We start from the raw sequence: 72,089 nt of genomic DNA, 5'->3' as shown, positions 1-72,089 counted from the left end.
GGTCAGTTTTCATTCCAATCCCAAAGGTAATGCCAAAGAATGCTCAAACTACCACACAATTGCACTCATCTCACACACTAGTAAAGTAATGCTCAAAATTTTCCAAGCCAGGCTTCAGCAATATGTAAACCATGAACCTCCAGATGTTCAAGCTGGTTTTAGAAAAGGCAGAGGAACCAGAGATCAAATTGCCAATATCCGCTGGATCATCAAAAAAGCAAGAGAGTTCCAGAGAAACATCTATTTCTGCTTTATTGACTATGCCAAAGTCTTTGACTGTGTGGATCACAATAAACTGGAGAATTCTTCAAGAGATGGGAATTCCAGACCACCTGACCTGCCTCTTGAGAAATCTATATGCAGGTCAGGAAGCAGCAGTTAGAACTGGACATGGAATAACAGACTGGTTCCAAATAGGAAAAGGAGTACATCAAGGCTGTGTATTGTCACCCTGCTTATTTAACTCATATGCAGAGTACATCATGAGAAACACTGGGCTGGAAGAAACACAAGCTTGAATCAAGATTGCCGGGAGAAATATTAATAACCTCAGATATGCAGATGACACCACCCTTATGGCAGAAAGTGAAGAGGAACTAAAGAGCCTCTTGGTGAAAGTGAAAGAGGAGCATGAAAAAGTTGGCTTAAAGCTCAACATTCAGAAAAAAAAGATCATGGCATCTGGTCCCATTACTTCATGGCAAATAGATGGGGAAACAGTGGAAACAGTGTCAGACTTTATTTTTTGGGGCTCCAAAATCAGTGCAGATGGTGATTGCAGCCATGAAATTAAAAGATGCTTACTCCTTGGAAGGAAAGTTTGACCAACCTAGATAGCATATTCAAAAGCAGAGACATTACTTTGCCAACAAAGGTCTGTGAAGTCAAGGCTATGGTTTTTCCAGTGGTCATGTATGTATGTGAAATTTGGACTGTGAAGCAAGCTGAATGCCAAAGAACTGATGCTTTTGAACTGTGGTGTTGGAGAAGACTCTTGAGAGTCCCTTGGACTGCAAGGAGATCCAACCAGTCCATCCTAAAGGAGATCAGTCCTGGGTGTTCATTGGAAGGACTGATGCTGAAGCTGAAACTCCAATACTTTGGCCACCTCATGCGAAGCGTTGACTCATTGGAAAAGACTCTGATGCTGGGAGGGATTGGGGGCAGGAGGAGAGGGGAAGACAGAGGATGAGATGGCTGGATGGCATCACTGACTCGATGGACATGCGTTTAGGTGAACACTGGGAGTTGGTGATGGACAGGGAGGCCTGGCATGCTGCGATTCCTGCGGTTGCAAAGAGTTGGACATGACTGAGCGACTGAACTGATCTGAACTGAACCACTTACTTAGCATCTATCCTTGCCAAGGTCTATTTTGTAACTTTTTAGATACATCATTTGTAACCGTCACAACAATCCTTTGAGATCAATATTACTAATCCTGTCTCACCAGTGAGCAAACCAAGATTAGAGACACTGACTGACATTGAGTGAGGTTAGAGACACTTAGCTAGCTAGAATATGACCGAGCCGGGAGTGAGAGTTATCCCACTGTGCTATTTCCCAAATTGTTAATTTATTCAACAAATATATGCCAGGCTCTAGGTTAGATGTTGGAGATTATAGCAGTGAAGTTCATGTTTCCAGCATCATTAACTTAATAATCAGGGGTACAGATTGGCCATTTCACTGAAATACATTTTAACATATGTATAAAGATGATAAAGATGATAAAGGTTATGAACATATCCATCACTGCTATAAGATTCCTCATGATCCTGTCTAATTCCTGTCTCCTAACCCTCAGTTCAGTTCAGTCACTCAGTCATGTCTGACTCCTTGCAACCCCATGAACTGCGGCCCGCCAGGCTTCCCTGTCCATCACCAACCCCTGGAGCTTGCTCAGACTCACTACCCTACCTATAACAAAGCAACCGCTGCTCTGCTTTCTTGTGCTGTGATCAGTTTGCATTTTCTGCAGTTTCATATAGATGGAATCGTGTGTGTGTGTCAGTCATATGCTCTGCGACTCCATAGACTGTAGCCCGCCAGGCCCCTCTGTCCATGTGATTTCCCAGGCAAGAGCACTGTGTCGCCATTTCCTCCTCCAGGGGATCTTCCTGACCCTTGTCTCTGCATCTTCTGCATTGGCGGGTGGATTCCTTATCACTGTGCCACCTGGGAACCCCAGATGGTATCACACATACGTATTATTTGCCTGATTCCCCTTGGATATATTTGACCTTTATTCAATTTTTTAAAATCAGCTTTATTGAAGCATAACTAACATACAAACTCACCAATTTTAAGTGTAGAATTTGATGAGTTTTGATACAAGAATATCAGTGTAATCACCACTAAATCAAGATACAGAATATGTGAAGAGGGATATTTTAAGTCTAAGCCAAGTTTTACCCTTAAAAGCACAAAATTTATTAGTTTCAGAAAAAGCCAAGTGTGCTACACAGGGGACATTCATGCATTATCCTGGGAGCACACTAAAATCAGTGCCACTTTGCCTCCTTTTTAAACCTGCACTGTTGTGGGAACTTGCATTCTTATTGTTTGTGGGAAACCTTTGTGACTGCTATTCCCAGGTGGTGCCAGTGGTAAAGAAACCGCCTGCCAATGCAAGGGATGCAAGAGACGTGGGTTCGATCCCTGGGTTGGAAAGATCCCCTGAAGAAGGAAATGGCAACCCACTCCAGTATTCTCGCCTGGAAAATTCCGTGGACAGAGGAGCTCGGTGGGCTACAGTCCACGGGGTCGCAAAGATTTGGACACGACTGAGCGACTGAACACAGGCACACACCTTACTCTTCTTTGAAACACCCCTTCGGTGCTTTGAGAAACAACTTCAGAGAGAAGGTAATAGGAAGGGCCAGACTTCGATTCATTCACCTCTGCGATTTCTCGGTCGCCAGCCAGTCCAGTCACTTGCGGTGGAGAGCTTCACATGGCCCCAGCGTCCGTCAGTCACGCCATCTCAGTCTCTTTGCTATCTGTTCCCCAGCCTCCAGCCTCTCCCCACGCCATTCCATCTAAACATCACCGTTCCACATCTCTCTCGGCAGCCGTGCTTTCAGCTTGCTGGGAAGTCTCTCCTCACGGCCCGACAGTGCCCGCAGGAGCAAGTCCACGCTCCGGGAGGCCGCCTTCGCAGGCTCCACCTGCTCGTCCTGCTGCTGAGGAGCAGCTGGGAGCCAGCTTCCAGGGCTGAGCCCGGCTCCGCCTGAGTGGGCTCTGGGCGTTTCGAGCTCCCTGGCGCTGGCACAGCGTGTGGAGTGGCCGGGGACTAGACGAAAGACATCGGGACCATACTGGTCGCAAAGGGATACAAATGCACACCCTAAGCTTTGTCTGTTGCTGTTGTTTAGTCATTCAGTCGTGTTCAACTCTTTGCAGCCCCACGGACTATAGCCCACCAGGCTCTTCTGTCCATGGAATTTTCCAGGCCAGAGTACTGGAGTGGGTTGCCGTTTCTTTAGGGGATCTTCCCGACCCAGGGATCAAACCTGCATCTCCTGCTTGGCAGGTGGATCCCTTACCACCTGGGAAGTTTTACTTAGAAAGTCTAATTAGGCCTTTTGTTGGCATTATTAAGAAATGTCAGTGATGTATGTGAGTGTGGAGATTCAAACTTAACCACAGTTAGAGCTTTTGTTGCTGCCTGTGTTAATTTTTTTTTTTTTTTTGTCAAAATACAAAACATGATGTGACTGGGTTCCTTTCTGAAAGGATCATATTTCACTTATCCAAACATTCACTAAATATCTCTTGAGCACCTATCACATATCTGGCTCTGTGCTAAGCCCTGGTGGTACCCTGGGGAAGCGGAGAGGTGCTGTGCTACGCCCTTACAGAGCTCACAGATGAGTCGATGACTCGGGCCAGGGCGAGGAGAGCCACGAAGAGGAGATGAAACGCCTTCCGGGAGCCGTGGGGACACGGCTGGCCCGCCCGCGTCCGCTTAGCACCCACCAGGCAGACGCAAGGCTCCTTCCCCGCAGGAGCGCCTCTGACCACAGGGAACAGGAGCTCGGCCCTCTCCTGGCGCAGGCTTAACTGCGGGGGAGTCAGGGCCCCGGGGGGCTGCCCCGGGGGCAAAAGAGGACTGAGAACTAATCACCCCGCTCCCCGCTGGGGCGACCTCTGACAACTCTGAGGCTCTTCCCTGCCGCCTTAGCTGGAGCTGCCAGTACAAAATGCCAAAAACAGCAGCATTTTTTCTCACCGTTCTGAGAGGCTGGGTGGCTGAGATTAGGCTGCCAGCATAGCTGGTTTCCGGTGAAGCCTCTCTTCCTGGCGTGTGGGCAGCCACCATCTCTGTGTGCGCACGTGACCTCTTGTGTGACCCCAGAGGGAGACAGAGAGAGAGGTCTCCAGTGTTTTCCTTATTTTTTTTAAGTATAGTTGCTTTACAATGTTTTATTACTTTCTTCTGTAAAGTGAATTGGCCACATGTGTGTGTGTCTATATATATATATATGGGCTTCCCTAGTGGCTCAGCTGGAATCCGCCTGCAATATGGGAGGCCTGGGTTAGATCCCTGGGTTTGGAAGATACCCTGGAGAAGGGAAAGGCTACCCACTCCAGTATTCTGGCCTGAGAATTTCATGGACTGTATAGTCCATGGGGTCATAAAGAGTCATACACAACTAAGCAACTTTCACCTCATGTATATACATATATTTATTTAAATATAAAATATATTTATTATATCGATTTTTAATATATTTATATACATATATCGCCTCCTCCTTGGAATTCCCTTCCCATTTAGTCACCACAGAGCAATGAGTGGAGTTAGGTTCTCATTAGTTATCTATTTTATACATTCAGTTCAGTTCAGTTGCTCAGTCATGTCCGACTCTTTGTGCCCCCATGAATCGCAGCACGCCAGGCCTCCCTGTCCATCACCATCTCCCAGAGTTCACTCAGACTCACATCCATCGAGTCAGTGATGCCATCCAGCCATCTCATCCTCGGTCGTCCCCTTCTCCTCCTGCCCCCAACCCCTCCCAGCATCAAAGTCTTTTCCAATGAGTCAGCTCTTTGCATGAGGTGGCCAAAGTTTTGGAGTTTCAGCTTTAGCATCATTCCTTCCAAAGAAATCCCAGGGCTGATCTTCAGAATGGACTGGTTGGATCTCCCTGCAGTCCAAGGGATTCTCAGAGTCTTCTCCAACACCATAGTTCAAAAGCATCAATTCTTCGGTGCTCTGCCTTCTTCACAGTCCAACTCTCACATCCATACATGACCACAGGAAAAACCATAGCCTTGACTAGACGGACCTTAGTCGGCAAAGTAATGTCTCTGCTTTTGAATATGCTGTCTAGGTTGGTCATAACTTTTCTTCCAAGGAGTAAGCGTCTTTTAATTTCATGGCTGCAATCACCATCTGCAGTGATTTTGGAGCCCCCCAAAATAAAGTCTGACACTGTTTCTACTGTTTCCTCATCTATTTCCCATGAAGTGATAGGACCAGATGCCATGATCTTCATTTTCTGAATGTTGAGCTTTAAGCCAACTTTTTCACGCTCCTCTTTTACTTTCATCAAGAGGCTTTTTAGTTCCTCTTCACTTTCTGCCATAAGGGTGGTGTCATCTGCATATCTGAGGTGATTGATATTTCTCCTGGAAATCTTGATTCCAGCTTGTGTTTCCTTCAGCCCAGCGTTTCTCATGATGTACTCTGCATAGAAGTTAAATAAGCAGGGTGACAATATACAGCCTTGACATACTCCTTTTCCTATTTGCAACCAGTCTATTGTTCCATGTCCAGTTCTAACTGTTGCTTCCTGACCTGCATACAGATTTCTCAAGAGGCAGGTCAGGTGGTCTGGTATTCCCATCTCTTTCAGAATTTTCCACAGTTTATTTTATACATAGCAGTGTGTATATGTCAGGGGCTTCCCTGGTGGCTCAGTGGTAAGAAATATGCCTGCAAAGAAGGAGACCTGGGTTCAATCCCTGGGTTGAGAAGATGCCCTGGAGGAGGGCACAGCAACTCACTCCAGTACACTTGCCTGGAGAATCCCATGGACAAAGGCGCTGCAGTCCATGGGGTTGCACAGAGTCGGACACAACTGAGCGACTAAGAGGCAGCAGCAGCAGTTTGTAAAGGTCAATATCAGTCTCCCAGCTCACCCAGCTCTCCCCTCCTGCCTTGATAACTAGCCATACGTTTGTTCTCTATGTCTGTCTCTATTTATGCTTTGCAAATAAGTTCATCTATACTATTTATATAAATTCCACACATATGCATTAATAGATGATATTTGGTTTTCTCTGACTTCACTCTCAATGACATCTCTAGGTCCATCCACGTCTCTGCAAATATGGTGCTTCTTTTAATAAAGACACTAACCCTACTATATCTAGGCCCCACCTTTATGATCCCACTGTAGGACCTTCTTGATTTTTAATTACCTCCTTATATGCCCTATCTCAGAGAAGGAAACAGCAACCTACTCCAGTATTCTTGCCTGGAGAATCCCAGGGACAGAGAAGCCTGGCAGGTTACAGTCCATGGGGTCAAAATAGTCAGACACGGCTTAGTGACTAAACCACCACCACCACCATGCCCTATCTCCAGACACAGTCACAGTTCAGGTTAGGGCTCCAACATACACCTTCTGGGGGAACACAGTTCAGCCCACAGCATATACCATCTTCCAGAGTTCTCCAGTGAGGCTGAGCCCCAGTTACCCATCTCCCAGGAACTTGCTCACTAATGCATGCTGAATTGGTTTTTTTCCTTCCCTCTTCATTTTCCTGTCTTCCCACCAGAGTGTCCTGAGACTACCTCCCAAATGAACAGTTTGCACTCAAATTTCAATCTCAAGGTATCCTGCTGCTGCTGCTGCTGCTGCTGCTGCTGCTGCTAAGTCATTTCAGTCGTGTCCGACTCTATGCAACCCCATAGATGGCAGCCCACCAGGCTCCCCCGTCCCTGGGATTTTCTAGGCAAGAACACTGGAGTGGGTTGCCATTTCCTTCTCCAATGCATGAAAGTGAAAAGTGAAAGTGAAGTCGCTCAGTCGTGTCCGACTCTTCGCGACCCCATGGCCTGCAGCCCACCAGGCTCCTCCGTCCATGGGATTTTCCAGGCAAGAGTACTGGAGTGGGGTGCCATCGCCTTCTCCGAAGGTATCCTTCTAGGGGAACCCAACCAATGACCGGAGCGCATAACGGTGGCCTGCCATAGACCGGATGGGATTTTAGAAAGCCTTACCAACGGTGTCAGGAATTCTTTCCTAAGGGTTCTGTAGGAAGCCACTAAGGTCTTAAGCAAAGGACTGAATCTCTGGAAGGATGTAGAGAAAGGATTAGAGGAGGTAAAAAGTCAATTCAGGCAACTAGTTGGGAATCTATTTCTTCAGTCAAATTAGGACTAAATTGTGAGCCGTATTAGAAAGGAGGCAGTGAAGACAGAGACTGACTTGGTGCCTGGTCTATAGTGAGCCACTCGACAAATATTTTTGGATGAAAATTAATGAATGGGCTCAATTTACCCAGTCTCAGGGTAGACTGACAGAACTCAAAGACTGACTAGATCTGGGGCTGGGGGGAAAGGAAGGAACTGAGAATGCTCCCCGTCTGCAGAATGAAACAGCTAAGTGGATTCTGGTTCCATTTGCTGACTGTGGATATAGCCTCGAGGAGCAGGGGCAGGTTCAGGGGGTAGGAGATGAGTTTGGTGCGTGATATGCGTGAGAGACTAACTGATGGTGAGTAGGCAGTTGTCTATACAGGTTTGGGGCTGGGTAGGAATCAACCTGAATATTCATTGAAGGACTGTTGCCAAAGCTGACGTTCCGATGCTTAATGCTACCCAATGAAAGGAGCTGACTCATTGGAAAAGACCCTGATGCTGGGAAAGACTAAAGACAAAACGAGAAGGAGGTGGCAGAGGATGAGATGGTTGGATGGCATCATGGACTCAATGGACGTGAATCTGAGCAAACTCCAGGAGATAGTGAAGGACAGAGAAGCCTGGCATGCTGCAGACCAGGGGGTCGAAAAGAGCTGGACATGACTCAGCAATAACATCAGAGATGCCTATTTGGGTCCCACCAGACCAGCCACGTAGGAAATATGACCCAGAAGGTCTCCACTTCCCCTACTTTCTGGAGTTCTCTCTAAAGTAATATTTTAGAAGGACTATGATGGAGTGTGAAGGAGTATTCCTGGGTTGGGAAGATCCTCTGGAGAAGGAAATGGCAACCCACTCCAGTATTCTTGCCTGGGAAATCCCATGGACAGAGGAGCCTGGAGGGCTACAGTCCACAGGGTCTCAATGAGTCGGACATGACTTAGTGCCTAAACCACCAGCATGATGGAGAAGCTACTGCGTGCCAGGAATTGTACCAGGTGCCTATTTAATCATCAGAACAGTACGAAACATTATCTCCACTTATAGATAAGGGATTGAGGTGCAGAAAAGTGAAGTTACTTACTCAAGGTCACACAGCTGGTAAGCAGCTTCGGAAAAATTCTGGATGATCTTACTTCAGATTTCATGGCCTTAAAGAAAATAAGCATCAACAAAGAGTGGCTCTGTATCCTACATCTCTCAGCCTCACTGCACCCCACAATGAGCAATTTCCAAAGTCAGGCGCATTCACTAGAAGGATCTTTCCATTTCAGGGCCCGAAGACTCTCTGCAGTGCCCTGCTGAGCGACTCAGCAGTCATCTGGACAGTTCTCTCTCCAAGTGGTCCCCCTGCTGGTGACCCTGTTGTGTACAATTCAAACTGAGGTCTCAATTTCTGTCTGTAGATTTGCTTTTTCTGGACATAGCATCTAAAAGAAATTACATCATGTGGTTTTTTGCAAGGTTTTCTTAGTGTGCTGTATAAAAGGTAAAATGTTTAGTATTTCTTCAACACCCTATGAAATGGAGGGAATAATCCAAAGCCTCATTGTTTCTATTTAAAAATAGAACACACTGCCTTGGATTTGCTAATATTAATATATAGTCCTGAAAATGTCCCAACTATTTTCTCTTCTGCAAATAAATATTTTTTTGTAAATCTGCATTAAACTTAAACATTTATTTGGAAAGGACTGACATTGACATTCTTCAATGTTATGTATTTTCTCTTTAGGTACATAGTATTTCCTTTCCAATGAAATATGCTAATTCAAAAGTTTTAAGAGCTTTAAAATATATGTATTATTTAGGTTTTAAATATATATTATCAGTATTATAAACTCTGTTCTTTCTGTGATATTTTTATATGGCATATTTTCCCATAGTCTGTTCTAAATCATTCTTTCTGATAGGAAAGCTATGGAATTGTGAATTAAAATTTTGGAAAACAGTATAGAGGTTCTTCAGAAAATTCAAAATAGAACTACCATATGATGCAGCAATCCCGTTTTTGAGTATTTATCCAAAAGAACTGAAATTAGGATCTCAAAGAGACATCCGCACTTGTAAGTTCACTGGAGTATTACTCACAATAACCAAAATGTGGAAACAACGTCAATGTCCATTGATAGATAAATGGATAAACAGAACATGGTATATTCATTCAATGGACTATTATGTACCTTTAATAGAAGGAGGAAATACTACCGCTTGCAACAACATGAATGAACCAGGAGGACATTATGCTAAGTGAAATAAGCCAGTCACAGAAGGACAAATACTCTATGATTCCACTTCTTGGAAATACCTAAAATACTCAGACTCACAGGAAGGGGAATCAGGGAGCTGCTGTTCAACAGGAATGAAGTTTCAGTTATGCAGCTGCATAAATATTAGAGATCTGCTGTTAGACAGAGTGCCTATTGTTAACAATATTGTTATTATACACCTGAGACTTTAAGAGGGCATATCACATGTGTTCTCACCACAATAATAAGAAAACCAAGTGAAAAACAACTATACAAATACAGCTTCTAAAGATGGAAGCTATTATCCATATGGCCCCGTTCTCCATATGGAGGCAGTATCACTCCACATGTTCTGATTCCTTTAATATGTTTGTTAGAGGCAGAGTTTCATAGACGACTTTCTGGTGCAGGGGTGGGCATCCCACCTGAGGCTCAGAGAAGGCTCCAGAGATTGGGCAAGCTGATAACTTGAGCCCAGGAGATGAGCTCATTCTTTCTGCCAGTCACTGCCCTCTGGCAAAAGGCAGAGCCTGAGAAACTAGACCTTAGGTGAGAGGCGCTGAGGCAGAAAAAGACATGGTCAGTGGAGTTCATCCTGAAAACTGTCTTCATCTGACTTCCCCCACCCTCCTCCACACTGGAGCCAGCGTGAACACTTCTGATAGTACAAGTGTGTCCCTGCTGGCTCACCCAGCCTCCCCTCTTGCTCCATTTCTCTCTCTGAGACCCTAACCATTTCCCCAGCTCCATAAGGAGCTGACTCATCATGCTCATTTCCACCTCTAGGCCCTGGGACACACCCTTGTCTCTGTCCCAGCCCCTCTCAAGTCCCAGCCTCCAAAACAACTCATTCTTGCTCACTGTCAAGCTGGGTTTAGCTTGACAGTCAAGCTCACTTCCTCTGGGAGTTTTTTCCCTGAGTCTCAAGACTGGGCTGGGTTTTCCCTTAACACTCAGCTTTCACCCCTGTTCCAGGGGTTACCCAAGTCTGCTTCTATTGCCCCTTCCCCCCCTAGACTGAAACCTCCTCCAGGCAAGAGTCAGAATCTGTCCAACATCTGACCTCATGAGATAACCCAAGTTAGAACTGCCCAGTCAACTTGCTCCTAAATTCCTGAGCCATAAAAAACTGTGAGATAGTAAGTGATTATTGTTGTCTGAATCATTAAATGTGGGATAATCTGTTATGTAGTAATGGACCGTCAATGCACTATCAAAACTCAATGGTTTTAAACAACCATATCCCAGACTCCGTAGGTTAGTATCTGATGATTCTCTTGTGGCTTCAGCTGAAATCAACTCAGCAGTACTCAGCTGATGGATGGGCTGGTTGGGAAGAGCCAAGTTGGTTTCACTCACATACCTAGCACTTTTGGGGCTGGAAGGCAGAACTCAGCTGGTTGACCACGGAGCATACTCTTGGTCTATCTAGTACGGTCATCTCAGAGTGGACTTTCTACAGGCAGCTGACCTCCCCCACAGTTCTTTTGTCCCAAAAGAACCTAGAAGAAGCTGCCTGCGTGTTTATGATCCAGCTTTGGAAGCAACATAGAGTTGTTTCTGCCATATTCTGTTGGTTGGAGCAGGCATAAGACCACCCAGATTCAAGGAGAGGAAACAGATCCCATTTCTTGATGACAGGAGTTATCAAATAACGTGTAACCATTTTAAAATTAAACACGTAATCTATATATGATAGATAGCACCCATTTAAAGATAATTTGATGAGTTTTAACAAATACATACACCCTTGTAACCACCACCACAATCGAGCTCTAGAACATTTCCTTCCTCCTGTCCTGTTATAGTCAATCCCTTCATCCCCCCCAGCCCCACCAGCATTCGGTAACCAGTGATCTGCTTTCAGAATTTTCTAGAATTTTCTGTGATATGGTATATAACTTTTCATGCTTGATTTTTTCACTTAGCTAAATGCTTTTATGACCCTCATGCTGTTGGATGTATTGATGGTTAATTTCTTTTTTATTACTAAGTAGCTTCTATTGTATGAATGTAAACTTTTTACTTATGCAATTACTTGCTGATGTACATCTGAATTGTTTTCAGATTTAGATTATCATAATAAGGCTGCTTGGACATTCATTTTCATTTTTTTTTGGACAAATATCTAAGGGTATGGTGGTGGTTTAGTTGCTAAGTTGTGTCCAGCTCTTGAGACTTCATGGACTATAGCCCACCAGGCTCCTCTGTCCATGGGATTTTCCATGCAGTACTGTACTGGGTTGCCATTTCCTTCTCCCGCAGATCTTCTGGACCCAGAAATCAAGCCTGGGTTTTCTGCGTTTCAGGCAGATTCCTGCACTGCAGGTAGATTCTTTACCGACTGAGCTACAAGGGAAAACAAGGGTGTGGTAGCTGGGTCATACAGTAGATATGTTTAACTTTATAAGAGATTACCAACTTGTTTTCCAAAATGGTTGTGTCATCTTCCTCTTCCACCAGTAATACAAGAAAGTTCTAGCTGTTCCACATCCTTGTCAACACATAGTATTATCAGTCTTTTTAAGTTTAACCATTCTAGTGGGTAAATAGTGATATCTCATTGGGGTTTATTTTGTATTTCCCTTATGACTAATGATGTTGAGCATGTTTTCATATACCAGTTGGCCAATGATATATTTTCTTTTGCAGAGTGTCTGTTCAAATCGTTTGGCATTTATATCCGACTATTCTATTTTCTCATTACTGAGCTTTAGAAGTTATTTATAAATTATGGATACCAGCCTTTAGTCAAGTACATAAATTGAAAATATTTTTCCAGATTGTGGTTTGCCTTTTCATCTTCTTAAAACTAATTGAAGACTAAACACCTGGGAATTTTACTGCTAAACATAAAGTTGCTCATATTTGGAAACAGAACAATTTTGCAAAATCGAGTAAATAAGTTAAGTATGTGGTCCCTAAACTAAGGTTCCTAAAGTCTTTCTCAGTCTGGGCCATCTTCGGGCACGCAGATCCATCTCCAAATGAAACCTCGAGCAGGAAGGAGCCTGATACCTAAAACTGAGCTTGTGTGATTGACACTGGGCTGCCGCCACCTAGGTGAAAGAGGAAGCTCGTCTGAACCTTTGAGAGACTTCCCAGGATAATGCACTGAGCACTGAAAACCCCTCTGCTCTCACTTCCCCTTCATCCCTGAGGACTGCGCTCAAAATTCTTCTCTTCCCTAGTCCCCTTCTCTCAAATTTATATTCCTCTTCTTCCATAAAATTTATTCTTTTTCAACTCATGGGGGCCCCAAGATAACTTCTGGATACAAATACAGGGGATTTTCTTACAGTGCCAATGAAATGTTCCACAATTGCCTAGAACATTCTTGAATTTGACTTGACTTCAAGGAACCAGAAGACAAAATACTGTGCATGATGACTCTTTGTTTTGAAACTCATGTAACTGTTTCTTAAGAATTCCTGCCTGTTGACCTTAAAAACATACCAAGTGAGTGATTAAAATTCCATTTTCTTTTTAAAGAAACTAAAGAGCAGAAATTCTTAATTTTGATTAAGTCCAAATTATTATTATTATTATTAAGTCCAAATTATTATTATTATTATGTCTCGCTCTCTTTAGATTCAAGCTCTTTACCTACCTAAGGTCCCAAAGATTTTCTTCTGTGTTTTACTCTAAAATTTCTATAGCTTCAGCTTTTATGTTCAGATCTATGATTCATTTTAATTTCCTTGTGTATGGTCAAAGTAAGCCTCATTTTTTTCCTCCCCAGATACGCAATTGCTACCGTAGCATTTGTTGAAAATAATATCCTTTTGTTAATTACCTTGGCATTTTTGTCTGAAGCAACTGGCTATATGTATTTCCAGATTTTTTGCTCATGTTCTATTTACTTGAATGGGGTTTCCCAGGTAGCACTAATGTTAAAGAACCCACTTGCTACTGCAGGAGACCCAAGAAACAAGGGTTTGATTCCTGGGTGGGGAAGATCCCCTGGAGGAAGGCATGGCAACCCACTCCAGTATTCTTGCCTGGAGAATATCCCATGGACAAAAGAGCCTGACCAGCTATGGTTTACAGGGTTGCAAAGAGTCGGACATGACTGAAGTCACTTAGCATGCACACACACATTTACTTGAATGTTTATCCTATGTGGTCATGTTTGAAAATGGCCCAAAAGCTGAATTGCTCTTGTGACACCACACACTGAAGCCTCCAGGCACCATGCACAGCACCTGGCTCAAGCTCCTGGGACATGACCCTCTGTCTCCGACTTAGCATCCTGGGCTCCTCTTCCCCAGAGAGAACAGAGATCACACAATTTCCAAACTTACTCAGAGGAGATCAGTGGGAGAGAAGAGAAGTGATTTCTTTTTTGTCACAGTACTCTTCATTCAACTTAAACTTGGTTTGAAGAGATGACGAGACGTAGGCTGAAGAGCCATACCTCCAGCCTGAAGGGGAAAAAAGAGAAATGCAACCTTTATCCCCTGGAGGAGGAAAGGGCAACCCCCGCCAGTATTCGTGTCTGAAAAATCCCATGGACAGAGGTGCCTGGCGGACTACAGTCCAAAGGGTAGCAAAGAATCAGACATGACTGAGCAACTAAGCACGCATAAATAAAGTGGAAACAACCCCATTTTATAATCATACCAGTGGATGACAGGTCAAAACATTATCCCTTCAATGAGTTTGTCACCATGCCTGCTTAAAGGTGATGTAAACTTTTCCTCTCAAGAGAGCATTTTACTTCATGACTTTTTTGCAAAACACCAGTTTAACTGCTTCCAATTTTTCAGCAACCAAGTTTTTGGATGAGAAGTTGCAGCAGGGCTTTTCCAGTGCTTAAAAGTAACTTTGTTGTCAGTTAAAGCTTTGATTTACCAGAAGTCTGAACTGTTTTACAAAATCAGTGGGTTAATCACTAGCTCATATTTCTAAAAATTATTGTGAAACTTAATACATTTGGTTGACTGCCTTATGGTTTATTTGCAGAGGTAATGAAAATAAGTTTAAAAGTATAAAATGTTTAGCCACAGAAATACCAAACAAATTCTTTGTGTTTCTATCAAAATCAGATAACACAGTTGGCTTTTTCTGCCACAGACACTCTCCTACCTCTATTTCTGCATCATTCAACACGGAAAGGCTAACAGAAAATCAAGGCCAAATGAAGAAACTCAGCAAATGGTTTTTATCTGGCTTCACTGTTTGACCACCAACTGGCAAACACCATAAGAAAAACTGCACAGGAGATAAATGATAGGGTAAAAGTGCATTTTTGACCATGGGCCCAGACTCTAGCAAAAGAAGCTGGCCTAGAATTTATAGAATGTGATTTGGGAATGAATCCAAAGTCCTGAAGAATCACAAAATTGTTTTTCCGTTTAACAACAACAAAAAATCCCTGTGCTTTAAAAACTGGGATGGTGGTAGCTTTTTTCCTCTTACATCTGTACTCTATTCAATTAGTTTACTCCCCAACCTGTTGCTGCTCTTCTAGAGAAGACCAAGGAACTAAAAACACTTTATCAGACGTGTAGAACACAGCAAATAATTGACACTGAACAAATATAGAACACTAATAGAATAAAGGGCAGTTTGAACAAGATAGAAGACATAAATGACTTCAAACTAGCTAGGTTTCAGGTGACTTTTTACTTAGAAAAATTACCTTAACCAAAAGTAATTAATATTTTTATTCATTGCTGCAGTTCTCATCCATAAGCTCTTAATATGTATTCATGTAACAGCATTAATCATGAAATATATGAAAATGTATTTTTAAAAAATCAAATTCAAGGATGCCAAATGGCAGACTTATAAGACAAAAAGGATGGCTAATTGACTCAAATGTAACTAAGTGCTCTCAGAATATAAGAAATTGTCTTGAGGCAGGAAATGGGAATGAACCCAGGTGAGAAAAAGGGGAAATTCAGAGGTTGTAGATGTATATTTTTCCCCCTTGAAATTAGGAGTCCAGTTCAGTCACTCAGTCATCAGCATCAGGTTCTTTTCCAATGAGTCAGTTCTTCACATCAGGTGGCCAAAGTATTGGAGTTTCAGCTTCAGCATAGTCCTTCCAATGAATATTCAGGACTGATCTCCTTTAGGATGGACTGGTTGGTTCTCCTTGCTGTCCAAGGGACTCTCAAGAGTCTTCTCCAAAACCAGAGCTGCCAAAAGTGGAAAGAGAGGGAAAGACGAAATCTATACGGGGTTTCTTGAGGTTTTGGAGCGAAAAAAAAAAAAAGGTAAAACGAGAAGGAACATTAGCAGGATCAAGGGCTTTTAGAGCTGCAAGTTACCTTAAAAGCATTTAGTCCAGGGGTCTGCAGTTCTCCTTGGAGTTAAACCCGGGAGAATGCTTACACAACATGAAAGCAGGCAGGAGAGAGGCCTCAGTGGTGGAAGGGGCGGGGTGGGGGCGGAGAGAGGGCAGAGCTCACATCGCTTTCCCATCCTACAAGCTGTCGGAAAACCACTGTCCACTCCCGATGTCTAACTTTACAATGGAAGAAACAGTGAGTGGCTTACAGTCGCAACACAGAGCCTAGACCTCAAGCCTCTACACCACTCGAGGCTTCCCAGTTCCCCGCGGGAGGGAGTTAAAAGTGGGCGAGTGAGTCTTGGAAGAAAAGTTATGACCAACCTAGACCTCGACCAACCTAGGTTAGTCATGATCAACCTAATATGCTAGACAGCATATTAAAAAGCAGAGACATTACTTTGCCAACAAAGGTCTGTCCAGTCAAAGCTATGGTTTTTCCAGTAGTCATGTATGGATTTAAGAGTTGGACTATAAAGAATGATGAGCGCCAAAGAATTGATGCTTTTGAACTGTGGTCTTGGGAGAAGACTGTGGAGAGTCCCCTGAACTGCAAGGAGATCCAACCAGTCCACCCTAAAGGACAGATCAGTCCTGGGTGTTCATTGGAAGGACTGATGTTGAAGCTGAAACTCCAATACTTTGGCCACTTGATGCGAAGAGCTGACTCATTGGAAAAGACTCTGATGCTGGGAAAGATTGAAGGCGGGAGGAGAAGGGGACGACAGAGGATGAGATGGTTGGATGGCATCACTGACTCAATGGACATGGGTTTGAGTAAATTCCAGGAGTTGGTGATGGACAGGGAAGCCTGGCGTGCTGCAGCCCATGGGGTTGCAAAGAGTCGGACACAAGTGAGCGACTGAATTGAACTGAACTGAACTGAGGGAGTCTCGGTGCAGCTGCGCCAGTTGAGACGGTGAGAACCGGGTGGGGAGACAGTGGGAGCGCGGACTCGCGACCTGACTGTTCCCCGCTGCGGCCACCAGGGGGCGCGCCCGGCCCGCCGCTCGCGGCTGGTGGTGGTGGAAGGGGGAGGCCCGCGCGCGCCGGTCGCCTTGGAAACGGAGGGCTGGCGGCTGCCCGGGAGTGAAGGGGTCGGGTCCGCCCGCCCGCCGTGCGCGCTGCCTTCGGGTCCACTGCTGTGTATCCACACCCGGAAGCCGTCCAGGGGAGGTCAGGACACTACCTAGCCTCCTTGCTCGGCCCCGGCTCCTTCCAGTCTGACTCTTAAGACTTTTTATGAGCATCTCCGCCCGGCCATTGGCTCTGCGGCTGGCTCCGCCACAGAACGGGCCTGGGGTTCTGACTTTCTGGGGGTCCAACACTGGATGAAGTGCTGGGCGGTTAGGAGCCGCTAACCTCCTAACCTTTTCACCCAGGAGACACAGAGGGAGGAAGAACTTTTTGGATCCGATCAGAATACTAACGCCTCTCTCCGCCTCTCAGTAGAACCCCTGGATACGTTGCTCATTTGCCTTTCTGAGATCTCAGCTTTCCTCCGGAGAGCAGGATCTGACTTTCACTCAGGTTTGTAACCTTCGTGATGCCTCAGCCTCTAGCACACAACGGATGCTCAGTAGACTAATCATGCCTACTGTTCGTATGGGGCTTTATCGCTTGGCAGTTTTCCCAAAGCATTTGAGCCTCATTAATAATCCTGACAGGTAGGAAAGATGGAAGAGAAAGCGAGGGGCAGAGAGGTCTAGCGACCTGTCCGAGGTTATAAAACTCCCTCGTGGAGGAGCTAGGTCTAGACGCCCATCTGCTTAGTGCTCTTCTCGCTGAATCCGCAGTCTGGTGAACGGCTTTAGATGACAGACCCCGCAAATCCTTGCGTCCTTAGTACCAGCGTGGAGCCCTCCCGCTGCAGCAGCTTTGTAAGCTCTGGGTGTGGCGCTGATGGCCCTTCACCCTCGGCTTCTTGCCCTGGCTGCTGGCAGCATCCTTCCAAATAGGACGCTTGGCTTCTTTCATTAATCTGTTAGATTTGTATAGCAGCTTGTTTGTCTCCTCATTCCCCTTCTTACCCCGTAATTCTTCACTGGGTGGAGAGTTGAGAAAGCAGCTGGGAGGTGAGAGAACAGGTCACATCTGATGAAAAAAAAAAGAGAGAGAGAAAGCTTCCTGTGAAGGCAGAGAAGGAAAAGAATAAGACTAGGTATTTATCAACATGTGTAATAATTGCTCATTGTTTTCTTTCCACCACCCCCAAGACCCAGCCCCAGTTGGTACACTTTATTCACTGTTGAAGGAGAGAGGTCTTTTCATTCTCCTTTGCCATCAGAGTTGTGGAAAGTCCTGCATGTATATATGTCCATTATTCTCACAATATTCTTTTCACGGTTATGTTTCTTTTCCAAATTGGCTGTCTTTTACATTTTAAAGTTGTTTGGGGCTATATGTACATAATCTATACAAAAGAGGTGGGTCTGAAATTTTGTGAGACTAAATGTAGGTGATATTATCACTACTAAGAGCCTGTAAATGAATTCAGGTTTTGTTTTGTTTTTTATATGCTGGAGAGCATTTCTACAACATTTTAGATTGTATTAAAAATGTATCCTAGCCTAACTGAGAATTTGAATTTAAAAGTCATTTTACTTTCCAAATTCAGGGTATATACAATATTATGAGCAAATAAATAGGACCGTCAGGAAAGAAAGTGACTGTGCGTTATTTGCCAGTCAAGCATTTGAATCAGACCTGAACACCCAGTTTGTGCCCACAGGAGATGGTGACCTATATGCTAATATCTGTTTTGAATTAAATGAGTTGCTGAAGTAGTTACCATTCAGTATTTGAGGAGTTATACTTTGTTGAAGATGAGTGCCTTAATGGTTAGATGTCAGATTTAACAAAGGCTTTTGGAAGTATTGCATTATTACAGCTGTTGTTAGACTGACATAATTTTATAGCTTGTTAATGACAAAGCCATGTCTAGACTTCAAGACTTCCAATACTCATGGAGAGATCTTTTTTTTACCTAAATCATGCTCTCAACCCCTGATGGAATCTTATTCAGAACTTTTATCATTACTAATGCTATTAAGTAAATATCCACCATTTCAATCTATCTATGAAACATTAGCTAGCAAACATCAGGATCCACTTCAAATGTCTAGAAAGGCGTTAGGGCAGAACTGCCGCTCCCAGCCTCCATAGAACTGTGAAAGGAGTCGTTAGGAAGCTTCTGGATATTCATGACTCCACAAAGTCATGAGGAACTTTCTAGGTATTGAGCCAGGACCCTGAGATGGTGCAGGAAAGGACAGACTCCTTGTTTGGGGGATAATGCAGAAGGTAAAGAATCCACCTGCAATGCAGGAGACCTGGGTTTGATCCCTGGGTCAGGAAGATCCCCTGGAGAAGAGAATGGCTGCCAACTCCAGTATTCCTGCCTGGGAAATCCCATGGACAGAGGAGCCTGGTGGGCTACAGTCCATGGGGTCACAAAGAGTGGGACACAACTGAGCGACTAACACACTTTACAGAGTCAAAGCATTATGGGATGAGAGGATATTTGAAGAAGATGGCTTATTATATATTGCTTTTTACTAAATAGACTTCTTACTTTTCACTGAGAAGCACTTGGGGAATATTTTTTAAATATTTCATGATAGAAAATGACTATGGAATAGTCTCTGAAAAGGCTGGATACCCAAGTCCTTCAAACCCAGCCTCCTCACCGGCCCTCACTGCATGTATGTATGTGTGTGGGGGCGTGTACTCCGTAATGTCCAACTCTTTGTGACCCCATAGACTGTAGCCCACAAGGCTCCTGTTTCCATGGAAATTTCCAGGCAAGAATACTGCCATGGGTTCCCATTTCCTCCTCCTGATCCACTGATCGAACTGGTGTCTCTTACATCTCCTGAACTGGCAGGTGGATTCTTTCCACTAGTGCCACCCATAATGTATGTTACTGATGCCCCAACAGAGCTGGGAGAGGAAAAGCAAGCACAAAAGATCATGCCCTGGGGAAGTGTCTCTCTAGCATTTATGACTTGTATGGTTTCCTAAAGCCTTTCAGAGTTACTCTCTCTTTTTTTTTAAGGTCTATTGGAGTATGCTTCTTTCTTCCTATCAGTCTAAGTAGAGGTCTCACCTCTTTTATATTTTATAACTACAGGCCAGAAAAATTGCCACAGATGAACAGGCACTTAATAAATGTTTGAAGTTACTGACAAGTTTTCGTTTGTCAGGAATTATTTTAAGTGAAATCTTCTTGGAGGATAGTTATTTTGTAGCTGTTTTTTCTAGAATTCTCACCTTTCCCTGAGATAGGAATCCTCTAGGTGGTCAGGAACTGTAAATCCTTGTCACTGTTTATTAAAATCCCCACTGTTTGTAGGACATTATCTAATGCAAAAGTACATTTTGACAGAATGTCATTCAGTTCAGTTCAGTTCAGTCGCTCAGTCGTGTCCGACTCTTTGCGACCCCATGAATCGCAGCATGCCCGGCCTCCCTGTCCATCACCATCTCCCGGAGTTCACTCAGACTCATGTCCATCAAGTCCATGATGCCATCCAGCCATCTCATCCTGGGTCGTCCCCTTCTCCTCCTGCCCCCAATCTCTCCCAGCATCAGAGTCTTTTCCAATGAGTCAACTCTTTGCATGAGGTGTCCAAAGTACTGGAGCTTCAGCTTTAGCATCATTCCTTCCAAAGAAATCCCAGGGTTGATCTCCTTCAGAATGGACTGGTTGGATCTCCTTGCAGTCCAAAGGACCCGCAAGAGTCTTCTCCAACACCACAGTTCAAACGCATCAATTCTTCAGCGCTCAGCCTTCTTCACAGTCCAACATAGCTCACTGCAAAAAGGCAACTGTTAAGCAGGTGACCCAAATGGCTTACTAATTTTCTATAAAGTGTGTGAAACAATGAATCTTAATATAGTTTATGCACAAACCACTTATGCTTAATGGATCCACATTTTCACTCATATTTTATTAAAATCTTTTTCCTTGAGCTGCAGTTAGGTAACTAACTGTACATTGGTCAGAGAGTCAGAAATGTAAGAACCAGGTAACTGAAGTAATTGAGCAAAATGAGGTCATTTTTCCTGCAGCACCAGATGGGTACCACAGGTGGGAACCATAACACCTGATCTCTTCCATATGACTCAAAAGAAAATTAGAGGTTAATGTTATTTGTTTCCGCTTTTAAATAGAATGTTTTATAGTAAAAGTTTTTGTTAAACACTAAGTTCTTGTAAAATGAAACCCTTGACAGCATGCTATGGTTTTGTGTAGCTGTTAAGTTAAAAATGCTAATTTTAAAATAGAAAGTAATATAAAAATTCCGTTTTCCTGAAACAAAAGATAGCAATTTTGTCTTCCTAGTGACAAGTTTCTGTGAAATGTGCCAGTATGCGGCCTATGGAATCATTCTCAATACTTCCACATCCAAGATGATAACACAATATATTAACCTGTCTTAATGAATTGAATCTTTTTGATATGTCACCTTTGTGGTTTCAGCAAATATATTGTAGAATATTTGCATTCACAAATCCTAGAATCTATTAGGATACAGAGATGAACACACTTGCCTAGAAAAGTCTTAGGTACCAAGACTGAACCTCGCTAGAGGTCTGGTTATGCAAACAGCAAGTCTGCAGGGGAAAAGTGTGTTTTTGTTTCAGAGAGTGTTTGCATTGTGGATCTAAATGATTTGTGTAGATTGCCTATTCGGTGATCCAAATCAGTGATGAAGGCTGATGGTCGAAAACCACATGGATTGTTTTTACACCTCACCTCTTACTTGGCAGCAGGCAGCATTCGTCTGCTTTAGCTACCTAAAATTTAACAGATTATGCATCTGGAGCCATAACTAAAGGGGCACAAATACTTACTAAGTTCTTTCTATATGGCAGACACTATGCAGATGCTTTAAATATTAACCCATTTCCTCCTTCTCCTGCATTGCAGGCGGACGCTTTACCCTCTGAGCCACCAGGAAAGCACCATTTCATCCTTACTAGTGTTTAAAATAAGAATTTTGTTCTCACTTTACAGATGATGGAACTGAAGCTCAAAAAGATTAAGTAGCCTGCTCAAGGTCACCTAGATAGTAGGTGGTAGATGTAGGATTAAAATATGTCTACCTGACTCATCCATCTAATTGTTCATTTGACAAGGACCGCATCTACTGTGCTAGGTGGGGAAATACAGTAATGTACAAGAATCACATCATCCCCACTCTCATGGAGTCTCCAGCCATTTGAACAAATAACTACAAAGGTTATGTTGTTCCTACCACACCCACCTAGTAATACATTGAATACAGGTTAGGTACTTACCTTCTTGAGGTCTGTTGTTGTTGTTTTTCAGCTGCCAAGTCGTGTCCGACTCTCTGCAGCCCCATGAACTGCAGCACGCCAGGCTTCCCTGTCCTTCATCATCTCCTTACATTTGCTTAAATTCATGTCCACTGAGTTGGTGATGCCATCCAGCCATCTCATCCTCTGTCGTCCCCTTCTCCTCTTGCCCTCAATCTTGCCCAGCAACAGGGTCTTTTTCAATGAGTCAGAACTTCGCATCAGGTGGCCAAAGTACTGGAGCTTCAGCTTCAGCATCAGTCCTTCCAATGAACACCCAGGACTGATCTCCTTTAGGATGGACTGGTTGGATCTCCTTGCAGTCCAAGGGACTCTCAAGAGTTCAGCACCACAGTTGAAAAGCATCAATTCTTCACTCAGCCTTCTTTATAGTCCAACTCTCACATCCATACATGACTTCTGGAAAAACCATAGCTTTGACTAGATGGATCTTTGTTGGTAAAGTGATGTCTCTGCTTTTTAATACACTGTCTAGGTCTGTCATAGCTTTTCTTCCAAGGAGCAAGCATCTTTTAATTTCATGGCCACAGTCACCATCCACAGTGATTTTGGAGCCCAAGAAAATAAAGTTTGTCACTGTTTCAATAGTTTCCCCATCTATTTGCCATGAAGTGCTGCGACCAGATGCCTTGATCTTAGTTTTTTCAATGCTGAGTTTTAAGCCAGCTTTTTCACTCTCCTCTTTCAGCTTCATCAAGAGGCTCTTGAGTTCCTCTTCACTTCCTGCCATTAAAGGGTATCATTTTCATATCTGAGGTTGCTGTTATTTCTCCCAGAATTTTGATTCCAGCTTGTGAGTCATCCAGCCCAATATTTCACATGATATACTCTGCATATAAGTTAATAAGCAGAGTGACAATATACATTAATAAAAATCCTAAGATAAAAATCTGCCGAGAAAAACTATGATCTTAAAAGATGTGCATTAGTACTCATACCAAATTCTCAAAGTGTTCCTCCTTACCATAAAAACTAAAAACAGTGGGTCTGATTTTCCCTTTTAAAAAACATTATTTTTGATGTTTCTTATTATAAGATACAAAAACAATTAATAGCTGATAAACAGTCACTGGTAATGATAATACATTATTTTTATCATCCTTATTATGAAACTTCTTAACCATTTAAAAAACATTTTTATTAAAGTCCTTATATTTGCTCTTTATAGCAACCCTGGCCAAACCTAGTTTCTTTGGATCCCTGTTCTGACTCTTTAGGAGCCAAGTTTCCTGGTCCTCATAGAAGGTTGTGCTTTTGTTTCATCTTAATTTTTAATAACTAAAAGACATTCATTGAGCTGCTGTTACAGGCAGGGCACTCTACCAAACACTGTGGAGACATGAAATGATTGAAAAAGTTAAGTACTTGCTCTTAAAGAAGCTCGATGGGGGCAACAGTTGTTGATGGATAGTGTAAGAGAGTGAGTCTCAGAAAGTTTGGGGTCCTGGTCTGGACCTGCTCTAAGCATGGAACTCAGACTCAAGAATCCAGTTGATTCCTGATGACCCAGCATTATGGACGATGTCAGCTCTGGGGAAACAGGAGCAATCTGGATGGAAGAGCCAGTTTTAAGTTAAGTCCCAGAAGTGCTTGATCTAATAAACACAAGTAAAGGAACAAGGGATTTATTTATTTTTCCTGTGTCTCTTTTTTCAAACAGGTATTCTTCTTACTAGCTAAGCAACACAATGGAAACCACGGCGAAAACAAATAAAAGGGATATTCAAGATGGGCCGCCGAAAGAAGTCAAATTGCCTATCAGTGAAGCACTTCTGGACTATCAGTAAGTTTAGATTATGAAATCCTAAAGTTCCCATGCATAAGTGGCAAGCACTGCTAACACTCACATAATTCCAGCGGAAAAGGAAGCGTTCCAAAGCTGTCAAGGAAGCTGGATTAGAGGCATAATTTCACTCTCGTGCTACGTGCATATTTTTTTAAGGTTTTGGCACGTTGGCAGTAACACAAGCCAAGCCATGAAACAGCATTCGTGAATGGGTTTTGGTTCCCTCGCCCCCTCCATTGAATTATTGGTCACCCTCCCTCAAATGCACAGCAACTTGCTGGCTTACCTCTTCAAATAGAGCACACCTCAGTTAGTGTCCATTTACAAAAGAGTAAATGTACACACACTTCTCTTCTTCATTTAACTTATTTCTAGACATTCCAATTTGCATTGTCCTCAAATGCCTACAAATCAAAACCAAATGATTTATAGTTATTTTCAATAACAATGGGCTTCCCTGGTGGCTCAGCTGGTTAAGAATCTGCCTGCAATGTGGGAGACCTGGGTTCGATCCCTGGGTTGGGAAGATCCCCTGGAGAACAGAAAGGCTACCCACTCCAGTGTCCTTGCCTGGAGAATTCCATAGACTGGATGGTCCATGGGGTCTCAAAGAGTCGGACATGATTGAGTGACTTTCACTTTCACTTTAATAAGAATACCTTAATATTTCTATCCCAGGAGCTGGAGACGAGACTAGAGGTGATACTTGTCATATGTTTCTGTTTTATCTAACTGATGGAGAGTAAGCCCTTTGATAGCTTTTGAACTTCAACTTTGGGTCCCGGGTTGGTGTTTTAATGTGTAACACTTAGGAAGTGAATGAATACATGACAGTTTTTTTTTTTTTCTTTTTCAAATAAGAAGGCACTTCATGCCTATTGAGCAAGTATTTGAATGTTAACCAAATACATAACAGGCAAGTGCTGATCACTGGAGGGCAAGAGTGAACCGGCCCACAGGGTCCATTCCTAACGAAGCACGGGAGATGGACGTTAAACACACAGTCCGGTCTTTCCTGAAAAGTTGCATACCTTAAAGAAGATGCTGCGGAAGAACCGTGTAGGGTGCTCTGCGACCGCATAACTGAAGGACTGGACAGACTCAGTGCGTGCGTGCTCGGTCATTTCAGTCGCCGGGATCAGGAAGAGCTCGTCTGAGGGGGCGATGTGGGAGCTGATCTCGGAAAGAGGAGGAACAGGTGTTACAGAGCCAGAGTGACAAAGAGGGCGGGTGAGGAAGGGCGTGTCGCAGTCCAGGAACGGACAGAAGGCAGAGGGAGCGAGAGCGGGCAAGCGCAGGGTCAGATTAGCAGACCCCCGTGGACGCGTGGGTCTTGGGAATAGGCGGCCATCTACTGGAGGGGGACAAGGTTGAAACTGGAGAGCAATGCTGGAGACCAGGTCTCTGTTCAAGAGAATCGTTCTCAACGACATTCAAGGAAAATCCAATGTCCTTCTTGTGAGACTCCGAGTCTGTATGTTCTTATTAGAAGACGGTGAGTGAGAGGGTCAGAACACTGACGGCACCCACGGGAAGGGACTTTTCACCAAGTGCCCTTTTACTTAACACTGGAGGTAACATTAAGCGACGGCCAGATTCTCCCTGCGCTCGTTTTGCAGCGTAACTGAAGACTTGGCGCACAGTGGCTTCTGAGAGGTGGGCAGAAAGCCCAGCTCCGTGACCGCAGTCTGGCCTCTCACCTTTTCCCCACGGCCCACAGGGATGGCATCCACCTACCGCTCCTTCTCTCTCCTCTGGGTCAACCAGAGGCCAGTCTTTCTCCTCTTCAACAGAGGTTTCGCACATTTAAAAATTCTCATGATCTAGTACAAGACGGAAGTTGAGCGTTCCCATGCTTTCCATTTTCTTCCTTTGTTGAAACTAAGTAAACAGCCTCATGGACTGGAACAGCCTGGGCCTTCCGGCGCCCTTCTGGCGACATGTCAGCTGTTCCCTGAGGTCCCAGGTGACGGGACTATGGCCACATGATGAATAGTCAAGACGCCCTTCTCACCATCTGAGGAAGAATCATCCAAGGGTCCCTGGCAGCATCTTATATTTCTCTTAGACAACCTCAGCCCCTAACAAAGAGCTCAAGGGCCCAGAGCAGGTGGTCCATGACTTCTGAACAACTGAACTTTTCTTAATCTCTCTCAAGAAAATAAGGCCGTAGACCTCTGTGGTTGTTGGCAAAGAGCTGAGACTGCCAGTGTTGAATCTGCAGAGTGATCGTGTCTTAGTCACCCTTTTTCCTCAGGAAATTTGTTCCAAGACTCCCAAGGGATGCCTGAAATCATGGATAGTACCAAACCCTTTATATACTACGTATTTTCTTCATGTATATACCTATGATAGAGTTTAATTTCTAAATTAGGCACAGTAACAGATTAACTAAATAATACTAAAATAGAACAGTTATAACAATATACTATATTAAAGTTATGTGAATGTGGTCTTCCTCTCTCTTTCCCTTTAGCAAAATATCTTACTGCATAATGCTAAATCTCTAGGTGACGGTGGTTTTTATTTTTTCCTTTATATTTATTCCCCCCAACCCAGTTTTCAACAAGTATGGACATAGGTATAGCAATAGGTACAGATATAGTTAAGGGTTTTAAAAGTATAATAAGTAAGAGTATAGATTCTTTTTTAGAACCCAGATTTGTGTTCCTTCTCAGAATTTTTAACAAAATTGCATGGAAGAAGGAAGTTGACACATTACTACATTAATACTCAATAAACAACCTATAATAAAAATAGGAGAGAGTTTTATTCAAGCCAAACTGAGGACTGTAGCCCAGGAGACACAGATGCAAGAAGCAGTTGAATTGTGTTCCACTGACTGCAAAATGGGGAGGCTTATGTAGGCAAAAGGGCTACCTTGGTGCCTCAGTGATAAAGAATCCACCTTCCAATGCAGGAGATGCAGATTCTATCCCTAGGTTGGGAAGACCCTCTGGAGAAGGAAATGGCAACCCAGTCCAGGATTCTTGTCTGGAAAATCCCAGGGACAGAGGAGACTGGTGAGCTACAGTCCATGGGCCCAAGAGTTGGACACAAATTAGTGACTTAACAACAACAGCAACATACAGGCCCAAATCACAGTTACATATTTGTCAAGAATTAGGGTTGGAATTGGTGAGAAGCAAGGATTGGTTGGGATCCAAAATGATCACACAGTTACCAGGGAGACTCTAAGGCCATAAAATTGCAGCTGGCAGCCCCTGGCAAAAATATTATTTTGAAAATGGCTGGTGGTATCTTTGAGTTTGATACAGTTCAAAACAGAGTTCTCAGTGATACGGAAATGTGTCTGAAACCGCGTACAGTGTGGCCGCCCAGCTCCATTTTGAATGCCTGAACCACAGGCACTCCGTTTTCATGTTCCAATGCATTTTTTTCTGTCACGGTTAAAGCAGATGAACAACAGATGCTTGACAGGCTGCAGGTCATTCTAGTCAGCATAAAGTCCAAGCCAAATCAGGAATAAGCCAGGATGACTTCCCCATGCCTCAACATGTGAAAATTCCTTCCATCAGCTAACATTTTGATAAGGAAGGAAGGGACACAGTGACGACGCATTGCATTAGCGTTAATTCCATATCACTGTGCTTCAAAACAGCACAATACCCTTTTCAAAGCACTTCGGTGTATATTAAGTGCTCAGTATAAACCTCATTGGTTTATTTTCCCACTCGCTTCAGCATTTAGTGTGACATGTGGGTTACTAGGGCACTGAGTAGAAAAGGGAGATGTGAAAAGGAAGAAGCGTTCAGAGACCAGGGAGGCTTGAATTCCCACAGCGGCTAATGGTGGGGAGCCCTGAGGCTTAGCTTCCTCTGAAAGTGAAAGTGTTAGTCATTCAGTCATGTCCTACTCTGTGACCCCATGGACGGTAGCCCACACCAGGCTCCTCTGTCCGTGGAATTCTCCAGGCCAGAATACTGGAGCAGGTAGCCTTTCCCTTTTCCAGGGGATCTTCCCGACCCAGGGATCAATCCCAGGTCTCCTGCATTGCAGGTGGATTCTTTACTGTCTGAGCCACCAAGGAAGCCCCGCTTCCTGATAAATTTATCATCTCTGAGGCCCGAGGAGGCTGCAGTGAATTCCCAGGAGAGGCTAGGTGAACGCTCCACAAGGGGGCTGTTGAAGCAGCCAAACCTTTAGGGCATCTTAGAATCCACCCCACCCCCAGGCTTGCTGATGCCACTCAGACCTCTCCAAACTGCCCCCTGCAGAAGCAACTCAAGGCAAAGCCTAAAGGATTTGCTCATTTTTAAAATGTTTTGTTTTTCTCTGCATTTGGAAAGAAAGAGCTTTATTTTTCTCTCTACTAAGTTTACAATATCACAAATATAAACGATATTCCAGGAGAAGGACTGAGGACATAAGAGTAAAATTCACCTGAAATTTACTGAGCACTTACTTTATGCTAGAAACATGCACATATGATTTCTTATTTTCATCTTTATAAAACACATAGAGCTGGGTGGGTGTTGTTATCTCTCGACAGCTTGGAAACTGAAGTTCAGAGAATTGACTTGTTGAGGTCATGTAGGTAAGAAGTGGAAGAGACAAGGTTAAAAAGCAGAGTTTCTCATCCTGTAAATACTCCTCTGTTCACTACACCGCAGAGGTGCTAGATATATAGAGAGAGATGGATATTCAATAGAGGCAAGGGATTTACATGGAGCTAGTTCTGTTCCTTTATTTTGGTCTCAGATTTAAAGTGGTAAGATTTATGAGGTAATAGAGATACCCTTAACTCTCCAAATTGCCTATACCAGAGTCTTTCCATGCTTTCTATATTTAATACCTAATAGACATTCAACAAATATTTGTTTGGTATTTAAAATATATACTTGTGTCAAGAAACCTTTTACTGTCTATAGACAAGATGGTATACTAATGGAATTGGCCAGTAGGTCAGCCTGGTTTAGCCTACTGTTTCAAGAAGCTGTGCTTGCCCTTGTAAAGTGTTTGTCTTGTCATTTTTGTCTGAATGTTTTTGGATTTCCAGGAAGCATGTTTTCTGTATGCCCTTTCCTAGGTTCTTTTTATGCTGAATTATTTATAGATAATAAGAAAGTAAGTATAAAAGTTATGACTATGAAATAAAAATGAGGATTGATATTTTTTAAAACTTGAAGTTATCTCTCTAATACATATTTTAGTGAGTAAAATATACTCAGAAATACAACATCAGTAAAGATTCTTATCCCTAAACAGGGTTTTATAGTATATTTAATACTTTATTTCAATTCAAATAGTATAATTTAAAAATTTTCTTTCATTAATTTTTCCTAAAGGAAATAATTGTAACACATTATTTCTGTTATTAGCTGTCAAATAAAGGAAAACTCACTAGAACGATTTATGGCTCGAATAAAGAAACTTAGAGAAAAGAATCAAAAGTATCATGAAAGAGTGAGTATAAAATATAAAGCTGATATCTAATCATTAAACATTTATGCAAATGTTTAAAAATTTTTTGAGTTATAATGAAATGAACTCTAGGAAATTATCTTCTTTAGTGCTTAGAGCTGATTAATTTACAATATATTTAAATGTATTTTTGTACATGGGAGGCAAGAGGGTACTGGTGTTTCTATTTATTATTTATAATGTCAAAGGAAGTCACCTTGAATTGTGTTACTTAGATCATGAGGACACTGAATCTTATGTTTAAAAATGTAAAGCTCTGCAATCCCATTTATCTTTTAATTTCTTATTTAACCAAACTATAATCCTGAAAGATGATGCTGTGAAAGTGCTGCACTCAATATGCCAGCAAATTTGGAAGACTCAGCAGTGGCCACAGGACTGGAAAAGGTCAGTTTTCATTCCAATCCCAAAGAAAGGCAGTGCCAAAGAATGCTCAAACTACTACACAGTTGCACTCATCTCACACGCTAATAAAGGAATGCTCAAAATTATCCAAGCCAGGCTTCAGCAATACGTGAACCGTGAACTTTCAGATGTTCAAGCTGGTTTTAGAAAAGGCAGAGGAACCAGAGATCAAATTGCCAACATCCACTGGATCATGGAAAAAGGAAGAGAGTTCCAGAAAAAAATCTACTTCTGCTTTATTGACTATGCCAAAGCCTTTGACTGTGTGGGTCACAATAAACTGTGGAGAATTCTTCAAGAGATGGGAATACCAGACCACCTGACCTGCCTCTTGAGAAACCTGTATGCAGGTCAGGAAGCAACAGTTAGAACTGGACATGGAAAAAACAGACTGGTTCCAAATAGGAAAAGGAGTCCGTAAAGGCTGCATGTTGTCACCCAGCTTATTTAACTTCTATGCAGAGTACATCATGAGGAACACTGGGCTGGAAGAAGCACAAGCTGGAATCAAGATTGCCAGGAGAAATATCAATAACCTCAGATATGCAGATGACACCACCCTTATGGCAGAAAGTGAAGAGGAACTCAAAAGCTTCTTGATGAAAGTGAAAGAGGAGAGTGAAAATGTTGGCTTAAAGAAAACGAAGATAATGGCATCTGGTCCCATCACTTCATGGCAAATAGATGGGGAAACAGTAGAAACAATGTCAGACTTTATTTTTGGGGGCTCCAAAATCACTGCAGATGGTGATTGCAGCCGTGAAATTAAAAGATGCTTACTCCTTGGAAGGAAAGTTATGACCAACCTAGATAGCATATTCAAAAGCAGAGACATTACTTTGCCAACAAAGGTCCATCTATTCAAGGCTGTTTTTTCCAGTGGTCATGTATGGATGTTAGAGTTGGACTGCAAAGAAAGCTGAGTGCCAAAGAATTGATGCTTTTGAACTGTGGTGTTGGAGAAGACTCTGAGAGTCCCTTGGACTGCAAGGAGATCCAACCAGTCCATTCTAAAGGAGATCAGTCCTGGGTGTTCATTGGAAGGAATGAGGCTGAAGCTGAAACTCTAGTACTTTGGCCACCTCATGCGAAGAGTTGACTCATTGGAAAAGACTCTGATGCTGGGAGGGATTGGGGGCAGGAGGAGAAGGGTACGACAGAGGATGAGATGGCTGGATGGCATCACTGACTCGATGGACGTGAGTCTGAGTGAACTCCAGGAGTTGGTGATGGACAGGGAGGCCTGGTGTGCTGCAATTCATGGGGTCGCAAAGAGTCAGACACGACGGAGCGACTGAACTGGACTGAACTGAACTGATAGAACATGGGCTCTGTATTTTAAATTTATTTATCTGTTTTCTTTTAGATTTTCAGCCTGTGCATATGTAAATATTATCGGAAAAGTACAATTTCAGTTGTTATAATGACTAACTTAGTTTTTAAGATGACGTCTGTCTTTATAAAATCAGAATAAAATGAAGGTCAAAGGGGTGCTGTGTGTGACTATCAGGACCAACAGAAATAAAGGTGGGAAGCAGGAAATGATAGTGCATCCAACTTAGCCCTTAAGAGGCTCAAGAATGAGGAAATACTGAGAGTGTCCCCTATTAAAACATTTACTTTATATGGATCTTGAAACTTCCACAGCTATTTTATCTGACTTTGTCTACAGAAGACTGTGTCTACAAATTTTAATGCAATTTTAGTCAGAAACCTGAATTTTTGCATCCTGACCATACAACCCACTGCTAGTATCATTTTGGCCAAAACTGGTGTAAGCCTCAGTTTCCCCCTTGGGAAACGAGGATTCCTGTCTTCATCATGGGGCAAATTTGTCCATTTGTTCATCAAATACATGCTGGGCAAGACAACCCTGATGTTGTCGTGATTCTGAAGGACCAGGCAGTTGCAGCAGGAACTGAGAAACTGAGGTCAATGGATGCGAGTGGAAGGGGAAGTCTGGCTGCGGCACCTGGAGGCAGGTCCCACTTAGAGAGGTCCCGGTGCACAGGAGAGTGAGCTGCCACCAGGAGGCCGATGCACACCCTGGAGTGGTCAGCACTGGAACCCCTGGCTAGCTTTGGGACTTCTGTTTGGTTGTGGAAAGGACAATGGATCAGGCCTGAGGAACCACTTTCCCATAACCCATCAACTGGAGCCAGAGACAACATTCTTGTTTCCAGGAGGATTAGCTCAAGATCGTGATAGGTCTAAGTTGTCTCTTGGAGTCATTAGTGGACCCAGCAGTGAGGAGCATAGGAAGACAGACTAGCTCAACTGTATTTATCAGTTTCTTTCCATGTGCACTGCTGGTGCCACAGTTTAAGCCAGTGTCATCTCTTACCCATCTTTCCTCTAACCAGTACATTTTCCACGGGGCAACCAGAATGACCCGTGGAATATGGCAAACCTTTCAGTGCTTAAAATCCTGCTGCACAGAAAATAAAATCCATAGATCTTCCTGAAGCCTTCAAGGTCCTTCAAAATTTGACCTCTACTCACCTCTCCCATTCATCTGCAGCCATCCCATCCTTTGCTTACCCCTGCTTCTTTTAAATATTGTGAAGCCCAATCTTTTTCTCACTATGGTACCTTTACAACAAAGAGGCCATTTCCTCTTCCCAGAATGCTCTTCTCTTGAGTAGCTCCTCTTCATTCCCTCCATCTTAGCTCGGATGTTGCATAAAAATATTTCTCCATTATTTAATGGAAAGCCCTTTAGGTAGCAGCAATCAAATCTCTCTTTTTGTTTTTTTAGCAATCAAATCCTATCTTTGTTTTTCCAAAGGGCCCAGCATAAGTAGGTGTTTAATAAATATTTGTTGGGTTGATCCACAAATACCAGTGGGAGGAAAAAATTTTGAGGTCACAGATATTTAAATTGCTAAGTTTAACATGACTCTTTAGATACATTTTTCTCTCCAGTTATGTCCAAATCGGAAATGTCCAAATCAGAAAAGTTATGCCCTCTTCTTTCATCGTTTCTTCCTACGCGTTTAGCTTTGTTTAGAGGATTACCTCTATCTTTCTTTCCTTCTCTGTCTGCGTTCGTGCTCCTCTACAGCATTGGACATCTCACAGCCCGCTGTGCCCACGTCCTTACTTCCCGGTACATACTTCCACTCCTACTTTTCCCCTACAACCGCTCCAGCGAAAGTTGTGCTGACCAGTTAGCCAGGCCCAATGTACTCATCTGGAGGAGGGCACAGCAACCCACTCCAGTATTCTTGCCTGGAGAATCCCATAGACAGAGGAGCCTGGCAGGCTACCGTCTGTGGGATCGCAGAGTTGGACATGACTGAAGTGACTAACATTACATCAATGTACTCTTCGAGGCCTAACCTTACACCCCACTCCTCCGACAGTCACTCCTGGCGTCCTGAAACTCTTTTTCCTTTGGGCTCCAGGACATCACTCTTTCTTGAATTTTCTTCTACTTCTCTGATCATTTCTTCTTTTTCTTTTTTTTCATTGTTTTTCCCCCCTCGAATAGAAAAAGAAACCCTTAAATTAGAGTATTTATTCCCACCCTTTAATTAGAGTATTTATCTATGTTCTCATCTTAAATGTACTCATTCACTCTAAACTCTCTCTGGATCATCTTATTTAACATCACAGCTTCAAATGCCATCTTTGTGGTGATATGTCTCATATGCATATGTGACAGAATTTATAATCCTACTGAAAGGGTTTCTGACCCAATTCCAACTTGTGTGTGTGGAGGCTTCCCCTAACCGACAAGCGATTCTCAGACTCTAGCGGGGTGTCCAAGAGTTCACCTCAATTCTAACACTTACCTACCTGGAGATAGAATCAGATTCCACAGGTAAAAGGCTCAGTCCCACAAGACCACCCTGCACTTCAGATGCCAGTTACCAGTCCAGGGTGTTACTTGTACATCTGGTTGACTGGCTATAAATCAGAGTCTCACACAACCCCATCCTCCTCAGGTTCGATTAACTTGCTAGAATGGTTCACAGAACCAGGAAAACCCATTTACTCACTAGATCACTAAAAAGGTATTAAAGGCTACGAATCGACAGTCAGATGAAGAGATACAGAGAGCAGAGTGAAAGTGAAAGTTGCTCAGTCGTGTCCGACTCTTTGCAACTCCATGGAATTCTCCAGGCCAGAACACTGGAGTGGGTAGCTATTCCTTTCTCCAGGGGATCTTCCCAACCCAGGGATCAAACCCAGGTCTCCAACACTGCAGGCAGATTCTTTACTGGCTGAGCCATCAGGGAAGGCCCTAGAGAGCAAAGTACCAAACAAAGGAGCTTCTGCCCGTGTGGCCTGGCACAGCAGCACATGGAAGCTCTCTGGGAAAGGACCAAAAGATGCTCCTTTTCCAGGTTTTAATGGAGGCTTCATTACATAATCGTGATTGACTAAATCCTTGGCTAGTAGCAGTTGATTCCACCTCAAGTCCCTCTCCTGTCCCTGGAAATCAACGTGAGGGGCTGCCCTCCTCTAATAACTTGATTAGTTCTCCTGGCAATCAGGCCCTCTCCCTTTCTCTCTCCCAGATTCAAAAGTCACTTTCATTAACATAAACCCAATTGTGATGGCAGAAAATTCCATGGGTTTTGGGCACTGTGGGCCAGGAACTATGGTTGAAAATCATTAAAAAAAACCCATAAGAATATATCTAAGAACTACAGATATATATTTATATATCTATCTATATATATTTATATCATAAATTTTTCGTATCTATTTATGCTGTTTGGAAGGGAAGCTATGACAAACCTAGACAGTGTGTTAAAAAGCAGAGACATCACTTTGCAACAAAGGTCCGTCTAGTCAAAGCTATGGTTTTTCCAGTAGTCATGTATGGATGTGAGAGCTGGGCAATAAAGAAGGCTGAGTGCCAAGAAATTGATGCTTTCAAATTGTGGTGCTGGAGAAGACTCTTGAGAGTCCCTTGGACATCAAGGAGATAAAACTAGTCAATTGTAAAGGAAATCAACCCTGAATGTTCATTGGAAGGACTGATGCTGAAGCTCCAATACTTTGACCACCTGATGCGAAGAGCTGACTCACTGGGAAAGACACTGATGCTGGGAAAGATTGAGGGCAGGAGGAGAAAGTGGACAACAGAGGATGAGATGGTTGGATGGCATCACTGACTCAATGGACACAAGTGTCACTATCAGGAGATAGTGGAAGACAGAGGAGCCTGGCGTGCTGCAGTCCTCGGAGTCGCAAAGAGTTGGACACAACTTCGTAACTGAACAACAAGGAAATACATTTTAGTCACCTGAATGATCAAAGATATGCATACATACATTTCTTACAAATGACGGTATCACAACCATACACCAAAAAGAAAAAATGTAATAACTGGTGAAATAGAGATAAAATCTCTAGTTCAATTAATAACATTGTACCAATGCCAATTTCCTCATTTTGATGCTGTGCTATCATTAGATAAGATGTTATCATTTGGGAAAGGTGGGTGGACAGTAGATGGGAATTGTGTGTCCTATTTTGGCAACTTCTATTCTTGTTCTTGTGAGTCTAAAAAAGTTTTTAAAAGGCCATGAGATGGCCTTATAACAAAACAAAAATAATCCTTCTTTTGTAGCTTAGACACTAAATCTCCTTTCTTCTATTTATAATATGATAATTAGTCTTACCTCAAATAATAAATATACTTCATAAGATAAATGTCTTTTTTTAAGCATATTGGTGGATATATTTAAATTTTATTTCAGTATATCACTCAAAATAATTTTTCAGATATAGTGAATTTTGTAACACTGTCAGACACATTTCTTTTCTATTTGAAATTCATACAGGATTTGGGAAGTTTAATATAGATGTTATTAAATGCATGTGGCCTTTTAGATTCTTAGGAATACATAAGAGCTGTCAAAACTCCCTATGGACATCTCATCTCCAGTTTTCTTCTGAAGATTTTTTTTTGGGGGGGTCAGCTTGTTGTTTACCTCAACTTTTATTAACACCTCAGGGAACTGTGGGCTTCCCAGGTGGCAGCGTGGGAAAGAAGCCGCCTGCCAATGCAGGAGACGCAAGAGATGCGGGTTCAATCCCTGGGTCAGGAAGATCCTCTGGAGGAGGAAATGGCAAGCTACTCCAGTATTTGTGTCTAGAAAAGTCCATGGACAGAGGAGCCTGGCAGGCTACAGTCCATAGGGCTTCAAAGAGCCGGACACAACCGAGTGTGCGCGCGCGCACACACACACACACACACACGGAGCTGTAATGTTCAACAACTGTTGATTGTTTTTGACAAACCAATCTAGGAAAAGGCTGTTAAGACACTGGGCAAGCTCTGAGTCAGGTCGAATAAAGACAAGTCTTGCCAGTGGGATTTTCCAGGGAATTACCAGATAAGTCAAATAATGGCCCTTATTTAGGAACTGGGCTTTGCAAGAGTTCTGCCTCTCTTCTCTCCCCAACCCTCAGCCACAGGCTGCTAGATTGCTGGGTTTTGCCATAATTGTGGGGCTACTGGTTTTTAGGGTAAGTTTGAAATGTCACGAAACTCGCTGTTCTTACTCAGATTCAACCATTTTTCTTGAATAAACACTCCCTGGAAGTTACTGCAAAGCCTTTGATTTCCAGAGTTCTGAAAAGTTGATTTTTCCAATTTTTTGCCAGTTTTTTCTCATTGCCTTTATGAAGAAGCGGATTTTCAGAAGTCTTATTCCACCACTTATGTTTATGTCATTCTCTACAAGATTTTACGAAATTAGAAGCAAAGAAATTCAGTTTTCAGATATATATCACATCATGAATTCTTTGGCACTAAAAATTCTTCAGAGACAGAATTCAGATACTTTAGAATATTGCAAACAAAAGATCAGAGAATTTAAACTGCGGGATTTTGAATATCATATCTTTTTCATCTTTATTTCTACTTTTTTAAGTCACTCAAAGCCTGTCCAGTCTGTCTTTTTGTTTTTGGCTGTATTTATCAATACTGAGCATCATAAAGTTAATTGTTTGTTGCTTTTGTCCAGTTTATCAAAGTTTTAAATTAAAATTCTAAAGCACTGATACGACAGTCATGTCATACAGCCTGTGGAACGACTTAAAGAGCGTTAAGGTGACATTAAAATCCTCTCTGCGGAGTTTATTAAACTAGTGTCTATTTTGCTAAACAATTTTCAGAAATCAAATTTTTCAGCCATCAACTTTAAAGTTTGTTGGATTCAATGTTAAAGACCTGAGTTTTAGTAGGCTGCAGCACTATCAATAAATCACAGATATTTAGATTATCAGAAAGAATTTGGCTACCCAAAGTGTGGCTTGTGGGCCAGCAGGTTCAGCACCACCTGGAACGTGTGAGAAATGCAGAATTACAGGCATTGTACCAAACTTAATCAGAATCTGCATTTTTAACAAGGTCCCCAAGTGCTGGGTATACATGTTGAAGTTTCAGAAGTATTGACTTACAGAATCAATTTTGAGAAAGAAAATATTCTTATAGTAGAGTATCTATGAAGGTTGCTGCTGCTGCTGCAAAGTCGCTTCAGTCGTGTCTGACTCTGTGCGACCCCATAGACGGCAGCCCACCAGGCTCCGCCGTCCCTGGGATTCTCCAGGCAAGAACACTGGAGTGGGTTGCCATTTCCTTCTCCAATGCATGAAAGTGAAAACTGAAAGCAAAGTCGCTCAGTTGTGTCCGACTCAGCGACCCCATGGACTGCAGCCCACCAGGCTCCTCTGTCCATGGGATTTTCCAGGCAAGAGTACTGGAGTGGGTTGCCATTGCCTATGAAGGTTAAGAGAATAAAAACATGAATATCAGAAATAAACTATAATGTTGAAAAACCATAGTACAGAGAATGTTAAATTATAGGAAAATAAGTAATTTTTAAAAGAAGTATTAGAATATTTTAAGTATATATATTTTCTTAGGTTTAAGAAATTGAAGGAAAGACCCCAGGGAAGTGAGTATTAAAACTTAAAGGGAGAAAAAAAAAGGAAGGCTAAGAAAAGTACAAGAAATATGTATTAAGTTCACACACAATAAAATATCTCTACATATACATAATAAACTAGCAAGGGCAAAAATAAACTCTAAGTTGATTAAATAAGAAACATGGAAACATGGAGGGGATATTCACAAGAAGAACATGGTTTATGTTTCAGGTGTGGAGTGTTGGAATGGTGAGTGATCATCACCCCAGAAGAAGAGAATTAGGGTCACTTGTGAGAAAAGCAAAAAATAATGTAAATCCCACAAGAGCAGTACTTTTGTCTATTTTGTTCACGAATATATGCCTAGTGTCTAGATGACTCTTGGCATATGGTAGATAACTCCATAAATATTGAATAAATGGGTGACGTTTCCTAGAAAAGAAAGATAATTTGTGGGAGGTGAAGAAATTGACCTCTGAAGTCTAATTTTAATGTTCATTGATCCTATGATAGGGTGATAGACTGGCAGATTATTAACAGGTTTTAAAAGGAAACTGTCTCTTCAGTGATTACTGATTTGATGGATTTAATTTTGAGTCTTCCATCTTCCACATGCTCTTTGGAGATACTATTGAATAAATTATTTCATTAACTATTTCTTATTTTGCAAGTCTCAGCATGTGATTCTGTTTTGAGGGAAAACAATGGAGATACTACAGCTCTTTGATATTCATGACAGAATAAACGCTTAAAGGATGAACAAATTTGGCACATACGGAACCTACTAAAGGAACTCAGTGAAGAGAAGTCAGAGGGATCCGTAGTTGTAACAAGGGAGGAGGTTGAAAACGCAATGAAGGAAAAATGGAAGTTTGAAAGAGACCAGGAACAAAACTTGAAAGGTGATTTAGGAACCTAGAAAATTATCATAAAGCCATATCAAGTTATTTCTTGAATGTATCAATGCTTTTGTCTCCTAATATGTTCAAAATGCCATGGACATACTTCGAAGGACATCATTACTGCCACAACCACAAGCCCATGGAGGTAAGTGGGCGACAGGAGGAAATAGCAAAGTGGGTGGAGATAATGAAGCCCAGTGAGGAGGAGGAGAGCAGTGGTCAGAAACACAGACCAGAGCCCTCTGGCCTTTAACACCAGCCCGCATCCTGTGAGCTGCCACCCCGAACTCCAGGCAGTGGTGATCTGCTCTTTTGCGGGGACATTGTCTCGTTTGGTGTCTTCAATGGCTTCAGCCTCAGTTCAGACTTGGGAATGGTAAGGAGAGTATAAAGCTTCCTCCCCAGACCCAGTATCTCTAGGGAAGCTAAGCCCCCTATTTAGATGGGGAAAGAGGGATTGGATTTGGAAAAGGGGACATCTACAGGACGTGGATAGAAATGATGCTGGTACAGAAGGTAAAAGACGCAGGACATAGTCTTGCCCCGGGCTCAGGAAGTACCAGGGTCCTGAGAGCTGGACCCTCAGTGTTGACACACGCATTGAAAAAAAATTCCTGTTCCTTCATCTTGAGCTTGCTGCTCAGATTTCTAGATTTTTTTCTCTTTTTTTTGCCAGAACCTCTATAAATACCATCCCTGCCAGGAACCTGGAAAACAGGGGAGAGACTGGAGTGCTACCAGAAAGCACTATGAGAACCTGAGAGGCAAAAGCGAGGGGCTAGGTTTTCTTGGATTTCCCCAAGCACTCTAGAGAGCCTACTTAAGCACTTGGCCCGGAGCAGGCGCTCCATTCGTAGGTAGTTGTCGTTTTGGGTGAAATAGTTACCAAGGCCACAGGTCAGTCAGCAAGCTTCATTTTTAGGGGCTCTCCACCACTGTTCCATAAGCCGGCTCCGGCTGAGCCCCTGTAGTGACGGCGGTAACGGGACGGCACGAGGTGGTGGATGCGTTTCCTGGCCGGGCCGTCTCCAGGAGAATCGTGCTTCTGTGTGCAAGGGATGCTTTATGAACTCTCTTGAGACGGGTGTGAGACCTCAGCCGATGCTCAGACGTGCTCACTAAGCTGCCTTTGCAGGGAATGGTCCGGTTAGTGGAGGTGTGCCTGTCCGAGGTCTGGGCTGGGGCTGGGGTGTGTGTCACCCAAGACTGGGGATGTGCTGGGTGACTAAGAATGGGAGGGCTGGGTGTGTGCGGTGGGCCAAGGGAGAAAGAACCCCATGGATGCTGATGAAGAGAAGGAGAGGGAGGGAACAGATGTGTCTACAAGGGGTCTCTGCGGCTGTCACAGTCGGCACCAGGCAGTCACCTGCAACTCACTTCAATTCATGGAGCAGCAGCTGCAGCTCCGCCAGCAGCCTGGGATGGTGCAGAGCCTCTGAGCCGTCTGGACCTGCTGAGTCAAAGAGTCTGCGTTTGGACAAGGTCACAGGGGCTTTCTGTGCACAGTCAAGTTTGAGATCCCCTCTTCCAACGTTTACCTGGGATGCTTTCAGTTGCAAGGATAAAAATCCAAACCAGACTAGTCCAAGCATAAAGAAGATGTTAATCTCTTCAAGTAACCAGACAGAAAAGGCACAGTGCTACTGAGCTGAACCCAGAGCCTCACATGCTGTCAGAGCTCAACTTCCTTTTATTCGTCTCCTTCTCTTGCTCCTCCCCCCACCATCACCCCCTCTTTCTAGCACACCCTGTCCCTCCGCACCTCCTCTCATCCCTCTTCTCTCTCTGTCTTCCCCTGGAAAGCTGGCTCCTTTTTCTGAGAACGTTCTCCCTGTGAGTCTAGAACTCTGACCACAGACACCTCTGAATGTACATCCTTATAACCTCAAAGTGGAGTGGAGACAAAAAGAGATATGTTTCCTACCAGTTTCAGTGAGAGCCTTTCTAGGGAAGGACTCGGAACCGAGGCCTAGCTTGGGGTGCACACTCAGCCCTAGACCAATCCCTCCGGCTGGGAAAAGGGGCGTCTGTAGTCAGTGTATTTACACAGCGAGGGATAGGAGCCGTGTGTTACTAGACGAAAAGGGAGAGGGGGTGCTAAGAAAGCAGAACAGCAGCTGCTACCCCAACCTGTCTTTCAAAAGCTTCAGTGACATCAACCAACCCTCCCCGCAAAGACTGAATGTGGTGCAAGGCTGAGTCCGGGGCAGTCTGCTCACAGAGGACAGCTGATCACTGGGGTGTAGTGTTCTTAATTGTTTAATAACAAGAATCACTTGTTAAGGGAATTTAAAAATGTATAGTCTTATATTTTGAATATTAATATGTTAAGTATGTATTAAAAATGTATTATTATCACGTCTCCAACAAAGACATGTTTGGAGTCCTGGATGTTTGGGCTGAGGAGCATCTCTCTGGGCTGAAAGAATGCTTCACTCATTTCATAAACATTTATTGAGCCTCAACTAATGGCCAGATTCTCTGCCAAGTGCTGGGTTGACAGAGATGAATAAAATGTGGTCTTGCCCTCAGGAGCTCTCAAACAAGATGGGGCAGGACAGTGAGCCAAATAGCCATTAAGTTCATCGTACCTGGTTTTGGTGATGCTTCCTTTTCCAGAATATTCAGCAGCCTGATACTCAGCCTAAAGACTGAGTAGAATGTCATGTATAGTAAGTACACCGGGGTAAACTGAAGGTTTATATGATGAGACAGCTCCAAATGTGTACACATTTAACTGAGGAACTTAGCTTTCACTCTGAAGTCTTACTATGTGGCGACTGGGAAGCGAGGTGATTATGGCTATCATAAGCTGTCATTTCACACAAGGAAAGCGCAAAGAGCTGATCTGTAAATAATGGCGTCAAACAACATACTTAACAAAAAAAGGTCACCAAGGACAGCGGAAGGATGTAAGTTGGAATTACTTTGCCCAGAGACATCATGACCAGAAAAATGACAATTTACAATAAAAAGTATCCGTGAAATAATACATTGTACAAAACAGGATGCTTCTCAAGCGATCACAGGCATCATTTAAACTTGTGGCTCCCTAGGCATATAGGTTGATTGCATGCTGTAATTCTAGGTCACAGCCCCAAACCACACCATCTACTTTAAAATTGGAAGTTTATTTTTACTGAGATTTTGAATCATGAGGGATAAACAATGGTTTGAATAGTTTAGATTTCTCTAAATTGTAGATATAAAATTGTATTTATGAGTTTATATTTTCATATCAGACTTTAACTTCACAAAATCAGACTGCCACATAATGATGGTTGCAAGGACAATAGAAATGACCCAAAATCTTGATGTTCTTTCAACAGATATGCGCATCCAAATAAGTAATGCTGAGAAGCTATTTCTTGAGAAACTCAGTGAGAAAGAATATTGGGAGGAATACAAGAACGTAGGGAGTGAACGACATGCTAAACTCATTAGCTCCTTACAGAACGACATCAACAGAGTTACGGAGAATGCCGAAAAAATGTCAGGTCAGTTGCAAGAAAACTGGTTCAGATTCAATAAAAAAAATCTTTAGGGGGCAGGCATTTGGTGAAAGGAAGAAAAAGGTGCTCTGGAATCATCCATCACACTCTGCTGTCAGCGTGAGCACTGCAAGTAAGGATGCGGTGGAGGAAGGAAAGAAACTATCCCAGGACTACCTGTAAAACTGAGGAGGGGGAGTGAAGGGATGCGGGTGTGGGCAGAAACCTGCCACTGACTTTGAGGAAGAAGCTGCATCCAGTGGGTGGGGTCTGCATGCTCTCATGCCTGGCTCTGGGTCAGTTCCACCGCAGAAGGAGGGTCCTGGAAAGGGGTCGTATTAGAGGAGACATTCACCTGAGGCCCAGCTAGGGCAACCTACCTAGGCTGGACAATCAGAATCGTTATAGAAAAATGGCCAAGTAAATGCTAAGTTGTAGCCGGAAAAAAACTGGAGAATAAACATGGGACAGGAAGGGAGGAGGGTGGGACAGGAAGGCATCGGGGTGACAGACCTTACCGGAGGGCACCTGTCTGTCCCTGAGGCCGAGCAGAGTGCCTTCAAAGAACACCAGAGACCCAGAGGCACAGAAGTCATAGGGTAGGGCAAACGGGAGAAATCTGGCCTCAGAGCAGCGTGGGTGGATGGCGGTTCTGAGCCCAGCTGGTCCTGGAGGCTTTTTCTGTGGGAGGAGGGTTTATGTGGGTATCCCAGTATGCCCTCTGAGGCTGTGCCCAGTCACCCCGCTTCTGGACCAATTTTCATGTGTGTCTCTCAATTCAGGGCCTCTGCACCACATTGGTGGTATAAATTTGGCCCTAAATCAGTCTGCAACTGGAGTTAAAATATTTCCAAATGTTCTTCTCCCCCAAGAGAAGAGAGTAAGAGTGACACCCTCCTACCCCTGTCTGTTCGCCCAGCCACTGAGATCCCCTTTCTAGATAGAAACACCATTGCTAGTTCCTTATGTAACCTTTCAGAAAGATCCTGTTCATGTCTCAGAATATACATGTATGTTACAAAACAGCATGCTACAGATGCAATTTTTCACTTATTCATCCAAGTAACAACATGGACATCCTTACAGATCGGTACGTGTTAGTACTGCCTCATCCTCCCAACGTCTCCTTTGTTTTGTTGTACTATAATTTTTTTAACTACTCCCCTACTCATAAGCATTTAGGTTATTTCCTGTCTTACTATTACAAAGAATTCTGCAATGACTGTCCTTACACAACCTCATTTTACTGCGGCAAATATCCTTGTATATATGTAATTTCATTTATGTGTATCTCTAAAGGGAAAAGGCTGGCCCAAACAGCCCATTCATTTTTATTTTGATAGGCACGGCCCTCTGTAGATGCTGTACCGAGTGTATTCCTGCTGGTGTGGTGAGGATGTCTGTTTTTCCACTTCAACAACAAGGGATGTGATCTACATTTCTGTTCTTTGACAGTCTTATAGGTAGAAAATGGTAACTCTGTAGCTTTAATTTCCATTTCTCTTCCTATAAGCAACAGTGAATATCTTTTCATAAACTCGAGAACCATATGGATTTCCTTTCTGTTCTCATCCTTTGTTCATTTTTCTATTGTGTTGTGGAACTCTTTACTTTCCAAGGAAATTAGCTCTTTAAATGTGATTTAAGGTACAAATATTTCCCCCTTCATTATTAGTCTTCTGTTTGTATGGTGTTTGTATGAGGAAAATTTATAGTTTTATAGTGCCCAATTTATCAGTCTTTGATTTTATTGAAATTACGAATATATTCTCTAGCATTTTCTTCTAGAATTTATTATATCTTCATCTTTATATTTAAATCTCTGATTTTTTTGTGTGAAGTAGGAAACCAACTTTCTTTTTTGCCAGATGGCTTTCCAGTTGTCTCAACATCATCTATTAAATGAGCCATTTGTACCCTATGATCCACAATGATGACTTTATCCCACTTTCATTTCCCATGTGTGTTTGGCTCTCTTCCTATATTTTCTATTCTGTTCCATGGATCTATGTATTTGTGCAACAATGCCACAGAGGGAAGTCCCTGCCAGTCCAGTGGTTAAGACTTGGTGCTTTCACTGCTGTGGGCCCAGGTTCAATCCCCAGTTGGGGAACTAAGATTCCATAAGGCATGCAGCAAGGCCAAAACAAAATGTTACTGTTCAAGTGTATTTTAAAAAATTTTAATAGTTTTCCAGCATTCATTTAATAATTTGCTAGCATTCTTCATATTAACTTAATCCATTATCCTGATTAGAAATTTGGATGATTTCTCTGAGCTGAAAATTTTCATGCTGTTGTAGCTAACTTGGGAGTGGTGGTAATAAAATTTTTATGCTGCTGGTTGAACCCTGGTATATGGCCAACTTTAGGTATCATGAGAAAATGGCTGTTATAGGCTTATCTTATTTGCCATTAGTTTTAGGCACTTCTCCAGTACTCTTGCCTGGAAAATCCCATGGATGGAGGAGCGTGGTAGGCTACAGTCCATGGGGTCACAAAGAGTCAGGCATGACTGAGCAACTTCACTTTCACTTTCACTTTCAAGCATGCAGCAGCAATTCTGCCTGGGGACAATTAAACCACTTTGGGGGCCACTCGCTGGACACAATGAATATGAACAGAACGCCTAGATCAATTTGTCTGAAGTCTTACTCCTACCATCCCCCTTTTTCCCCACCTTCCCCCTTCTTCCATGACTTCTCTGAAATTCTCCTCCCACACCCACGACCATGGAGCTTGTGTTAGCTAGACAGCAAAGAGTCGGACATGACTGAGCGACTGAACTGAACTGAACTGAACTGAGACAGCTTTAATTGCAAGGAATAAGTACTTTAGCAGAAAGGGTTTTTATCGTAAGTGAAATGAGATATTAAGATGAAACTTTTAAAATCTGTTTAAATCTGGGTGTCTGTACAATGGGTGGTGGTTGTTGTTTAGTCACCAAATAGAGTCCAGTTCTTTTGTGACCCAGTGGGCTATCTGCCAGGCTCCTCTGTCCGTGGAATTCTCCAGGCAAGAATACTGGAGTGGGTTGCCATTTCCTTCTCCAAGGGATCTTCCTGACCCAGGAATTGAACACATGTCTCCTGCTTGGCAGGTGGATTTTTTTAATCCCTGAGCCACCTGGGAAGCCCCCTATATAATGGATACCTCATTCCAAAATAAAGAGAGAATCTGCTATGCAGACTGCCAGTATGATGAGGCAGAAAACAGGTTTCATACCTTCAAGCACTGAATTCCAGTTTATAAAAGACATTGAAGAGACCATGAAAAAACTGTTAAAAATTACGGGACATTTTTTGGAAAGAGCTTGTGGGTGCAGCAAGTTGTACACTATCCCCCGAAGGCCAGGTAAAGTGTAATTCTTCCTGCACCTCAAATCTAGATGGAAGGTCTTTAAGGAAATTCTTCAGACTGTTCAACATGTATCCCCCCAGTTTGGGGGACACTGAGATCTAGTTTATGACTCACCCTGTAAAGTCTATAGGATAAGTGACTGACTAGGTAACTGTTCTAACAGCAGAGTGTGTAAGAGGCATGTGGCTGCCGCCCTGGGCCCCTATAGCAAAATACCATAAATTGGATTTTCACAGCTCTGGGGGCTGTGAAGTTCAGGGTCAAGGGACTGACAGATTGGGTGCCTAGGGAGAGCTTGCTTCTTGGTTCAGAGACACTGTCTCTTTGCTGTAACCTGACCGAGTGGAAGGGGCAAGAGAGGGCTCTGTTACAAGGGGCCTCTGTTATAAGGGCACTGATCCCACTCGTGAGGGCTCTAGCCTCCTGACCTAATGACCTGCCAAATACCAGTACATTGTGGTTCAGGTTGCAACCCAGCAATTTGGGCAAGCGGGTGGGGTCACAGACATTCAGTCTGTAGCAGGGTACACTCTGGGAGAAGGTTGTGGCAAAGAGTGGAGTGTTTCCTGTGGATCTGTTGTTTGAGAGCGCTGGTACACAGTCCTGTTAAATTTTACCTGTGGGTTGACTCCAAAGAGAAATAGGCGCCTGTACATGTGGGAGGGAGGAGGAGACAGAACCAGAGGCCAAAGGGACAGTCATCAGCCAATCTCCAATGACAGCACATCCCCTGCATCAAGGGCATGCCAGTGAAATGTTAACTAGCGATGGGGAAGGTGGTCCTCCAGAGAACCTACACAAACACCCCTGAGAGAGGAGCCTCAATCTTGAATGCCAACTGGACCCATAAGTGAGGCCTTAGCGTGAGATAGTCAAGGCCATAGCTTGAGATCAGTCAGGTGAGTGCTTTCTTGTCCTTCCCAGGCTCCCCTTCAGCCCTGAGGGGGAAGGAGGCACGCCAGCTCAAGCCAGAGGAATCAGTAGTAGGTTCAAGCTAGGAAGGGAACAGCCGTAACTTTGAACGAAGCTTAAAATTTTGATTATTACAAAGACTAGATATCTTAATTTCAGATTGGAAGATCTTCAGTTATCACAAAGGAACCAGAAAAAATCATAGGAATGCCATGCATGCTGTCGAGAGAGGGCTAATAGCCTCGCAGCATGAATTTTAAAGGGAAGAGAGAAGGGACGTCCCTGGCTGGTCCCACAGTTAAGGATCCACCTTCCAGTGTGGAGGACACGGGTTCGGTCCCTAGTCGGGGAAGCAAGATCCCGCAGGCTGTACCATGCGCCACACCTAGAGAAAGCCCGTAGGCTGCAGCGAAGACCCAGTAAGGCCAAAGCCAAAACAAATGCGCAGAAACATGAGGGGAAGAGAAAAACAAGGTTTGTCGGTGCCCCGTGGTCACGTCGGTTGGACACAGGACTTGCCGTAAAGGACAGGAGGACGGGGGATGGAGACAGACGGCCGTCAGACCGGTGCTGGCTCCAGGGATGGGGTTCCTGCCCGTGATTGCCGCCCACGGTCTGTGACTGTCCCCTCAGGGCGCCTCTGCTCTGCCCTCTCTGCCTGTCCCCACTCCGTCCTTGCTCCCTGCAGACTAATTCTGAAGAGCGTCATCGTGATCACCTGCCTAGTTAAGGATGACCAAACATCTCCACCCAGGACTCCTCACGGGCCGTCAGCTGTCCAGCCTCCCTGACTCAGCGGCTGCCCTGAGCGCTGGGGGCCTGGGGAGGGGGCAGCTGGGCCTGCCTCCCCGGACTTCAGTTTAAAGGAGATGTCCCAATACTGGGTGCAGAGAACACACTCACTGACATCCAGGACAGGGCTCTTGCTCTCAGTAAAAGGAAATTGTAGATTTTTTTTAAACTTCTTTTTAAATTGTTTTAATGTAAAATTTAAAATTTTTTGAAAAAATTTAAAAATGTTTTAATTTATTTTAAAAATTTGGGGTTTTATTAAACCCTTAGATGAGTCCCAGGAATAGAGAAATTATGGAGTTATTACAAAACAGCAGATATTAGAGTCACAGAGTTTTTCCTTTCATCCTTGACCGGGTGCGCGGGACAGGGATCCTTAAAAGTCTCTCTGGGCACTAAGTGAGTTAAAAGGCGCGCGTTCAAGTCCACCTCTTTGAATGCCAGTTTCTTCATCTGATCACCTCAGGGACCTCCACGAGAACTCACGGCTCCAGGACCTGGTTTCCTACACCTTGTCTCATCTCACCAGTCCCTTTGAGTTAGATATCACTGTGCTCAGTTTAAAGATGAGGGAACAGAGGCCCGGAAGAGTTTGCAGCTTTAGACTCACAGACTTACGGAGTAGTGGAAATGGGAGGTGAACCCAGGTGTGTCAGACCCAAGCCTATAAGCTTCCAGTAGTCCTCCCCACTCCGTGACTCACCTAACACCCACTCTGCCTGAGGGAACTGCTGTGTGGCCAGTATTACCATCCGCCCCTGCTCAGTCCTGTCCAGGGAGGGGTCACAGGAAGCCAGCGGCATGGAAGAGGATGAGCCCACAGAAGAGTGTGACACCAGAAGAGGGTCAAGAGTGGACAACCGGCTCCCCGAAGCTTGTGGGGTGGAGCCGAAGCAAAGCCAGACACGACAAGGAAAGGCGAGCAATGGAGGGCAAACTTCAGCTTCTGAGAAGTGACCACGTTGGACCAGGCATCTGAGCAGCCAGGAGTCTAAAAGCACAAAGTGGTAATCTCCCATTTTCAGGGTCCTAGAGGAGAAGGCAATGGCAACCCGCTCCAGTAGTCTTGCCTGGGAAATCCCATGGATGGAGAAGCCTGGTAGGCTGCAGTCCATGGGGTTGCTCAGGGTCAGACATGACTGAAGCGACTTAGCAGCAGACTTTTCTGGGGAGGGGACTTTTACATACTCCCAGTTTCTCTGGGAGTATTCACAACTGTAGGGTTAATCAGTTGAGTAGCTCAGTAATGTTCGACTCTTTGCAACCCTATGGACTGCAGCACACCAGGCTTCCCTGTCCATCACCAACTCCCTGAGCTTGCTCAGACTCGTGTCCCTTGAGTCGGTGATGCCATCTAAACAACTCATCCTCTGCTGTCTTTTTCTCCTCCTGCCTTCAATCTTTCCCAGCATCAGGATCTTTTCCAATGAGTCAGCTCTTCACATCAGGTGGCCAAAGTTTTGGAGTTTCAGCTTCGGCATCAGTCCTTTCAATGAATATTCAGGACTGATTTCCTTTAGAATGGACTGGTTGGATCTCCTTGCAGTCCAAGGAAATCTCAACAGTCTTCTCTAACACCACAGTTCAAAAGCATCAATTCTTCAGCATTTAGCTTTCTTTATGGTCCAACTCTCATATACATACATGACTACTGGAAAAACCATAGCTTTGACTATATGGGCCTTTGTCAGCAAAGTAATGTCTCTGCTTTTTGATATGCTGTCTAGGTTGGTCATAGTTTTTTTTCCAAGGAGCAAGCATCTTTTAATTTCATGGCTACAGTCAGCCGGGATTGCAATAATAGAAGATTATGGAAGAGAAATCTTTACTCTGCTCTCAGAGTTTTCCTTGAATAGGGGAAGTGGTTATGCCAGTATGAAACACAATGAGGGCTGAATGGCTGTAGCCTAGCTCCCTGTGCCCATTTCCAGAGCCTCGGTTGCTTCCAAACTATTGAAAGACCAGACCTGCACATCTTCCCTGTAGCCTAAGACCCCCAAGAGATCTTAGAGTCAGCTTTGGCTGACTTGGTCTGAGGGGAAATTTTTCCCTTTGAAATAATGTCCTAAATGGCTGTTACGTCCCACAATAGTCTCAATACAATAGTATTGTTTCATTACAGAATAAGTTAAATGAATTGCTGTGGACCAGTCTAGAAATCTAGGGCTTTCCTTGTGGCTCAGTTGGTAAAGAATCTGCCTGCAATTCAGGAGACCTGGGTTTGATCCCTGGGTTGGGAAGATCCCCTGGAGGAGGCAAAGGCTACAACCATAACTGTCAACATCATTTGTAGGAGACAGTAGTGTCTGACTTCCAAATAATTATCTGCCAACTGTTATAAATAAAACACATCTAATGGGGACATATAACACTGATGTCATCATAGAGCACAACTCTGACGAATCTGATTTGGAGGATACACTGCCCTCCTGTTGCACACGGCTGACTACATCACTGTATTCAGTCTTCAGTCAGGTATTACCTCCTCAAAAAAGCTTTCTCTGCTCACTCTATCTAAACTAGAAATGTTTAGTTTTTCTATTGTTTTCCCCTTTTCACTTTGGCTGTGCTGGGTCTTCATTGCTTTGCGTGGCGTTCTCGCGTTGCAGCAAGCGGGGGCTACTCTTTGTCGCAGTGGTCAGGCTTCTCATTGCGGCGGCTTCTCTCGTTGGGGAGCACACACTCCAGGCACTTGGGTGTCGGTAGTTGCAACACGTGGGCTTGGTACCTGTGGTCCCCGTAGTCTAGAGCACAGGCCCAGTGGTTGTGGCACACACGCTTAGCTGCTCCACGGCATGTGGAATCTTCCTGGACCAGGGATCAAACCTGTGTCCCTGCAATGGCAGGCAGATTCTTACCTACTGCATCACCGGGGCAGACTGAGAATTTTTGTTTTTCTTCATCACATGCCTCACCACCTAAAATATTATTCACTGGCTTCCCCACCAGGATGTATGTGTCATAAAGGCAGGAGTTTTGTCTCTCATTTGGTAATATTCCCAGTGCCTTAAATAGTGTCGTGTACAGCAAAAGAACTTGGTGATGATTTCCTGAATAAAAGAAAGAATGAACAAACGAGACTCATGTATCCAGATTCATTTCTCTCCACTTCCTAAAGCAGCCCTCATGTCACTTTATCTTGCTTTCCTTAAACAGAAGTGTTGATTATATGATCTCTCAGCATCATTCAAGGCCCCAAATTTTGTGATCCTTTGCTCTCTCAGGTCCGACATTTATAATGTAAGAAAATCTGCAGAGGACAGCGCATCCTGCTCTTTGCATCTCTGTTCTCCCCTCTTGCTCTGAGCCCAACTCAGACCCAGTCTGCTGATTTTCCCAGCCCCTCTCCGCCTCCCTCTCCTCTCCTCATTCTGTCTTTCCTGTCCCAGGAAACGTGTGCCAAGAATATTGGAAATTTAGTTAGATGGCGTTAGATGTACAGGATGCTACTTCAGTGTATAATCAAATCTCTTCATATTTATGTTGTGGAATCAGATGTTGTCTGATATGAAGGGTAGACGGCTTCAGAGGTACTAAAGCATTGGAAATCCTTTAAAAATACAGACATGCATGAGAGATACCATCTCCAACAAATTCCCATTAAGGCATTAGTAAATTATTGGAGCATTTTGGCTAATTAAAGGTATTAGATTTTTCAGTAAGATGGTACTTTGAAAATTCAGGGGAAAAAACATGAAGAAAGGAGAGGTGAGGATCATGGAAGATAAAGTTTACAACTTGATCGTTTTACCTTGGATCTCAAGCTTTCTAATTTTCTGTTTAAAGAACAGTATAAAATCACCCTGGAAGATGCTAGAAAGAGAATAATCAGAGAAACTTTGTTGCAACTGGACCAAAAGAAGGAATGGGCCACAGAGGTATATGTCAATTTTCTTTTCTTTTCTTTTTTATAGTAGATTTTTATTCTTCTCACACAGAACTTCAAAATTTTAAATTGATGTATACTATTATGTTATTAATTTAAATTATATTAAAAGACGCTTGCTCCTTGGAAGAAAAGTTATGACCAACCTAGACAGCATATTAAAAAGCAGAGACATTACTTTGCCAACAAAGATCTGTCTAGCCAAAGCTATGGTTTTTCCAGTAGTCATGTATGGATGTGAGAATTGAACTATAGAGAAAGCTGAGTGGTGAAGAAGTGATGCTTTTGAACTGTGGTCTTGGAGAAGACTCTTGAGAGTCCCTTGGACTGCAAGGAGATCCAACCAGTCCATCCTAAGGGAAATTGGTCCTGAATATTCATTGGAAGGACTGATGCTGAAGCTGAAACTCCAATATGCTGGCCATCTGATGCAAAGAACTGACTCATTGGAAAAGACCCTGATCCTGGGAAATATTGAGGGCAAGAGAAGAAGGGGATGACAGAAGATGAGATGGCTGGATGATATCACTGACTTAATGGACAGGAGTTTGAGTAACCTCTGCGAGTTGGTGATGGACAGGGAAGCCTGGCGTGCTACAGTCCATGGGGTCACAAAGAGTCGGACACAACTAAGCAACTGAACTGACTGAACTGAATTGTGTTAGTTTCAGGTGTACTACATAGAGACTTGACAATTGCATAAATTCTGAAATGATCACCATGATATATCTAGTAACCATCTATCCCCTTACAGGGTTATTATTGATCACATTCCTTATACTGTACATTAAATTCTTCTGGCTTATCTTATAATTGGAGGCTTGGACATCTTAATACCCTTCACTTATTTCACCCTGGTGGCTCAGAGGGTAAAGTGTCTGCTTGCAATGCAGGAGACCTGGGTTCGATCCCTGGTTTGGGAAGATCCCCTGGAGAAGGCAATGGCAACCCACTCCAGTACTCTTGCCTGGAAAATCCCATGGACAGAGAAGCCTGGTAGGCTACAGTTCATGGGGTCACAGAGTTGGACACAACTGAGCAACTTCACTTTACTTATTTCACCCTCCAAGACCCATTCTCTCTGTATTTCAGTTTCCTTAAAAAACAATCCCCCCCCATGCCCATTTCTTTCTTTGCAGTGTATTACAATGATCAGGAACATGGGCTTTGAAGTTAGGCGTGCATGCTAAGTCTCTTCAGTCGTGTCCGATTCCTTGCGACTTCATGGTCTATAGCCCTCCAGACTCCTCTCTCCATGGGATTCTCCAGGCAAGGATACTGGAGTGGGCTGCGATGCCCTTCTCCAGAGGAGCTTTTCAACCCAGGGATCAAACCCAGGTCTCAGTCTTCTGCATTGGCAGGTGGGTTCTTTACTGCTAGTGCCACCTGGGAAGACTCTGAAGTTAGTTTAGTTTAAATCACAGTTCCACCACTTGAAAGTTTGAATGTGAAAGTGAAAGTCTCATCTGACTCGTTGTGACCCCATGGACTACACAGTCCATGGAATTCTCCAGGCCAGAATACTGGAGTGGGTAGCCTTTCCCTTCTCCAGGGGATCTTCCCAACCCAGGGATCAAACCCAGGTCTCCCACATTGCAGGTGGATTTTTTACCAATTGAACTATCAGGGAAGCCCAGTGTATAAATTGAATTTATACTTGACTTTTCTGGGCTTTGGTTTCCCAGTCTATAAAAAAGGGACAATAATAATACTAATATTTACCTTTAATGAATAATATGAGGACTGAGATGATTTAAGTAGCATGGTGCCTCATAAGAGCAAGAGCTCTGGAAATTAATATTCAGTTATTTTTAAGCATAATAATAATGACTATACAAATTGTGAAATTTTGGATTGGAGAAGGAAATGGCAACCCACTCCAGTGTTCTTGCCTGGAGAATCCCAGGGATGGGGGAGCCTGGTGGGCTTCCGTCTATGGGGTCACACAGAGTCGGACACGACTGAAGTGACTTAGCAGCAGCAGCAGCATAGGCTGAAACATAATTTGTCTAAAAAGTACTTTCTTACATATGCAAACCTAAGTGAGTACACTTTACTCTGTTAGGAGCTGGAGCTCTAAGAGAGCTCCTGGAGCTCTCTTAGGTTGGTGGAGCTTTAACAATTGAGGATATAAAAAAATGTTTGAGATATAATTTTGAATTCATCTTTTCTAATCTTTGTTTTGTCCAAAATATCTGCTTCTTTTTCCTTTCCACTGTCCCTCATCTTGCTCTTGGGCTTCCCTTGTGGCTCAGCTGGTAAAGAATCCACCTGCAATGCAGGAGACCTGGGTTCCATCCCTGGGTTGGGAAGATCCCCTGGAGAAGGGAAAGGATACCCACTCCAGTATTCTGGGCTGGAGAATTCCATGGACTGTATAGTGCATGGGGTTACAAAGAGTCAGACACGACTGAGCGCCTTTCACTTTCATTATCATCTTGCTCCAGACTGTGTCTTAAATCTGTGAGATCCCAGCTGGGATTGTCTCTCTATCTGGACAATCCTTTCTTTGGATTGATAAGCATCTGGCCTTTTCTAGAGTTCTTCACTGAATTTCAGTTGCTATTGTTTCTTGCTTCCCTTTTGGTTCGATTGTTCTTTCAGTATTCCTATGCCATTGCACAATTTTTACTGAATTACACAAAAACAGGATGTGGAGGGGAACTGATCAATGGTTTTGCTTGCCCATGCAATCCCGCCCCTATGTAACTGAATATGATTAAACGGTGAAATCAATAAGTGATCTGATCATAGTTAAGATGGTTAAAAATGCATATGTCAATCAAATATCCTTTCAGTAGGTACATTCAGTATATAATGAAGATTGCCCCCAATACTGCTCCTAGTATTTTACATTAAAATCTCTCAACAATACTATAAGGGAGAGACTTGCTAGTAAGAAGACAGAGACCAGAGAAACTTTGTGACTTTCCCGGAGCATGTGGCGGAATTGACCTTTAAGACGTCTTTTTCAGATCATTACTCTTAATCATCACGCTGTACGTTTTCTTTTCTCCACATAATGCCAAACACTCGCATAAGTGAATGAATTTTTCTCATTTTTTTCTGGCCATCTTATCATGTGGATGGTGGTGGTGGTGTAGTCACTAAGTTGTGTCCAACTCTTTGTATCCCCATGGACTGTAGCCCACTAGGCCCCTCTGTCCATGGGGATTTCACCGGAAAGAATACTGGAGTGGGTTGCCAGTTCCTTCTCCAGGGCACCACCCAAACTCAGGGATTGAACCTCCATCTCCTGCATTGTGGGCAAATTCTTTACCATTGAGCCACCAAGGAAGCCCATATTTCATCACGTAGTTAACTTCTAAATCTACTTTTGTGCAACCTTAGCTGCTTATTTGGAGAAGGAAATGGCAACCCACTCCGGTGCTCTTGCCTGGAGAATTCCATGGATAGGGAATCCTGGCAAGCTACAGTCGCAAAGAGTCGGACACAACTGAGCAACTAACATACAGTTGCTTATTAGAGTCACCTGGAAAATTTGTTTAACCCAAGTGGGTCCTGGGTCCCACTCGCAAAGATGCTCTGGTAATTGGCCTGAGACTTTGCCTGGGCTTTTGAATTTTTCAAAATATCCTGGAGATTCTAATGTGTAGTCAAAGCTGGAAACACTACTCCATTGTTAGTGAAATAGGTCATTAGCTAACTAAATTCATTTATGAGCTACTTCCTACTTCTGTTCAAAGAAAATTCTATGTCTACATAAACTTTAGTCTTACCATTTGGAGCTGAACTTTTATATGGTTCCTGGGAAATGGAGATTCACTCTTGTTTAATTAACATGATTTTTTTTAAAAGGAATTTATTGCAAATCTTCCTACTCAAAACACTTACTAAAAATTACCTTTAACATAGTTTTAAATTCTTTCAATCCATGTTTATGAGCCTGAATATTTTTCTCAATTTCTCTTTTTTTGGTTGTGTCCTTCAGTTACTTTGTTGTGTGGTGTCCTGGTGGCTCAGACAGTAAAGAATCTGCATGCAATGTGGGAGAGACTGGGGTTCGATCCCTGGGTCAGGAAGATCCCCTGGAGAAGGGCATGGCAACTCCAGTATTCTTGCCTGGAGAATTCCATGGACAAAAGAGCCTGGCGGGCTACAGTCCATAGAGTTGTAAAGAGTCGGACATGACTGAGCAACTTCAACTTTCACTTTCATCCATGTAAAAGTACCTCACATATAAATGTGACCTGTTGTCCACTATAAAATTCCTTTGGGTCAAACTGTAAAGATTCTAGTAACTGAAGATGAAATTACATTTTATGATCATACTGATAAAGTAAGGCTTTCCCTATTTGCTTCATTTAAAATGCTTTTCTCCAGGAGAGGACATAGCTATAGCCTGCTAACCTGCAACTATTTGCTATTAGGTTTATAAATAGGTACGTTGTTGTTATTGACATGCAGAAATGTTTCAGATTTAAAAGGTAGTTATATCATCTATCTTTGCTCTTGCTACATGTTAAATTATGCCTGTGACCATAAACTTGAAGAAAGTTTGATCACTGCAGTTTAGCCATCTTAATGGTGGAACAGGGCTTCCCTGTTGGTGAAGAGTCCACCCGCCAATGCAGGAGACGTGGGTTCGATCCCTGATCTGAGAAGATCCCACGTGCGGTGGGGCAACTATGCCCGGGTGCCGCAGCTGCTGAGCCTGGGCTCCACAGCCCGGTGCGGCCGCTACTGAAGTCGGCACGTTCTGGAGCCCGTCTCCACGACCCGAGAAGCCCCCACAGTGAGAAGCCTGCACGCCACAACCAGAGGAGATCCCCAGCAGTGCCGAAGACCCAGCACAGCCAAAATGAGTGCATAAAATTAACTTAGTGTAACGGCGAAGCAGGTCCCTTCATGACTGATTTTACCTCGGCAGTCAGATTCAGTCACACCAGCGGCCAAATTGATTGGACAACCACTGTCCAGTTCTTTCAATCATCTACGTTAGGCAATCTAAATCAGGAAAAATAGCACAATAGGATAATAAAGAAAGAACAATGGGACACAATGTTTTTGGGCATATTCCCAAAGTTACTGGAAACCATAATTTAAAATGTTCGATTAAGTTGATTGCGTATCATCATTGCTAAAAAAAAAAAATGTGAAATGCTTTGTGGCAGCACTTCTTTAATACAGAAAAAAAAAATCTTTTTTTTTTTTTAGAATGCTCTAAGGTTCATTGACAAGGGTAGCTATCGAGAGATCTGGGAGAATGACTGGCTCAAAAAAGAGGTAAGTGGAATTTAAAAAAATGAATACAATTTCTTCTTTCTCATTTTTCTGAACTGGAAATGACTTTTATTTATGAGCTGAAGTCATGGGGAAAGCATGGATATGTGACTGACCGAGGTAAAATGAAATTCAAGTGGAGTCCTAATCTTATTACAAGCTGTTACTCAATGAACACCATAAATTATTTCAATAATAACCAGAAGTCATTTTTGGTGTCACAATTTTCATACAGTACACTCAAGTGTCTAAAACTTCTTGACGTTCTAAAACTGACCTGGCCTTCCTCTGGACCCTATTTGCTCCTGACTGATGGAAGCAAGGCTGAAGGATCATTCTAACCTCATTCTCTCCGGTTTTAAATAGTCTCTTCAGGTATTCAAATTGGCATGGAAGAGGTAAAACTGTCATTATATGCAGATGACAGGATACTGTATATAGAAAACTCTAAAGACTACACACAAAAACTACTAGAACTGAGAAACTAATTCAACAAGGTAGCAGGACACAAGAATTAGCATTCAGAAATTAGTTGTATTTCTTTACACTTACAGTGAAATATCAGAAAGGGAATGCAAACAGTCAATCTCTTTTAGAATCACACTTTAAAAATAGCATATAGGAATAAACTTCACGAAGGAGGCGAAAGACATGCTGAGAACTACAAAACGTTGATAAAGGAAACTGAAGATGATTCAAAGAAATGGAAAGATGTCCTATACGCTCCTGGATTAGAAGAATTAATATTGTTAAAATGGCCATAGTACCCAAAGCAATCTACAAACTTCATGCCATCCCTATCAACTTACCCATGACATTTTTCACAAAACTGAAACAAATAATCCTAAAATTTATGGAAAAGACACAGACTTGCCAAAGCAATCCTGAGGAAAAAGCAAAGCAGGAGGCATAACCCTCCCAGACTTCAGAGAATTCTACAAAGCTACAGTGATCCAAACAGCATGGCTAGGGCAAAATCAGACATATGAATTGATGCGACAGAGTAGAGAGCCCAGAAACAAACCTGCATACCTATGGTCAATTAATCTTCAACAAAACAAGATATACACTGGGGAAAAGATAGTCTCTTCAAGCGGTGTTGTAAAAGCTGGACAGCTGCATGTGAATCAATGAAGCTAGAACACTCCCTCACACCATACACAAAATTAAACTCAAAATAGCTAAATATAAGACTAAATGTGATGCCCTAAAACTCCTAGGAGAGAATACAGGTGAAACATTCTCTGACATAAATCTTAGCAATATTTTCTTAGTTCAGTCTCCCAAGACAATAAAAATTAAAGCAAAAATTAACAAATGAGATCTAATCAAACCTAAAAGCTTTCACACAGTAAAGAAAACCACAGACAAAATGAAAGAACAACCTATGGACTGGGAGGAAAATATTTGCAAATGATACAAACAACAAGGACTTAATTTCCAAAATATACAAATAGTTCATACAATTCAATAACTGAATATTTCCACATGGATGTCACATAGGTACTTCAAACTCAACACACCTGAAATTTATTACATTTCTTCTTAGATCGTCTTTTCCTGCATTTCCTTTTTCACCATCTGCTCAGACACCCAAGGTAAAATTTTCACCATCAGCTTCATTTCTATTTTCCTTGCTCTCATTTGACTGAATAGAGTTGGTGAGTCTAACAAACAAAAAATGTTTAAATAAATATGCTTTCTGTGATATTGACAATTATCTTAGAGTTGCCTTTATAAAGTCATGGTGAGTAGGAATTCCTACTATTTCCAAAACTAATCAAGATGAATCCTCAATTAAAAAAAAAATTAATTTAAACAAACTCAAGGTGAGCTCAACAGTTCAAGAATATTATAGAGGAACTTAGTCCTTATACTTTTACTAAATATAACAGTATGATCCCAGTAATAATTTAACAATTCAGATCTTAAATTCTGTTAAGATATCATAGACATTAGGTTCAGAGAAAATGACTACAAAAATTTATATCTGACTGATAAGAAAGACTGTTTGGTGCCTTGGTCCTTCCTACTAAAGCCACAAATTACATTTTGTTTTGTTTTATTTTTTAATTTTCATAATTCAGTGGAAATAAAAGACAGAAAGATGTCAAGTTTAATTTAATCATGAGCAAAAAGAGCTCATTATTAAAGAACAAAATCATCTCAAAGAAATTCAATATATTCAATTTCTCTTTATTTCAATAAATATTCATTATACTGTTATTAAATTTACTCACAAAATTAATTAAAACCATTTCTGGTTATAAGTACTATCACAGGAATTGAAAATTGCCTGGAAATAGAACAATGTATGCTAATTAATTTCTTTGAAAAAGGTTAAGAATGAATAACAAGGGATATTTAACACTGGAACTCTCCCAAATATTTCTCCATTAAACTATTCTTCAACAATAACCAAAAAGCTTAGATCTCTGGGAGGGATATTAGGTCTCATTAAATGACTTTATCTGAGTTTATTTAGCATGCTTATTAGAAAAATGAAGAAAATTCAAATTTCCAAATAACTTGAACTTAAATGGAAAGCTGGAAAAACTAGACAGAGATTCAAAGAGGTTAGCAATCGAAGTTTCAAATGTGAGGAGGCATAAAGCTAACTTGGTTCTTGCAGGGGAAAATTTTAAGAGCATACATTTTAATCAGGATCCTAGTTGCCTGAATTATTCCTTTCCAATTTCTTAAGTACATTTCTTGGGTATCTGGGGAGAAGCAGGGGCTGGGAGGGAAAAGAGGTCTTCCATTTCCTTCTTTATACTTTCTTACCCCAGAAAAAGTGTGATGGTATTAGTCGTTCAGTCATGTCCTACTCTTTGCCACCCCATGGATTGTAGCCCACCAGGCTCCTCCATCCATGGGATTCTCCAGGCAAGAGTACTGGAGTGGGTTGCCATTTCCTTCTCCAGAGAATTTTTCCAACCCAGGGATGAGACCTGGGTCTCCTGCTTTGCAGGTGGATTCTTTACCATCTGAGGCACCAGTTAAGACCCTTCCTGCAGAATCTAAAGGTATTGATACAGCTGTAAAAAGGGAATTTGTTTTCATTTCCCTAACATTTCAAAAGATTGAGAGGGAGACAACAATTGAGAACCTTACTTAGTACTCTAAAGGCATAAGGGATGTCACAGGTTATCTGTAGCTTGAAAGATGGGACTTAACTCCCCCCAAAGGGCCCTCATTCCCTGCTTGCCAGAAGACCAAGAACTGTGCATGCTGCCTCCCAGTTATGCCAAGCCCTGAGATCAAACTTTTCCAAACATTCTATTCATTCTTTCTTTTATAACCTCTAACTATAATTTCTTTCTCATCCTTTGACATTTGAAAATTATAAATTTCTCCTTAAGGCATTCAGGCTTGTAATCAAGCTGATAATCTCGTAAAATATGAGATCCTAAAACACCAACCATTAACTTGGTGATGTAGAGTTATGGACTTAAATTGCCTTGTGAAATTGGTTAGGATGCTGTTCTTTTCATCTTTAAGCCTTTTCTATGACACTGGTATTGCTTTATAATTGTTTATGTATTTGTTCACTGGATTTGTAGATTTCTTTCCTAGTTTGAGGGAAGGAACCATGCTTCGTTGAATTTTGTATCCATCTACCTCAAGCAAGAATTTACCCTTAGTAAGAATTCAGGCATTTAATAAATGACTTATGTGAAAGAGATATGCATGTGGGAATATACTGAATGCTTCCAAAATACAGTAACTTCAACTGCAAATCAAAACTGTGTTAGTCATCTCTTTCCAAGTATTCATCTCAGTTACACTCTTGGCAACTCCTCATAAGGGATAATGCATACGCCTCCCCTGTGCCTTTCTTCTTTCATCATGTTCCCTCGAGAGACATAGTACCTTTCCCAGCTATCTTTCTATCATTCTCACCAGCTGATCACTTTCTATTTTACACTCTTAATTCTGCTATTACCCTGACTTCCACCCATTAGCACCACTCAATCCAGCACCTGCATAGCTCATGCTGTTTCGGGGGGCAGAGAGGTAAGTTGGGGGTTCTATCTAGTAACATTCTTCTATATAGTCTCCCCATGATCAAGCCTTCTTTAGACCAAAAATTATCAAAATACATTTCTGAAAGATTGATGGGAACTCTATCAACAGAACCAGCAAGTTGTGTTCATGTTTGAGTTGGCCACGTTTCTGCAGTTAAAGTTAATTAACCCTGCTATGTCTATGAATGGACCTACTGCCTAACCTGCAAGATAAAAATCAGACTACTTCGCATTATTTGGCTCCCACATTTGTCCAGTTCTTCTCCTACTTGTCCCCATGCCCATTTTGTTTCTATCTACAGCAAAATAGTGGTGCCTAATACGTGTGGTTCCTTCTGCCTAGAATATATCCTCTCTCGTCTGGCTAGAGAATCCCTTCTTTGCCTTCAAGATCCAGAATGGAGGTCATCTCTTCCATTAATTCTCCTTCCCCCACCCCCAATACCTGGCAGACGTGGGGTGAAACGTGCCCTCCTCCCACCGCACCTGGATGGCTTCCATCATTATATTTCATCATGCTGTCTTCTGTTGCTATCCCTCTCCTTCCCATTAAGCTAAGAGACCCTCGAAGGTTATTGCGTCTTGTTGGTCCTTTGTTCCCAAAGTGCACTATAGTTTTTGATACAGTACAATTTCATGAATGAATGAATAACATCTCAGCTATCTGATATTTCTCAGAATGACTCCAGCACACTCAGAATATAGTTGTCATACAGAAACTGATAGAAAGGACTCCTAGGCTTGTACTTCTCTGTTTTTAAATGCCATAGTACAGATTTTTCCCCAGTGCTATTAATTTTCATTGTGTTGTTTATCATTAACCTTTGATAGATCCTCATTTAAGTATTAATACCAGACTGATAAATAGTCTTATTTTCTTATTTATCTCTGCCTCCAGGGCACATAAATCCAGTGATGTTCCTGCAGAGTAGGAAAGGAAATTCTTGCCATTCAGTAATAACTGCCTAATCAGGAAACCAAGTTCTGCCTAAAATGACTTGGAATGAAGTCCGTCCCATCCCTTCTTTCTTGGAGCAAACACAGTAATAAACAATACAGGATAGATCTTCCTCTCCACCAAATGCATTTTTTAAAGTTAAATTTCTTGTGGAAAACTAACACCTATTCTCCTTTTCCTGAGAATAGATTGCAAATCACAGGAAGGAAGTGGAAGAACTGGAAAATGCTATTCATGAGCTGGAAGAAGAAAATTTGGTTCTTATTGATCAGCTATTCAACTGCAGACTTGTGGATCTCAAGATACCCAGGTGAGAGTCATTACATAGTTAGGAATATTTTTTTAAACATCTGGATCTGTAAAAAGTTATTTTTTTTAAGATGACAATTCTTTAATAGTTGAAAAGAAAGACACTCACAAAATGGCCATGGGGAAACTGTAAATTTATCACCATTGACCGTTGCTACAAGGCAAACTTTGACTTGCTTTTTCTAACATTGCACTGTGTTCATAATAGCAAACATTTACTATGAATATCACAACTGCTGTCCTTCAGAAACCTCTGGGCCAGCAGGGGAATTGGGCATAAAAATAAATGCATAATAATACAGCAGAAGAAGTATGGGTGCAAAGCCAGAGCACAGGAGGAGGGAGTGATCAACTTGTGGGCGCCTTCTGGAGGTGTCTGGGACTCCTGGTTACCTTGTAGACTATAGAATGGTTTCCTCTGACAGTTAATGAAAGAGCCAAACTACTTTCTAGGCATAGAAAATAGCCTGGCATTCCAAGTCACATTTATTTCTGCATAAGTGAAATCAAATGTGTATATGGCTTTGCATTTTAGATTACTGCTTTTCCTTGTCTGACAAAATAAGTCTTAATATACCAATCTTGATGGAAAATCAGAGCCCTGGAATATGGAATTGGGCTTCCCAGGTGGCGTTGGTGGTCAAGACTCCACCTGCCAATGTAGGAGACGCAAGAGATGTGGGTTCAGTCCCTGAATTGGGAAGATCCCCTGGAGGAGGAAATGGCAACGCACTCCAGTATTCTTGCCTGAAAAATTCCATGGGCAGAGGAGCCTGGCAGTCTACAGCCCATGGGGCCACCAGGAGTCGGACACAACTGAGTGACTGAGCACATACAATATGGAATTAAAACGAAGTGGCATTCATAATTTGAACAAGAACATGCTTAGAAAGACAGAGGAATCAAACCACTCAAATGTAGGGTGTACATGTGCAAGATGGGAGAAGAATATCTGCGTCTGGGCAGAGAAGTTCAACATGATGGAAGGCCCAGGAAAACATTTACACCCAAGTAGTTCTGTTGTTTGTGTGGCATGGGAGAAGTACTGTTTGAGACCCAGTAAAGTATTTATTGATGGCAAACTTCCTAATGTGTTCCAGGAAGGGTGGATATGGGTAAGTTGCAGGTTGTTTGTTTTTGTTTTTGTTTTTTGCTGAGCTAAATGATGGCTGTCAAGATACAAGACTGGAGAAGTTGGGAGACAGCAGGATGACTTTATAGTCTGAACACTGGGTGGGCAGGACAGAGGAAGAGTCACCTGCTCCCTTCCACCATCTGTCCACTGCCCCGGGGCGGTAGGTACCAGTAGGCGAAGTGGGCGATCGGGCTGAATGAATTGGCTTCCTACAGGACTCCTGCACTTCCATCTCTTGAGCTGATGCCCTTAAGGGTCCCTAGGGGGCGGGGGCCTCACTGTCCCCCCAGGGGCAATGCTGTCTTTTGCCAGCCTCCTTCCCTATGACACCTCTCCAGTTCCACACCCAGACAGCCTCTGCCGTGTAGCGCCTGCTGCCCACATCTCTTTGTAATCACGCATCTCTGCCAGCCAGGCCTCCTAGCCACTGCTCCACCTGTTCCCTGCTGTGCCCTTTCTCTCTCTTCCAAACCACCCAAACCTCCAGAAAGAGATACCCTCTAAACTGCCCACCTCACTTCCTGCTTCGGTCAGCTCGGTCTGTTGTTCTGGATTCAGTGCTGATGTGCAGGTGAAATGCTCATTATAATAAAGCGGAATTCCTTCCCAGGATACAGAGAGTTTGGCAAGGACAGGAAGGGAGATGAGCACGTTTTAAAGAGGGCTTTCATGAAGTTGTGTGATTTGTTGTGATGTCATTTCGCCCTGTCCTCTAGCTTCCCTCACAGAAATCCTTGGTAAAACCCACATTGTTCGTCTGCGCTTTGTGGGCTGGCTTTCTTTAGTGGGAGACATGAGTACTTAGTCTTGCTTCAGAGTTGAGAGAGATAAAATCAAAATCCATCTGAGGGGACAGAAACAACACAGATTGTGTTTCTAGAAGGTGCCTGGTGTATACGTCCAGGACACCCTGAACTTTTCCTTTGTAACTAGCATTTATCACACTAGCGATTACTTACTTAACACCTGCTTCCCTCCTAGACTGTAAATTCCTTCAAGAGAAGTGTTTAGGACATTTTAGAAAGACCACATAAAGAAACAGAGATATGTGCAAACCCTTAGTTATCTGTTACGCTGCTGATCCACAAGGAAAATGTCAAGTGTCCTTAGGAACTTTTACTGTACCCGTTTTCAAGTCAAAATAATAAATAGTATGTAATTTACGACAACTGTCCATTCCACCTCTTTGTTGAGAATTTAGTCCTGTCTATCCTAGTTGAGAAATAGAGGTGAAGTGTACCCAGTGAACGTGTAAAAAGTTCTCTTCTTTCCTATTTGGATGAAGAATCGAATATTCTAGCTAATAGAGTTATTAATCCTCTATTTCCCATCAGACCTCCCTCAAGGCTTTCCTTCATGACTCCAATAAGGCATTGCAGGATTTGTTTGAAACATTAGATGAGATGAGTAAGCTAGAGGTGACTGCCCAGGGACTTCAGTGCCACAGAGCTGAGTCTAGGGGAACCAGTACCTCAAATCTATCTAACACCAGTTTCATATGATGGCATTCTTTGAAATGTTTTCCGCACCATCAGACACCAAGTGCTGCTGCCCTGTGGTGGTCCAAAAGTGGCAAGAAACCTATGATTAAGAGAGAAGCCAGACTTGTGAAGGCCACAGTGTTTAGTAAGATCTTAGTCATTCAAGAGGCAGAGAACTCTGCGGCCTCAGACTTGACCACCCGCAGACCAGAGCTTCACCGAGACACACCTTCACCAAGTCTCAAGAAGGTTTTAAGAGATAACTATCGTATGCAGTGACATCATTTGTTGGAGCTATAAGTATCTCGGATGATACTTTGTTCGTGTGCTTTAAGAAACTAACAGCCTGTAATCCAGGGGATTCACTCTGGATGCTGGCTGGCTGAGCATGAAGGGTTGTTAGCGTATCTGCAAGGGTCACTTGTAAACTTCATGGAAATGCCACACACAGCTTCCAAGGTATCGTGTCTTCTGAGGGAAAACTCCATGGGCCTCCGCAGCACAGAGAGCTGCAGCTGCACACGCACAGCTCACCAGGCTTGTAGCTGGGACACGCCACTCAGTGAAAGCGTGATGCCATCGTGGTTTCCTACTGCTCGTTGTCTTGTCTTTTTCTCTCTCTTTTTCTTTTTCAAATCCATCCCGTGCTGGCCACCATCATTCCTCATCTGGATTCCTGCACCAGTGATGTAACTGGTGGGGTAACCACTCTCATTTCTCGGACTTTGTCTGTTATTCCCTTATCATGGGACACACCCCCCACCCCAAGCTCTTCCTTGACAAATATCTCTTGGTGTTTCAGAACTTGACTCAGGGGTCATCTCCTCCTGGAAACCTTTCCTCACCTCCTAAGACTAAATCTGGTGCTTCTCTCACTTCTTGTGTATGTGTGTGTGTGTGTGCTCATTTCTTGTGTGTGTGTGTGCGTGTGTGCGTGTGTGTGCTCACTTCTTGTGTGTGTGTACGTGTGCGTGTGCTCACTTCTTGTGTGTGTGTACGTGTGTGTGTGCTCACTTCTTGTGTGTGTGCACGTGTGTGTGCTCACTTCTTGTGTGTGTGCACGTGTGTGTGTGTGTGCTCGCTTCTTGTGTGTGTGCATGTGTGTGTGTGTGTGTGTGTGCACGCGCGTGCGCACACGCCCGGGTGCTCGGTCATTCAGTCTTGTCTTTTTGACCCCATGGACTGTAGCCCACCGGGTTCCTCTGTCCATGGGAATTCCCAGGCAAGAGTACTGGAGTCAGTAGCCATTTCTTCCTCCAGGGGATCTTCCCGACCCAGGGACTGAGCCCACGTCTCTTGCATCTCCTGCATCTGTAGGCAGATTCTTCACTTCTGTACCATGTGGGAAGACCACAGCACTCCTGACACTGTGCTAATTACCCATCCTGGTAAAAACCATCATCATGAAACACTGTCATCTTGTCTGCTACCCCACTGGGCCTGATGCCCCTTTTTCCTCTGTGCATCTCCAGCTCCCAGCAGAGAGATAGACACTCCTGAGCAGGGGCTACAACATTTGTTGGCTGACAGACTACTTGTCTTATTTGTTTGTAGGCGACTGTATCTTACCCAGGCTGTTGGGCAGGAAGTACCACCTGAAGTGCCTTTGGAGTTGTCAGAAACACATAAAGGTATTATTTTATTGTAATGGTAATTTTTTAAAAAATTTGGCCAACACTTATTGAGGTTCTTATTATGGACAGGCATCTCATAGCCGAGAGTGATTCAGGGGGTAGATACCTGCCAGCTCCTCTACCTTCCTCTTGTCCTTGCAGAGCTGACCCAATCCATCTCCTTTCCTTAGCCCTGTTTTCAAATCAAAGTCACCATGTGTCACAGTGAATGAACTAGAAGCTGGTGAAGAGGGATAGGATGATGCCTATACCAGTGTGGTTTGCACTTTGGTTCAGCCAACCAACCTAAAGGCCAGCATACTCACAGACCCCCGTACGATTATGCTAACTTATTAGCTGATGCAGGGACATGCACCTTAGACATGGTTGCTCACAATGGGATTCCCTCTCACTCTGATACCTCGATTCTACATTTCTAATTCTCAAATTCATCTCCTCCTGGAGATTCTCAAAGGACTTTCAAATTCAAAATGTCACAGAGAATACGTGCTATATTTTTATCTGTCCAAAAGCTGTACATAATTAATTTCTTCGCAGTCATCCCAGAAAACTCAGACTCGCAACCTATAGACATGAAAAGCAGAGACGCGTCAAGCATCTCATTTGGGAGCAGTGGTTTTCATCTTAGTCACAAGGACAGCAGACTCGGCCAGCTTCTGAAGATAGATGAAGAAGAGAGTTCAAGCATAGAGTTTGGGGCCTCTGATATGAAATACTTACTGTATGAGGATGAGCAGGATTTCAAGGTAAGATTCATGAGAAGGCATCTTCACTGCTAGAGAAAATGTTGTTTTATTAATTAGTAGAGAAAATTAACCAAAAATATACTAAAAATTTCTATTTGCAAGTTATTAGTAAAAGTGGCCTGCCATTCACGCCTGTTGCTAGATACTATTTTCGCTCTTCCCTTTGCCCAGCTCGCTACGTCTATGTATGGATAGAACTCCATTACCAGTATATGGTATAAGGCAGTACATCTGGGGCTACGTGATAAATTACCTCAAGACTTAGTGGCCTACAACAATAACCATTTATTCTTTTTCAAGGCTTCTGTGGGTTAGGAATTTGGCCAGGTCTTCCGTGGACCGTCTTCACTTGAGTTCCGTGGCAGGCGCACCCGCATGCTGGCTGAAGGCTGGGTTTGGGCAGGGAGATCCACCTCTGAGGAGGCTCACCAACCTGGCTGGCCAGGTGATGCTGGCGGAGCTTGGGCCTCAGTTCCTCTCCACATGGGTCTCCTCACAGACACGGGTCTCCTTTATTGTCCCTTTCTTCTGGTATCTGGCTTCTCCCAAGCCATCAGTCCCAGAGACCAAATGTTTCCTATGACATGGAAATCTTACACCAGCAAGTCAATCATTTTCTATCTGGTGTAGCTACAAATTTTCACCCAAAGGGAAATAACATAGCTCCTGCATCTTGAAAGAAGAAGGTCAGCATCATATTTTAAGAAAAGCATGGGATAGGACGTGTGTATCAGTGTGACCATCTTTGGAAAGTACAAATGGCCACATAACACCATTAGGCAAAACCTGGATTATCAAGCCTTTTAATTTTAAAACCTTCTTGGTACCTTCCAGTCACTTTCATATCCACCTCTTGCTGTTTTCCTTCTTGGTACTACCAATAACCTTAAAAGTTCTCCCAGAACTTAAAGTCTGATAGGAGAAAGAGTGATTTAGAAAGCAGCAGAAACTGAATGTCAATAAAAACCATTTTAACTAAGTACAACTCAGTCCTGCTACCATCAAATGACAATTTAAAGACCAAGGTTGCAGACTCTATAGCACTCAAACACCCACGCGGGTATCTTGGTACCAGGACACCTGGCATGTTACAGTGACCTCACGCTAGGGGACAACTGCCTACAAAATTCCAAAATTCCACACCATTTGGTTGAGTGAAGGACCTTTTTACTTTTATTTTTGCCTTTATCCATTGAATTTATTTATTTTTCTAAATTCATGTTTTATTTAAGCAAACTTGAATTACAACATTGCGTTCACTGCTGCTGTACAATAATGTGACTGATATAGATATGTTCTTTTCCATTATGGCTTATCACAGGATATTAATATAGTTCCCTTTGCTATACAGTAAGACCTTGTTCTTTATTCATTCTATATATACATACCAGTTTGCATGTGCTAACCCCAAACTCCCCTTCCTACCCTCTCTGCCACCCCTCGCCCCCGTGGCAGGCACCGGTTTATTCTCTATGTCCCTGATTTTGTTTTGTTTCTGTTTCATAGGTAGGTTCATTTAGGTCATATTTTAGATTCCATGTATAAGTAACATCATATGGTACTTGTGTTTCTCTTTCTGACTGACTTCACTTAGTGTTAATATGATAATCTCTAGTTGCATCCATGTTGCTGCAAATGGGATTATTTTTCTTTTTCATGGCTGAGTAGTATTCCATTGAATACATGTACCATATCTCCCGTATCTGTTTCTCTGCTGATGGACATTTAGGCTGATTCCATGTCTTCCACTATTGTGAATATTGCTGCTATGAACATAGGGGTGCATGTATCTTTCTGAATTATAGTTTTGTCTGGATATATGCCCAGGAGTGGGATTTGCTGAATCACATGAAAATTCTATTTTTAGTTTTCTGGGGAACCTCCCTACTAGATTCCATATTGGCTGCACCAACTTGCATTCCTACCAACAGTGTAGGAGGGTTCCCCTTTCTCCACACCTTCTCCAGCATTTGCTATCTGTAGACTTTTTAACAATGACCATTCTGACTGGTATGAGGTGGTACCTTGTTATAGTTTTGATTTGCATTTCTCTAATAATTCGCATTGTTGAGCATCTTTTCGTGCATCTATCGACCATCTGTATTTCTTCTTTGGAGAAATGTCTCTTTAGGTCTTCTGCCTACTTTTTGATTGGGTTGTTTCATTTTTTTTGTTGTCGTGTTGTATGAGCTGTTTGTATATTTTGGAAATTAAGCCCCTGTCTGTCACATCATTTGCAAATATTTTCTCCCATCTGCAGGCTCTTTGTTTTGTTTATGGCTTCCTTTGCTGTGCAGAAGCCTGTAAGTTGAAGTCCCATTTGTTTATTTTCATCTTTATTTCTATGGCCTTGGGAGACTGACCTAAGAAAACACTGGTACAGTTTATGTCAGGGAATGTTTTGCTTGTGTTCTCTTCTAAGACCTTCTTACTTTCCATGGAAGTTCTTGATGTGGTGAAAATGGTATTGTATTGCTATGGACTTAACTGTGTTCCTGCCCCCCACTCCAACTCATATGTTCAAAGCCCTAACTCCTATTGTGACTGTATCTGGAGATGGGGGCTTTAGGAGGTAATTAAGGTTATATGAGGTCATAAAGGTCCTAATTTGATAGGACTGTGACCTTATAAGAAGAGGTTTTGCTTTGTGAGACACTGTGAGAAGGCACCCGTCTGCAAAGGGGCTCTCACCAGAACCCAATCATGCTGGCCCCCTGACCTTGGACTTCCATCCTCCAGGACTGTGAGAAATAAACTCCTGCTGTTTCAGTCAGTCAGCCTATGGTATTTTGCTGTGGCAGCTCAAGCAGACTAATACGGGGTTTCACTTCAGAATCCTGCTCTAGACGGTTCTGAAATATATGGTACATTTCCACTAATTTGCTTTTCTTCTCTCATGCATTTATTGCAGCTCTAGAATTGTGTATTTTAAAAGTTAAATACAGTTATATGCATTTTTGAGCAATAAAACATTGCCTTCCTTTTCCATTCTTTGATTCTCCTAAATTCTTATAAATGTCTATTGATAACCTCACAACATGCCAAGTACTTGTTAGATGCTTGAGAATTTAAAGGGGAGAACAGGAAGAAGTATAGTCTCAAGATGCCCGTGTGGCAGGCCCTACTCTAAATCACATGTTGCTAGCAGAAAGCAGGTAAGACAATCGCTGACTACTGTTCAGGGGGAATGTATACCTCTGTCTCCGTGACAGTCTTGTGCCCCAACACTTGGTACACATCCTGGCACACAGTGGGCACTCGGGAAAGGTTTGCTGAAGTGTTGAAGGAGTTCAAAAAGAGGAGGTATGACTTGGAGAAGCTTTCAAAAGGAAGGCACACATTGAACAGGGCTGGAGCTGTTTCAACCCAGTTTGGGGTTAGCTGTGGAATTTCATATCAATTAGACTTCCCATTCTGTTTGTTGCTATGTTAAACTATATTTAGTTTGGCAGAATGTGGTAAGCTTTATACCTACAGTAGATCCTGTGAAATGTGTAAAACTCATATGGATTTGCTCAGTATTAAGATATTCATTGTCAAAGATGTTAGCAGATCTGTCCCTTTGATTGTGAATAATATAGAAAACTCTGCTGTGGTTATATCCTGGCCAGCAGAGGGCTATATAAATGTAGCCAATACTTTATTTTACTGATTAAAGAGCTTATAGAGGATATATCTCCCTACTCTATTGATGCCTCCCAACTCCCCACACCCTGCCACCCCGACCCACTGCCCAAGTCCCCAAGACACAAGCCTTCTATAGACTTGCTGCCTGCTCTTTGGGGGATCTTGCCTACCATGACCCAGTGGGTGTATACGTTTACTGAGTTTTTTATTTACAGTAGCTCTTATTTTTCACATGTTATACAGCATTCAGACAATTAGGACACAATGTAATCTGCCAGATAAAGGCCAACTATAATAGATAAAACCTGACCGCCAAAGGCTGGTAACTTGCTAAATAACCTCTCCTGTCTCCTCTGTGTCTGTTCACCACAGGATTATGTAAACCTGGGCCCCCTGGAAGTGAAGCTCATGACTGTGGAGAGCAAGAAAATGACCATCCACTTCCAAGAGAAGGAAACTCCAGTCAAATTCTATGAAGATGTCAGAAGCCCAGAAAGCCACATCACCTATAAAATGATGAAGTCTTTTCTCTAAAACTGAAAAGTGAAAACAATTTCCTGTACTTTTCTTTTGGGAACTGAGGTGTATCACTTGCCCATTTTATTTACACTTTGGTCCATTTTTAAAGCAGTGAATATTTCTAAAGGTCATAATTACAATTAAAATCAAAATTCTGAGTATTCAGCTATTCATTTACTTGCATGGCCTGAGAGACAAAAATGAAAGTACACTTCATATTTCAAGTGTTCAGGAGCATAACAGTGGACCAAGATGGTCCCCTAGGGTGCCTACCACTTAGACCTTTACCGATTGATCTAGAATACCCATATGAAATAGTTCATTTAGAAATTTTCTGAGGAAAATTCAGAGGTTTGCATAGCACTGACTGTACATCTTTCCCACCCAGAGGGTGCTGGATGATAGCCAGTCCACAATTCAAGTCCACTCTTCTTTACCCTGACATGATTTATAATGAATATGACACATTTTATAAACCCATTTGAGGGTGGTAGTTTGTTTTGCAGAAATAGTCCATCAGTAGGGAGGTCCAGGGCTTCCCTGGTAGTACAGTGGTTAAGAATCCACCTCGCAATGGAGGGGACACAAGTTCAGTGCTTGCCCGGGGAGGATCCCACAGGCTGCGGAGCAATTGGGCCTGTGTGCCACAACTACTGAGCCTGCGCTCTCGAGCCCTGGACCCGAGCTACTGAAGCTCGTGCGCCTGAGCCAGTGCTCGGCCACAAGAAGACACTGCAGCGAGAAGCCCAGCACACCGCAGCGAGAGCAGCCCCCAGCCAAGAAAAGCCAGAAACCAAGGCCAGTGCAGCCAAAGATAAACATAAGGGGAAAAGGATTGAAAGTAGGGGGGTCCGTCTCCTGTCAGCAGTATCAGATCTAGACTTCTGAGGCCCCTTCCAAGGCCTTCATTACTTCCCTGTTATTGGTACCACAAGGCAAGGACACTCTGACTGTACCTGAATTTGACACTGGCATTTCATTTTAAAGCTACTTCTGCTTGTAAAGCTTTTTACAAGAAACACATTTTAAATCTAAGGCCACAGATAGATTGACCAAACATTAACCAAAAGGAAGGTGGTATGACCAAACTATTAAAGTAGACTTTAAGGTAAGAAGTGTTAAGAAAAAGAGAAAATGAAGCAAAATATGTCATGATAATAAGCAGATTAATTCATCAGGATGACATAACAATTCTAAATAATAACATAATCTCAAAATATATAAAGCCAAATTTACCAAACTAAAAAGCAATATGGTAAACCTTATG

At 42.8% G+C, this 72,089-nt stretch overlaps 1 protein-coding gene across 1 annotated transcript; it reads left to right on the top strand.

Moving 5' to 3' along the window:
- The first annotated feature begins 23,958 nt into the window (after positions 1-23,958).
- Positions 23,959-70,837, top strand: CCDC83 (coiled-coil domain containing 83). The gene is made up of 10 exons (XM_052662513.1): positions 23,959-24,053; positions 29,399-29,483; positions 38,539-38,701; positions 42,031-42,198; positions 51,042-51,133; positions 56,320-56,388; positions 61,560-61,681; positions 65,851-65,927; positions 66,468-66,676; positions 70,676-70,837. Exons 1-10 carry the CDS (start codon positions 23,959-23,961, stop codon positions 70,835-70,837), a joined length of 1,242 nt encoding a protein of 413 aa, XP_052518473.1.
- The last annotated feature ends 1,252 nt before the right edge of the window (positions 70,838-72,089 follow it).

The sequence above is a fragment of the Budorcas taxicolor genome, chromosome 25 (assembly GCF_023091745.1).
Source record: "Budorcas taxicolor isolate Tak-1 chromosome 25, Takin1.1, whole genome shotgun sequence".
NCBI classification, from domain to species: domain Eukaryota; kingdom Metazoa; phylum Chordata; class Mammalia; order Artiodactyla; family Bovidae; genus Budorcas; species Budorcas taxicolor.
The sequence above is the reverse complement of the archived record's forward strand: the minus strand, read 5'-3'. Positions and strand labels throughout refer to the sequence as shown.

Bases quoted from the DNA above. Each gene is read 5' to 3' on its own strand.
- CCDC83 (XM_052662513.1), top strand. From the start codon at position 23,959: ATGGAAACCACGGCGAAAACAAATAAAAGGGATATTCAAGATGGGCCG. The intron at 29,484-38,538 runs GTGAGTATAAAA...TATTCATGACAG, and splicing joins ATCAAAAGTATCATGAAAGA to AATAAACGCTTAAAGGATGA. The intron at 51,134-56,319 runs GTATATGTCAAT...TTTTTTTTTTAG, and splicing joins AGAAGGAATGGGCCACAGAG to AATGCTCTAAGGTTCATTGA.